Raw genomic sequence first — 72,089 nt, 5'->3', positions numbered from 1 at the left:
CAGTTTTTTAAACAGCGATTACAAAACATCAGATCTGCTTCACAAAAGCGGGGGCTGAAAAAAAAAAAAAAAAAAAAAAATTCAATTGGGACGCTTCCAGATGCGATGTAAACAAGAAACACACAGCAGACACAAACACCACACACACACTCGGCCCCTTCAGTCACTGTCAGAGCCGGCGTCTGGCCCCAGAAGACAGACGGTTGGATGCGAGCGGCTCTTCATCTCTCCGCCACATTAGAGGGACACATGGAAACGAGGCTCCCTGGGTGTTTTGTGGTGGCAGTAGCCCGGTGAACTCTGGCTGAACTTCAGCCTCTTGACGGCCTCCAACGGATCTGGCCTGAGCTGAGCGGATGGACTCACACACACACACACACACACATAAACACACACTGTCCACCCGTTATTTTATTATTATTTTATGACTGTCACAGAAAGAAAAGGGGGATATAATTAATTCTCATATTAAATATCCGGCACTACTTGAGGAAACATTGGCCACCATTTTTTTTTAAAACATTCCTGGCATGAAAGATAATCGCTAACTGTTTACTGACATGAAGAGAAGCTTCACTTCATTCGTTGGGCTTTTCAGTGGTTTTTACGTGGTTGCCTTTTTTCCTGTCAAAAGCTTTAAAATATTATCACCATTTTCATATCACTCAGAGATAGAATTTATTCAGTATGGAAAGTTTTATACAGTACGTAGAACGGCACCTCCTCCGTTTTCTTTCTTTCTTTATCTTTTGAGTTTATTGATAACATACATCACTTAGAACATGTGTGACCACAGTCAGACGTGTATAGAGGCTAAAATGTACAATAATTATATTAAACACAGAGTTACACTCACATATGTTGATACAGAAGAACAAGGTTACAATAACAATAAATAATAATAATAATAAAAGTAATCAGAATAAAATGAAGATAAATTAAAGACACAATACTTAACTTTTCCACAATAAAATATCTAAAAACCACTAGACTAATGTTATATTTTTTTTTTGCCGTGTACTTACATTATCCAAAACAACATTCAAACCAAGAGAAATCTGTAATTTTAATAAAGGTGACGACCAGTTTCATTAAGTCTCCTGTACTTCCTCTACTTGATATAACTTCCAGGGAAACACGGGAAAAACTTCTGTTAGTATACTCTCATGTAGTACACTGTGTACTTACTGGCGTAGTGCGTGAATTTTGACAGGGTAGTGTCGTCTCAAACACAGCCGTTGTGCACTTACCGGAAATGACGATCGCAAATTAGCATTAGCTAGCGTTAGCATTTGCGTCAGCGTTCGCGCTACCGAATCATTACAGACTGCTAAATTAACCCAAAAAACATACTGATGGCTTATATCCGATAACAGTATAGTGGTGCTTAGTGCTAAAAAACACTAACTTACACTTGTATAATGCAGCGATTTTCACCGTAGTTACAACATACTCTGCCGCCATTTCCAGTTTGAAAAATGGTCCCTCCCCTTCCGCTACGTAACCACCCTCAATGGCGACCATTGAGGGTGAGAAGTGTCCATAGTTCCACACTCAACTTTTTGACGGTTTTGAGTATGCGATTTGAGACACAGCATCGATGATACGTCAGAGACTCAATGAAGTAGCTAACGTTAGCTAGCCACTGTATTGTACTACTGTTTGTATTGTTCACTCGTGATGGAGCACGATTATTCACTGCAGCGTGCTGTGCATTCTGTCACTGGAGCTGTCTCCGTAAAACACAAACATACGGGTGAACCAAACAACGCTAGAAGATAATGAGGGTAAATATTCATGTGGCGTTTCCAAGCTGGAGAGAGCTTTGTGACGAGCTAGTGTGTCTTCAGATACTTCCATGTAGCACACTGTGTACACTATGTACTTGCGTAGTGCGTGAATTTCGACAGGGTAGTGATGTCTCAAATCTAACACGGCTATTGTGCAATTAACGGAAATGATGATCACAACATTTGGCCGCTTCTTCTTCTCTTCTTTTTAATGCATTATGTAAAGATTAACATACAGCGAGCGGCTCATTATTGTGAAATGAACCCCGACAGGTCATGGAAAGGCTTTTGTGACTGTTATGGAAATCTTGAGCTTGCTAATTCAGAAACACCAGAAGCTTTGGATGTATTTAAGCAAAAACATTTATTGACAACTTGATTTATTAAGGAGACACGGGTACAGTCCAAGTGTTTCCCTGACAGTGAGCCAGCTGCTCCTCTCTGTCTGCCTACTTTAAGAAGAATTTTCACATATATATGAAAACTCTGGAGACTGGAGTGGTGCACTCGTGGGATCGCTGCAGTACGCATTTCCCTGCATCTTGTGCACCTGCACCATTAAAGCACATACCGTAATGTTGCTTGTGCTCCCTGAACAGCAGGTTTGAGAACATCAGAGATGAGGCCAGCTTCTCTGTCCATGACTCTGAGTTAAGAGTCCGCCAGCGTCACCCAAATCCATGTTCCCAATCACCTCCTGAGGATCATAAATCAAAGACATTACCGAACCTTGATCCCTCGACCTTACCCTGTCCTGAAAACACCAGCGTCTGTAACCTGCTGTCCTCCTGCAGCCTCTCCAGCTTGTTCCTGCTCCAACACTTGCTCTTCCAAGACATCCAGTGAGGATCTATCTGTGTCTCCCTCGAACATATTCACGTCAACAGAAACACTTACAAAGATCTTCAGGTACGAGAGGACATAATCAGCTGACAGTAGATACGCAGCTACATTGGAAGAGCTGTTAGCTGTTAGTTTTACTTATTGTAGAGTGAATAACAAGTTTTGCAATATAGTATTTGTTCAGTTCAACAGTCTAAATTATACATAGTTACACATGTCCTTCGGTAGGTTTAACATAAAAATGTCACATAATTATACTCAGTAATACAGCATATTTTTTGTGTTAATTGCTGCCATTTTGCAACACGCTAATCAAGCACAGACCTAATTTATTGATATATAGCGATGTTAGCTTACTACCAGCCACCAGGTTAATGCGTACGGTAACATATATGTAATGTTACGTAATACTCCAGGTCGTGAATATAACTTATTTATTTTACTGTCCGTGAACATGATTTTGCTGCTCGTGCTTTCTGTCTAGACACACAGTGAGACATCAGATCAATTTTCATCGGCAACGGTGCAATGAAGACAACGACTCCCATGATCCCACGCTGCGTCACGACGTCATCGCACTCCGTCTTTTGTTATTGTTTTGAGAGACCCTTAGCGGCGGCAGATTACATTTTGTGCGTTTAAGAAAAAGTTGAAGTGCTTTAAATGATTCTTGGAGCAGACTGCACACGTTTCTTATTATTGATAAGTTTAACAGACTCAATATAATTTCCAAATTCAATAATAAATTAAAGCTGCAAGCAGTGATGATCAGGCCCTCGCACCCATGCACACGTCTCCGTGACTCAGTCACTCAGTCACTCACTGACTCTCTGAGTTTTTAAATAAAAAAAGACCTTAACTAACACTCTTAAGCTAGCTGAAGGATAAACTTGTTGTTCGTGCATATTTGAGTACTCACACAATACCAGTGGCCCATAACCCTAACTTTAACCCTACTACAACTACTACTACTACGTAACTTGTGTGTCTGTATGCCCCTATTTCAGCAGGCGCTGTCTCCTGGGCTTGAACGCCGCAAATGTTCTGGCTGGAATGTTCCCCTCACGACATTTGACGATGTATTTGTCATGTGCCTCTTTGTGAGAGATCGAAGTGTCCCTACCAATCAGTGAGTCCTCCAAGCCTGACCAGTTCTTCTGAGTGTTTCCAGGCATGAATTTGGCTCCTGGAGGCCTGATGGCGTCCTGATTCTCCACCTCTTGGACATTTTCTAGGGGCTGGACACATCCACCCTCAATGTCCTTTGGTGCCACCTGAGGCACCAGCCTGTATGAAATGTCTTGGTGGAGTTTCCAGACTGTGACATTCCTGACTTTGTCCAAGGTGAACTTGGACTGAACCTGCAGCTTTTGCAGCTGATGTTGGGAAGTTTCCTGTAGGACGTCCTTGAGCTGGACAAAGTCCACAAACCCACCATTCATCAACATGCCCACGCATGAGATGAATGTGAGCGTGTTGAGCAGGAGACTACCTTCCATCCCCTTTGGTAGCCTCTCAAGGACCATGGGCATCCATTGCATGCCATGATCCCTGTACACCTCCAGGTTCCTGGCAAAACTGAGAGAGCACCTCTCAATTCGCTCAAGACCTGAAGGGTCCTTGAGACTACCATGGAAATGGGAAGGGGCTCCTGATCACCCCTGTGGACCTGAATCCTTAAAATTCCACCACAGCTTTTTTCCCTGCTTCAAGTCCTGGAACTTGATGTCAGGGAAAAATACAAGGCCCTCTGCAAGGAGGTCTTGCACCAGACATTCTTCCACATCCTGACCAGCCTCTGTCACCAGCGCCCTTGCACGTCCAAAGGTGTTCGGGACAGGTACTGCTTGGTAAGCATATCAGGTCGTAGCTGGGGCATCAGAAGGTGGTGGATACCACCCTGGATCGCCTGCATGCGTTCCAGATCCATCACAACACCATCCACATCATAGGCGAAGCTGAGATGATGATAGATCTCCAGCCCAGTTGTTGCATGCACTGGCAGATGAAAGTCTGCATGCAGAAAATCTGCAACATTCGTCTACCTTTGGACCAATTCCAGGAGGGCATCGCGCTTCATGGTCCCCACAATCTTAATGTCATCTGGCCAATACTGCTGGACTGCTATTTTTGACATGGTGTTGTCTGTATGTGTCTGTGTTTAAATGTCCAAAATCCAAAAAACAGCTTGTCTCTCTGAGGTTCGGTGCCAGAATGAGAGAATATTGAATTCTTCCTATGTTAATAAAGTGACAATTTAACTTTGTAATATAATATGTTTACAAGATTCAATATCTAATAACTCCTGATAGGAAGGTGCTATGGACTGGGAAGTTGTATGCACCCCCTCATTTTCAGGGTCGGGCTTCCCAATGGTGCCACCCCCGACTTCCTGTGACTTTAGGGACATGGCATAACTTGGTGGGAATACTTTAAATTGCCTGTATCTCAGGAACGGTAAGTCGTAGAGACATGGAACCAAGTGTGACGTGTTCAGCGTACCCGAATTAGGGTTAGGGGGTTAGGGGGTTAGGGTAGGGGGGGTAGGGGTTAGGGTTAGGGTTAGACACCACACACTCCCGAGTCTCTACAACCTTGCGTTCCTGAGATATATGCCACAACAGTTCGCACCCGGGTGAAATTCCTTTTTAGTGAATAACTTTTGATAGGAAGTGTCAGTAACAGATGAGTTTCGTTAATAAGAATATTCTGTAATCAATCCAAACATTAATCTTTGAAATTCGTGGAAGAAATGTTTACTATTTAATACCATCTCTCCCCTTTCCCATGAGTGGATCAGGAGTAGAGTTATTATTGCATATATGTCATTAACACATGAATATTATTTATCCAACTAATGTTTATGAATGTCTGGTATCATCCTGTCAGCAGCACAGACACATAGACAGGTGAACTGCCATAAGTTCAAGAGTTGAATGAAAAATAGAACAAATATATGTTTTTTTTAAATGATTTAAAGATTGAGATTTGAGCATCACTGTGTCATGAAACTGTTGAGTTTGTCAAACTGAAATAAGGACAAAACCTTACAGCAGCGAGTTACAGAGCAGCACATTACCTGCAGGTTTCTACACATTTATTGAGACAGTCTATGATATGTTAATTTTAAATATTAATTTTGGTGTCGGATTTATTGTTAAGTAATCTATCGACAAAGTAAAATGTAAAATTATGAGACAACTCCAGTTTCAGGCAAGTCAGCGACACATAAACACATAAAGAGCCTGAGAGAGAAAAGAGTGATAGAGAGGAAGTACACATACACAATTTTGGCCGTCCGACCAAAAAAATGTTGCTACCAAAGTTAAAAGCAAAACGTTCGTCTTTGCTGTAACTTTCTACAAGGCGATACATCAGTGCCCGACGCCGTGTTTAACGTGGTTAAGATAGACTTTACTTTGACTCAGCATACAAGCTGAAGTGCCGCAGAGCAATCAGACTCGGTGGATAAACAGTAACATCAACCGAAACCGATCCAACAAAAACATGCTGTGTAAGAAGCTGGCTCATTTTTAATTTTTCCCACATCTGACATAAAAAGACAAAGAGAGATATGTTTTCAGATGTTATCTTTGTAAACAGTTCTTACTCATCTGTTACTGCCTGGTCGTCGCCTCGAGCGTCCACTCCTGTGTGATCAATTATCAGACACTGAGGTTTTGTGATGCGTTTTGTCAGAGAGAGAGAGGCTGGATTGAGACATACAAGGGAGCTGAAGTCCTGCCTCGCTCTGACTGATGGCGCAGGAATGTTCAATCCCCTTCAGGTGAATTGCCAGAGCTGAACTTCAGCAGCTGTAGATCAGCGGCTGCAGCGCTGTTAGCTAGCGTGTCGGTGCTTGCTGTGTGTAGATGTGTGTGTGGGGAAGTTCTTCAACTTTGCAGTATTTGTTTTTCTATGTATTGTTTGCATGTTGATGCATGTTGTGAATGTGCACGGGTAAGACGGTGTCGTATGTCTGGGAATCTGTGTGTATCCAGTTACGTTTTTTTTTCGGATTTTTGCCGGAAAATATCCAGATTTTTTAAAGGAGCAGAGTTGATTTAAAGCAATTTATATTTCCAATAAAATTCACAGTGATGGAAAGTATCTGCTCAAGTATCAGAATCTGTTAATTAGCCAAGTATGCACGCGTAGAAAGAATGTCTTGATGTTTGCTCCTAACTAGTATACTGTACTGTGCTTAGGTACAATTAGGAGGTACTTGTACTTTACTTGAGTATTTCTATGTGATGCTACTTTCTACATTTCAGAGGGAAATATTGTACTTTCTACTCCACTACATTTATTTGACAGCTTTAGTTACTTTTCAGATGAAGATTTGACACAATGGATAATATAACAAGCTTTTAAAATACAACACATTGTTAAAGATGAAACCAGTGGTTTCCAACCTTTTTGGCTTTTGACGTCTTACAAAAAGCAGTGTGTAGTCGGGGTCACATTTCACATGTCATGTCAACAAAAAAACTTTGTAAATGTAGAATGTATGGCAGATCTGTTGTGTTGGATTACATTAGATTGCACAAGTGTTCTTAATAAAATGTTGCAACTAACGATTATTTTCTTGATTAAACATTTTGTTTGTAAAATGTCAGAAATGAGAGAAAAACAGCCGTTACAATCTCTTAGAGTCCAAGGTGACGTCTTTAGATGTCTTATTTTTTCTGACAAACAGTCCAAAATCCAAAGATATTCAGTTTATTATCATGTATGACACAGAAAAGCTTAAATATCTCATTTGAGAAGTTGTAACCGACCAATTATTGTCATTTTTGCTTAAAAAAAAAAGACTGAAATGGTTATTTAATTATCAAAGTAGATTTATTAATTTTCTGTTGATCAACTGATCATTGCAGCTCTAGTATATATGTACATATATATACATATATATATATATATATATGTACAGTATACACACACATGTGAGAGCTTGGCACCTTATTTGGTGAATTCTTGAGAGTTCAGGAAGAAAAACTTGTATCAGTAAATGAGTGGTGGATGATTAATATGGATGTTATTTATTATTATTATTATTATGATGATTTTAGTTTGTGTGTGGATGAGTGAACAACGTCAACAAAAACTGAAGATATATAAGCTTGTAAAAGTAGAATTTATGGCAGAGCTGTTACATTAGATTACACAGGCGTTCCTAATAAAGTGCTCAGTGAGTGTATGTGCATGTATATTTGTGTTTATTACATATCTAAACCATAGATGTGTGCCAGCTGTAGTATGTGTGTGTGTGTGTGTGTGTTTTCATGTTATATGTATTGTATATATTCATGAACGTGTGTGTGTGTGCAGTGAGTGGCAGGTACATATATGGGAATAAACATATATTCTGTGTTTGCTTTTCTGCATACATATGCATGTTTGTGTATGTGTGTAGTACGTTTGTATGGATGTGTGTGTATTAGCAGATACTGTAGTGTGTGTGTGTGTGTGTTTGGAGGTGTAAGGGCGATAGGTGTGTGTGTGTGTTTGGAGGTGTAAGGGCGATAGGTGTGTGTGTGTGTGTGTGTGTGTGTGGTGTCTGCTGCTGCTGCTGTTCAAGGTGAGGAAGAGGAGGAAGGCGTCTCATCTTCTGTCTGCGAGCTGCAGCGCGGCCGGGCAGACAGGTAAAGGCCATTACCTCTGGCTTGAACCGTATTAGACACGGTCAGACGTGCCCTGATTCTAAAGCCTAAAACTCATCCCATGTCTGCGTGACCTTTGCCACTATCACAACGCCAGCAGAAGGTTAAGGTCGATTGTTAAGGTTGAGGTGTAAAGAACTGTGAAGCCTCGCTCGGCTCGGCGCGCTGTTAGCAGGGTAGAAAGTAAAGCGAACATCCCTTTCATTTGTGTGAAAAGGAACAATAATGATCACAAGACTCAGAAGAGACAAAGTATCAGAGGTTTACCTGTGGGAGCTGAGAGCAGGTAGCAGGTTGTAACAGCAGCTCTGTCGCTAACAGCACGGCAGCACATATGGCCCCTCTGCGTTTTTTGGCAGATACCATACGGTTAATAAACCATACAGCAACTGGCAGGGTGATAAACATTCGTCTTGAGAGAATTAAAAGAATGTCTGAAAAGCTAAACTTTTTTTTTGCTGGAGTTAAAATTTCATGTAACTGCACAAGATTCTCATTTCATACTATTTATTACTTTTAATTTAATTCCTATTAATAACCATCTCACCCCACACACTCCTCCATCCTTTATATGTATATGTGTGTATATATGTATGTATATAGTATGTGTATGTGTATGTGTGTATTACGGGTGCACCCGAATACAAATACATTATAGTGGGTTTTATAGGAATATTTGTTTCATACAAATATTTAAAAAATTATTTGTTGGGGGTGTTCCCCAGAGATAAAGCTCTTCTCCATGAACTCCCCTTCACCTTTCCACTAAGTTAGGTTGTAAAGAAATAAGCAATAAATGAAAAGTGCAAAGTAATAATCGCCTTTGAAATTCCTCCTTACATGTTACACAGTGTGCTGTCTCTGTGTTATGGGTGTATAAATAGATAGAGGTCTGTCTGCAATGAGGCCATGAGTAAAGTTTTAGCTCAGTAATCATAAAAATTTTCTAAAATTAAAAGCGTAATAAAAAATAAAAACAGGCTCTTTCCACTTTTATTCGAACACAAATACAGATACAAATACAAATACTGTGCACGTCCCTAGTGTGTATGTACGGTGTGTGTGTGTGTGTGTGTGTGTGTGTGTGTGGGGAGGCCTAGTACTGTATGTATATATATATATATATATATATATATATATATATATATATATATATATATATATATGTGTACACACACACACACACACACACACACACACACATATATATATATATATATATATATATATATATATATGTAGGTAACACCACTGCATATTTAATGCATTTTGTTTTCATTACTTCACCTATATAACATATATATATATATAACTATAGCTACATCTACCATCTTATATTTTTACAATCCATAAGTCAGGTCCAGTGTATAATCCAAGTATTGTAATATTTATAATGTATATTATTGTGTTTGTATGTATTACTCCTGGTTCTTGCACTGCTGTAACATCAAAGGTCCAGTAAAGCTTCATTACAAGATGATATTTCAGCGCAAAAACTCCAGATTTTTGTCCATGAACGGCAAGTGACGCCTTCATTGTGCGACCAACTTCTTAAACTTGAGTATAAAAAAGGGTGAAACAGCCATGCAGAGACACTGCTGGAAGTGTTTATTAGTGAGGTTTTTACTGTATTCATTATTGAAAATGTTTGATTTTACAATTATTCTGCTGGAGTTCTGATATCTTCAGCTGGTTCAGTTTTGAGGTTGTTGTTTGTGTTCTTCATTATCATTGCTTCCCTCTGGCAGGATAAACATGTATTTCTCAGTCCAGTCGTCCTTCAACGTGTTTTTCACCTCCAACGTTTCTTTATTGGCCAGTTTTGAACAAAATATTTTACTTTATCTACCGCAGCTCCTTCATTCCACAACTAGCTGAATGATAACAGGTGTTAGTGAACAGTGAGGTGTTTCAGGATCAAGACTAACTGGTCGGTTTGGTAAATGAAGGCCTGGTTAATAAACTGCACCTAAAGAACAGCTGCTTCCCGATTGGGTCTATAAAGAATTTCGCCTTCAAACGTGGAAAGTTGACACGTTGTATGAACCAGTTTGTTCCAAACATACCGCCTCCTTTACACTGATATGTATCTCTGGCTATTTTAGTGTGTATATAGTGTATCCTCTGACCTAAAGGTGTTACTAGTTAATCAAACTGATACAATATGTAAGTTATTATAGTGTCCTACAAACTAACATATTATACAATCAGGACTGAACTTCTACGTAACACAAACAGTGAACTCCTATTTATATAAGAAATCTGCTGATCATTACCTTAATATATTTCTTAAAAAGTCAGATCTTTTCTGTGAGGAGTGTATGTTCTCAGAGAGAAAATGTGTGGTATTTTTAGTTTGTGTTTCTGTGTGAGAAGTGTCTCATACGATCCAGATGTAAGGTGCTGGAAAGAGACCACACAGAGGCTCATCTTGACCTCTGTGGGGTCAACGCTGCCATTTACTAACACTAACGCACCTCCCTCGTCCGCAGACGCCCGCCGTGACGAAGCGCCTCCCGGAATAGGTGCTCTTCACAAAAAAAAAACTCTCAAAGCACTCATTTGCGAAAGCGGTTTTTCTCCTCTGTTTACACGCAAACACGTGATTGACCTCTCCCTCCATTCTCTCTCGCCTCCACGCCAAAAGGGGAGCTGAAAGCAAATCTGTTTCTTGCAACTGTGTAATGGTTTCCATATGCCAGTCCTCGGCTCCAAGTCTACCACTAAGAGAGTCCATAAACCTTTGAGGTGCACATGCAGCGGTTTTGCAAAGTTCAGCTCTGGGAACAAGTGGGGGGATCGTGGGACGATGATAGAGCTTTTATGGGCTGCTTCTAACCAGCTTCTTGGAAGATTACGATTTGGCAAGCGAGGGAAAGGACATGGGTGGCTGGAATTAGGAGGTGCTATCAAATATGAACTTCAGCACACACACACACACACACACATGGACACAGACAAGTGGTGGGTGCACACACACACACACACACACACATATAAAAAGATGCACACAGTATCAGAAACATAAAAATATGCTGCCAGGCTAATTATACAACTCTGCACCAAACAGCTTTGACATTCCCACTTATCAAATTCCATATCTGTTACAGACAATGTGCTCCTGCATATATCAACATAAACTCAATGGTTAACACTTTTAAGAGGCTCTCAGACACGCTGGTGATGAAGAGCAACTGCTGCTGAATCGGACCCCGGCTCGCGCAGGCTGGCAAATGCACCTGCAGTAAGTTAATCAGTCAGTGTCTCAGGCAGCTTATACAGACCAGCTGTGCAGTTCTGCACGCTGGAGGGTCCCCTGGAAAAGCAGCACATTTCCCCTCATGCTGGAATCGGGCAGATGATAAATTAGGATCCAACAAAGGCGGCCATTCAGCCTCGCTAAAAAGCATATAACCAATTGCTTGTGGATGAGCGATGAGCGAGAATTATGCTCCACAATCTTATGTATTCCTCATTCTCCGCCTCCCGCAGAATCGCCCACGTAGTCGCCACATTTGCTGCCTCTCAGCTCAGAAATCGAGCTGACCTGACCTGAATCCGGGCTCGTCGTCTGAACCTGGGGTTTTTTGTAGCATCTTCTCTAATAAATATGGTGTTTTAGCAGATTGCGACTCATACATCAAGGTCGTCCCGTCTAATCCTTCTCATTAATTGTGGCGTGTCCTGTAGCTAATTGGTGCCTCTGTGACGTGTTGTAACAGCAGCTATAGGTAATTAATTAGCCGTTTTTTTTTTTTTTTTTTTATTTCGTCGACACCGCCCTCAGCTGATTACACACACTGCCCAGTTAATTAAGGCAGCGCTGCCTCAATTATATCACGGCACAGTGAGAATCTTTCTCTTAAAGGACGATACCTGTGTTTTTCTCTCATGCAAAAACTTTTTTCTGACATTATCAAGTCAATTTATTTATTTAGAACAGATGTCGACCAAAGTGCTTTACAGAGAAATTAATAAAAGTCTGGAATAAAATAAATAAACAAATCAATTATAGAATTAAATAAATAACTAAATAAAAACAGTTTGACTTGCTTGTTAAAGGGTCACTCCACCAATTTTACATGATTGTTGTGTAAGTTTACCTGTTACGAGGAGCGTTACTCAACCTGTGTGAGCGGGGTTACCATGGAAAAAGTGACCCTGATGATGTCATAGTGATGTCATCGGGGTTATCTCGGCTTGAGCTCGGAGGATAAAAATGGATGCACAGAAAAGGCAGAGAGACCGTGTCACAAACTTTGTGTGTGGAGTTTTATGGATGTAGGCATTTACAGGCAAGGAGGCTTTAATGAAATGCATTATGGGAAATGTAGGATTCCAGTGTGTGTGTTTTTTTTTTTAATATTAGAGACATACAGGCGTCCTTTTTCAACCTTGAGGTCAAGAATCCACTTGGTGTCACCAGATATGCAGGAGGAGTCACAAGAAAATCACAAAAAATGTATTTTTTTATTATTATTATCAGCCTTATTTTTTATATAGACAGCGAGACAGGAAACATGGACAGAAAGTGATGATATGCGACAAAAACCTGCAGCCAGAGTCAAACTAGCTGCAGGTTATGTGGTGTGCATCTCAACCAGTAGGCTGCAAAAAAAGACATATTTAATAAGTCAACATTAAATTCATTTTGTTCACTTAAAGGACAAATCACAGATTGTCAAGTGTGTGTTAAAACAACAGTCAGGAGCCCAAATGAACATTAAAGCTGTTTTTTCTTGCTGTAATCATTCCTCCTGTTCATACTGACCATTAGAAGATCCCTTCATAATGACCTTACAATGGAAGTGATGGGGGACAAAATCCACAGTCCTCCTTCTGTGCAAAAAAAATGTATTTAAAAGTTAATCTGAAGCTAATATGAAGCTTCAGCGTCCAAATGAGTCAAATCAAGTAGATATCTTTCAACGTTACAGTCTTTTTGTTACTGCAAATGTGGATGTGAAATTTATTTCTGTAAATGAGTCCTCACTGTTTCACCACATAGATTAAAAAAACTCAATAAAAAATCAATTTCTGGTCATTTACTTACATGATGTAACAACAGTAAGTAAAGATTTACAAATATGCAGAACAAACGTGGCATCATCAATAAAATATAGATCATTTTAATGCTTTTAATGAAAAAGAAAAAAACCTTGACCTCTCAACCCTCTACACACACACACACACACTCGCTTCACGCCTGCCAGTGTACATTGGAGTCCAAAAATATTGCCGATGACATCATGACATCCATATGACCAGCAGTGAAACCTGTGATCTACACCGTGTCTGCCGACTCAGCAGCGTCGAACAACACCGACTGTAAAGAAACAAACAACTCTGGTTTTTACATGTGAACACAGAAACGCTCCAGTGAGGCTCCGCGTTGGTCTATAACAGAGATTATTATCTGTAGGCAGACGTGTTCTGGTTTGTGGTCTGAATCCTATCGACCAATCGCGTTTGAGCGTGCTTTTTGTTTGCAGGTAAACAAGTCCGTGTGTGGAGCAAAAGAGACGGAACAGATTAATCTCAGAACCCATCGGCTATCATTTTTAGCTTTTTATTAGCTTTCATATGCATGTATCTGTTGATAGAGATTAGCTGAAATGTCCGTCTCAAGTTGCTAATCGGAGTGTAAACAACAACCGGCGCAGAGAAGAAGAAGAAGAAGAAGAAGTCTTGGCCCAGATATCAACTGATATGACTGCATACCCCGAAATATTGGCTGTTGCACCCGCTAGCTAAATCATCGTCAGACAGATAGCTGAAGGCTTCTGAGGTCGCCGGTCTAAATAATCGACAAAACGTTATATAAATGTGGACGTTTTTAATTTTTAACTCAACAAACTTCCACACACACACACACACACACACATATATATATATATATATATATAAAGTGAATGAAATCCGCAGGTACAGATCCAGACACACACATGCGATGCCTTTCTCTCTCTCTCTCTCTCTCTCTCTTACTGAACACACATACAGAATTCCACAGGGACCACACATGACGCTCGCTGGTGTTAAAGCTGTTAGCCACGGTCTGTGCTAAGCTCCATTCCCAAAATGCCTCCCAGTTGTAACCTGAACTCTTTGAGGAACACATGGGATGAGCCTCTCCACCTCTCTCTCTCTCTCTCTCTCTCTCTATCTCTGTGTGTCTGTCTTTCTGCAAAAATACACTATCATTTAAAACATCAACACCTAACACACCATAAACTTCACCCAATCTATTGATCGCCACCCAACCTCGGTCTAGTGCTGTGAAAATCACCCCCCCCCCCTTTAAAAAACCCAGACTCCAGTATGTCAGCCGCCTCGGGCCCAGGACAGGTTGGAGCAGCGGCGTGGATCCTTTTTACCTTCATATCGGATGATTCTGCCGTGCGCAGCTTACTCACCGTCCCCTTCCAGAGCAGGAAGTAGTGGTTTTACAGCAAAGTGGAAGCAATGGGTGTGAATGGGCGTGTTGCAAGTCTGATTTTCACACCGGTCTTAAGCTCCACTCAGTCAGGATGAAGATCACGGGGAGGAGAGGAGGCAGGGAATGAAATACTCTGTGTGTGTGTGCATGTGTGTGTGCGTGTGTGTGTGTGCTCCTCTGTAATTTAACTAATGGTGGTTCTGGACGAGCAGGACAAAACCAAAAAAGCCTTCACTCCTTCTCCGAGTCATAACTCAGTCAAATCTGAACACACAGACATGAAACACATATTGATATCATTCAGTGTGACTTTCACTTCCCGAGGATCATTATCTCTGATGTCCATCGCCAGTAAACCTCCATAAATCCACTCAAGAGGCTTCAGAACTTGCTTGAGAATCATCACATTTTTTAAAGTTTTCTTCAGTATCACAGTAATCTAGGAGGAGCTGCTAACAGCTGATCTAACGAACTTGTACACTGTTTACCTATAAACACTATAAACATGCTGCTGATAAGAATATCAGTATTGGTAGCCAGTCAGCTGACATTACAGCCCATGTGTTCAGCTTTTATGGGGTCTTTCTCCCCTGATGGTTTTATTTTTTTTTCTATTGGTTTCACAAACAGGCCGATATATTGGTGTTAGCATGTTTCCATCTGTCAGATTATCAGAAACATTTTTGCAGCACAAGGAAAAAAAAACAAAACACTTTTATAACACAGAGGGAACGTCACCCTGGACGGGGATTGAAATGACAGGAGGAGCATCGAGTTCACTGAAGAAACATCCGATCGGTGCAGCTGTAATTATTACCGGGGGGGGGGGGGGGTAGGAGGTGAAAATGACTCACATACAGAGAAGAACCGGATTAAAATCACTGAGCAGCAGGTAACGTTTTGAACCACAGCACCTCCCCTACAGACGCTTTACAGTCTTTATGCCGTCGTTCCCGTGCAGAATAAACACATTGAAAGGCGTCACTGAGTGTAATTCAGGGTTTTTGCAGAATTGTTAAAGTCTGAGTTTACGAGTCAAACAGAAAAACAACAGCTTGGGTTGTTTGTGGAAATGCCTGAAATGACCATGAAACACAATCTTTTTCTAACTATGACTTTTTCTGCCTAAAGGAAACCAACATAGTGGTGTCAGATCATAACAAAGTCTTATAAATCATTTTTTCTTTTTCTTTTTTTTTTTTTTTAGATGTTTTTGGAAGGAAGTGTTGTTCTGTCAGTAGCGTAGTAGTAGTAGTAGAGAACCACTTTTAACAAGACAAATGACTGTTGTTTTTTATTCAGATGTCTGTTTTTTGTTGTTGTTTCTAGATATTTATAACACACATATGGTGAAAAATTAACATTAATGCAAATTAAGAGGCAACTTCAGAGGAAACGGAGGCAAAGATTGTGGTTTGGGAACAAGCTGTAAACACATTTTAACGCTGACGTTAGCGTGTCAGCATGTGGAGTCGTGTTTCGTGTCCACCTGGTGAATGTAAGTCATATATTTACTCTCTTTTAGCTGTTTTTTTTTTTACTCTCTATCAGCTCCTGAGAGAAATATCAGCTGTAACTATGTCTGTCTGCCGTTTAGAGCCGAGCAGGTCGTGAACTTTTTTTTTTTTTTCTTTTTAATGTCGTGGGCAGTAAAAACCAAAACGAGGAGCTAAAAGATGCTAAAGAAGAAGAGCAGCACAGCTGGAGGGAACAGCAGAGTCTGTGATGTGTCACACATCATTTAACAAACTGTCAATATAAAAATATGGATCAATGCAGTTTTATAAGACATCTGCAGCCAGATATCAACTTCACATATATTATCATAAAAATGTGATCATACCGTTCATCCATCCACATTCGTCACTTTGTTTATAATTAACTGCAATTAATGATTATTTTCATTATCGATAAATCTGTCGATTATTTTCTCAATTAATTGATTAGTTGTTTGGTCTATAAAGTGTCAATAAAAGATGAAAAATGTCCTCAAATGTCCTGTTTTGTCCACAACCTAAAGATCTTCAGTTTACTGACATAAAAGACTAAAAAAAACTGAAAATATTCACATTTAAGAAACTGAAAACAGAAAATTTTTACATTTTTTTTCCAAAAAAAAAAAAAAAAAAAAAAAAAAAGAGACAATTACAACCTAAAAGTAAAAGTGAGATTAATGTACAATAAATTCAGAGATGAGTTTTATTTTCCAGTAAAGGTTTTAAACTGGTGACACATTTTATTCCACTAACATTTCTAATGTGAGTTTATATTAAACAGATTAGAAAAACCACAGACAACCTGAAACACAAACACATCTTCAGACCTGCAATATAAACCAATTACTGTATATATATCTATATATCTATATATAGATATATATATATATATAGTAGAGTCCATTCTGTGTATTAATATCTCTCATTTCATTACTGTGTGTTTGTGTGTGTGTGCATACTCGCAGCTGATAGCATTCCTGCGTTGTGCTGCTCAGTAATAATAACGGCGGAGCTACTGTCCATCTCTCCTCCACTGTAAACACCATGTAGCCTTTTATCAGGCGAGAATACGATAAGATTCAATATCACAACGCGCTGCGAGTCTATTATTGCCCAGAGGAGGTTGCACACACACAAGGCTCCTGCACAAAGTATTTTCATTTCATGCGGAGAAGCCCTCGCCTCGATTATCTGTCTCTGACACCTCTATAAATGTCTGCTCCGCTGTGGAGATGGAAAACCTCCTCCCAGTCACTCATACATATTTATGATACGGCAAAGCACAAACAGAAATGATCTGTGTGTAGACAAATATAATCATTAAGGCTCATAAACATAACAGAGTAAAAGTAAAATCAGTTTGCTGCTGTATGAAGGTAAAGATACACAGTTTTAATAATATAAAATATTATAATTGTTGCCAAATACTGTAAATTAATTTAAAAAATGTCCTTTTAACTGCTTATAACTACAAAAACTCTTCGACACAACAGCAGACTGTGACACGTTTACACTGTTCAATATTCAATAACAGCCTTTCAATGTCTTCAATACTTTTCTCACTCAAACACAAACAAGCAACAAAAACTGTGTGAATCTGCAGATTTGACATCAAAGCTTCAGATTCATCAAGTGCAGAATGAAACGAGACTCTGCTGCATGTTTTATAAGTTAGTTCACTACGAGGCTGAAGTGTCTTATTTCTTCTTCTCTGGTTCAGATAAAGGATCCGTTCGACCGGACGATTATTCTTATTGAGCAAAAAGTTAGTGTTCAAATTTTAGGAATCAAATCTGACTCCGATAGTTAAAGACCGGAAGTCAAAAATAGTTTCTCTGTTTGTTTGTTTGTTTGTTTGTTTTCGTTTGTGCTTGTGCAGTGTTGCAGAGGATGTTTGTGTTGATTTGTTTTATTCTGGTAAACAATAAAAAAAAACATAATTCTTAAAAAACAACAAAATAACCTGCAGCACAAACTGTCACTGAAATACATTCAACAGAATAAGAAGACGTAAAACCTGTAGAGACACATCTGACTGTATTTACACAGATATTTATTAACTATAAACATCATAGAGTGAGTCGTGTGCTGCCTGTTGTTGTGTTATTAATAAAGTTCTCTGTGCTGGAAACCGATCGTATAAAACTTGAATCTGTCGATTATTGTCTCAATCAATCGATCGGTTGTTTGTTCCATAAAGTGTCTCAAAGATTTTCAATCAAAGAAAACTCAAAGAAAACCAGAAAATATTCACATTCAAAATGAATCAAAACGATTGAATATCAGAATAGTTGAGGATTAATTTTCTGTTGTTTATTAAATGTTTATATTCTCCTGCTGATGCTGCTATAAATACTAAACAAGCAGATTTAAATTGAATCCATTTTTATTGATACTGCTTGTTTGTGTATATTTAGATATGTGGATGTTTATTTGCCTTTTGATTCAATTAAAATGTAATAAAACTCACTTTTCATGCAGTAAAAGACGGTTTTCTGTCTCATTTCAAGAGAATAAAACAGTAAATCTATTTTAGTGATTGATGTTCGGCTCCAGAGGGAGAAACAACCTCGTCTGTCATCTTATTAAAAAGCATCACATCTTCTTCTCATAGCGTTCATTGTTATTTCCAACCTAACACAGCTCATTGTTCTGCTGCAGGAAACCATTTTCCCTTTTTTTTTTTTTTTTTTTTTCCCGCCGCCACACATAAGCAGCGCTGCCATTTTGTTTGACAATCTTTTAGTAAAAGGCGATTGCAAACAGATGATTTGGGGAAATGCCAGCGCTGTCACTTTTATTACTTCTTTAACCTTTCATACTGGACGCCCGGAAAAGAGCAGAGGAGACAGTTTTACGGCGCTGCTCGGAAAACAAATAAAAAAAGACGCTGGTGTGTGTTTTTGGTGTTCTGCGTTTGCCTGCTGGTGGTTTCTTGAAGTGGGAGTGTGTGTTTTCTTGGATGGTGGGATTGTACTGAAATCCGGAGCCTCGCGGTAATTAAAGATTGTAGTAACATCAGTGACACTACAAACAAACCGTTGTGTTTAAAGCTGACTGTCACTAACAATTACAGCTGCCGTATGTCTGTGTTGTCATGTTATAAACGATGCAAGAAACTTCAAGATGATTTTAGCTCAGGTTCAACTTTTATATGTGACGAGATCCACAAACACATCAGGCACACCGTCGGTTGGTGGGGGGGAGGGGGGCGCTCACCTACCGGCTGTCTTGAATCAAAATGGCGTCGCCTCAGCGGGTGTGTGTGTGTGTGTGTGTGTGGGGGGGGGGGGGGGGGGGGGGGGGGTAGGTGGAGGTGGGGGGGTGGAGGTGGGGCGAGGGGGCCCTTTGAATGGCGGTCCTGTTGAAGAGCGGCGGAATCAAACCCGCTTCTTCTTCTTCTTCTTCTTCTTGAAACGCTCTTGTGTGAGGATGAGCTAATCCTGTTTGCATGCTTCGTCTGGGAGGAAACGCGGCGGGCTGTGGTGAGGAGGTGGGCTGAGGAAGCTTTAATACGCCCCCCACCCCCAAAAAAAACCAAAACACCAGCGTGACTTTTTAGGAGACGGATACAAACAGCGATATCTGAAGCTGCTTTTACACGTTCACGAGCACCGAAACTTCTTTTAGTGTTTATGACGAACAATTAAAGGAATAAAAGCGAAGACTTCCTGCTTCATGACATCACAGGTGAAGGTGAACCTACTGGCCAAAAACATCAGATGTTTAGTAAATGATGTAGCGGCGTAATCCTTGAACGCACACTGCCCAGCAGACAGGCAGGCAGATGCACACACACACACACACACACACACACACACACACACACACACACACACACACACACATATATATAAAACCATCTACCAGCTAATCCATGTATGATTTACACAGCTTACTGACACACACACACACACACACAGTGTTTAGCAGCAGCAGTGTGGGAGGCCTGTACATCTCAATGCCACATTTGTTGCTCGCCTATGATAAAACAACGGCGGCCATTTGTGCCACAACTGCTCCGCTGTCCCTCACAGCTCACTTGTTGACAGGCTGGTAGACAGAGGGAGGCATGTGGAGTTTAGAGTCATAGCCTCCTCCTGCACCACCCACCCACCACACTGTCAGCCACTGTGTGTGTGTGTGTGTGTGTGTGTGCATATGAAACACATGTATACAAGTCTGCATGCATGTAAAGCCGGTGTGTGTGTTTGTGTACCCGATTCATCTGCCCATGCGTGTGTGTGTGCTGAGGACTTCAAAGAGTGAAGTTCGGAGGGGTGGGGTGGGGGTGGGGGGGGTGAGTTATTGGGTGCAGGGTGTGTGAACGGGGGGGGGGGGGGGGGTTTCTGTTTCTCCGTCCCTCGACGTGACACCGGACTCTCCAGAAATGGCCGAGGCCTGAATCCCCCCTGCCGCCGCCGCCGCGGCCGCCGCTGCAGCAGCAGCAGCAGCAGCCAGACACATAAATAAGAAGCGTCATCCAGCGTATGATGTATGATATTTGCGCTGAGGTTTGATTGATCATATTCATTCTAGCACATGATCAATGCTCTGCAGTTGGTCTGCAGGTGAACGTACAAGCTCCGTCTGACAAGAACTCTGCTGGGAAACTTTGTCAGATTCTTCATGTGTCGGTATAAAGACGTTGAATTTTAGCAGCAAATATTTCAATAAATCCAAACTAAAGTGTGTGTGTGCTGCTGCTGCCTTATCATTCTAAACAAGAAGGTTGTTTTAGAGTGATACTGATATTAAATCCACATCATAATACTCTGTTTATCTGTGTGTGTGTGTGTGTGTGTGATACATAAACTCACTGACTCAGTTAAATCCTGTTTATAGTTTTGCATGTTTTGCATGTGTGAACGAGGGAGTTTAGAGTCGACACTTAAACATTATGACATGATAAACACAAGTAGTGACAGCAAACTTAATGAGTCTGTTAGCAAATCCATAAGCAATAATCTGATCAGATAATCTGTTGATTTAAAATATCTTCAGTCACTGCTGTTCATTTATTAAAACTACTGATAATTTAGGCTTTTTATGTTTGTTATCTGCTGATAAAAAAAAATACTTTAATGATTCTTCAGGACAGAAACATCGGAGCTGATCCTCGCTCAGCTCTTCCTGCAGGCTTTGTGTTTTCTCTCCCTCCTGGTCGTATATATATACGGATACTGTACATCCCATCATCATACAGTTCTTCTTCTTCTTCTTCTTCTTCATCATCATCAGCGGGGAGGACAGCAGCAGTGTTGCCTCTGTTTTTATTGCCTTCATTTGCATGTAAATTAAAGCTGCTTCGTAGCCGCGGGGGGCGAGTGCGTGGCTACTGTCTGTACTCTGCAGTCCCTCTGCTTCACATGTAAACACACAGTCCACTGCTGCACACACACACACACACACACACACACACATATATATACAGTCCTGTGTAATTGGTAGAGAAATGTTAATTTGTCTAATTGTTTTGAAATTTGCATCACACCCTGTGATTTCACACACTATGCTTTTATTATGCAATTATGCACGCATGGAAGAAATGCAGCATGTGAATAAATGATATTATCATATTTCTCTGCTTTCTATTGGATCATTACTGAGGCCGTATGAAAGCAAACCTCCTCTTTTCCTTCCCTGCAGATCTGAAAGCAGCAGCAGCAGCAGCAGCAGAGTGGAAGAAAACAGGTAGAGGCAAAGATCCAGTCAGCCTGTCACAACATTTACCTTTGAATTTGACAAATTGTTCTCAGCCTACTGTTACCCTGTGGTTTTTTTTTTTTTTTTTTTTTAAAGAAGGGGAATACTTTCTTTGGACAGGCTCCAGAGCGATTATAGAAGAGACAAACTCTTCCTATAAGGGAAGTATGAAGCTCTGGATGACAGATGACCTCCAGGCGGGAGGAAATAGCTGGTTTCATCAGGAAGATGCTCACTCGATAAGTAATTTGGGCCAAAATAATTACACAGTGGACTTGTGTCAGCAGCATCAACACACACACACACACACACACACACTCTGAGCAGCTTTAAATAAAAATCCATCTATCTATCCTGGAGAATCATATAAAAAAATAAATTCCAGCTGTTTTTTTTGCTGCAGAATAAATAAAGTTTCATCTCCTCTTCATCACTTTAAGCTGGCAAATAAAGTTCCTGAGTCTTCTTCTTCTTCTTCTTCTTCTTCTTCTTCTTCTTCTCTCGCTGCATGACATAAACTTGAGAGAAAGGCAGATTAAGGCAAATATTTGGAGGAAGTTGAAGTGATGATTCATTTCACTCCTCAGAGTAACCGGAGGGCATTTCTCTATTCCACATATCTTTTCCTTTATTGGCAGCTTGAAATCACATCTGTTCATCTTTCTCTCCTGAAGACAAACCGTCGTCCTGTGATTCATCCGAGTGAGTCGACGGAGCTGCAGCAACATTCGTTTATACTTTTAAACTGATTGATTCAAGGAAAAAAGGTGAGAAATTATTTTTTGGCTTCCAGCTGCTTTTCTTTCATTTTTTTTTATTTTATAAACACATAAATCAGTTTTTTTTTCCATGAAAACACTCAAATAAAGAAATGTAAATGTTTTATGAATTTTATCAGGATGAATTAGTTTAATTTAAACTTGTTATTTTAATGTAAAACATTAAATCCTGTAAACTTTCTCTGTTTTGAAGAATAATAATATTTTTCTTTCTTGTTACATTTTCCCAAATAAACAACAAAGTTCTGAGTTAATTAACAACAGACTGTTTGGTTTCTGTATTTTCATATTTTAATGTTCTGTTGTTTTTCTCCTTTAAAAAAAAAAATATTTAAAACACTTTGAAATTGCTCTCATGTATGAAATGTGCTACATAAATAAACTTTGCTTTATTTTAATGGTAATATAAATGTGTATATATGTCTTCATATAAATCATAATTTACTGTAAAACAACAGCTGCACGTGTCAGAAAGATGCAGTTTGATCAGATGTGTTTTATGACATTAGATTATTGATTATTAATAGTGATTTTTTTTGGTTGATACTTGTGTTTTATTTAATATGTTGTATAAGAAACGTCACGTCAATGCGGAAATAAAAAAAACCGGTTTAACTGTCACGTTTGTCAAAGACGTTTCTGTTATTACGAGAAAAACAATAAAGTTTCTTGAATCTTGAATCGAAATAATCGCAGATTTGTTTGTGATGTCATCATGTAAACAGATAATAATAATAATAATAATAATAATAATAATAATAATAATAATAAATCATGTGGGCCTACTTCCAGTCTTCTGGGTTTCTTATTATAAACGTGTTTTGGTGGTTTTTGCGGATATTTAATAACTTTGACCCTGCTGAGCTTCCTGCGTCTTAAAAAACAAAAAAAACGTCTCATAGTCACGTTCAGACAAAAGGCGCGCGCTCCCCTTCTTCTTCTTCTTCTTCTTCTTCTTCTTCTTCTCGGAGCTCCAGCAGCTTTATACATATATATATATATATATATATATTGTTTTTGGGGGCCTGCAGAGGGCTGGCTGATGAAATGAGTGAACACAGAGAGACGGAGAGGCAATTTCATGCTCTGCAACGCTTTGAACAGCGCTGATAGCGACGCGCCTCGCAGTGTAGATTCACCTCCTCTCCTCCAAAAGACGTATGAATATGGATTCAGTTGTCCCCCCAACCACCCCCCCCCCCCCACTCACTTGAACCAATGAGCTGAGAACACACGCACACACACACACACACACACACACACACACACACACACACACACACACACACACACACACACACTCTCTCTCTCTCTCTCTATTTATTAATTGAATATTCTCGGTGTCATCCAGCAGAAATAAAAATGGGTCAAATCGTTTCCACGCTATTTTTTTTCCTCTTTTTCCAATATAAAAGTGTTTATTTGGAAACATGGTTTAAATGTACATAATATAATACCCCCCCCCCCCCCTGCCCTCCCCCCACACCCCTCCCCCTCCTCCCCCCCACCTCCCCTCCCTCCCTCCTCCGGTGAGTATTGATGACATGTATCTCTCAGACTGTCTGATGCTGTTTGTTGTGTTTTACCTGCTAAAATAAAAAAAAAGGCAACACCGGAGGAAATGACGCACAGAGGCGCCAAAATATTCTCACTTTGGTGTAAAAGATGAGATGTGAGATGTGTGTGAGAGCTGCAGTGATCCTGTAGTAAACACGGAGGAATATAGATACAAATCAATGATCACATCACGAGCTTAGAAACAGGAAGTTATTGGAATATAATAGAAAGAAACGTCTTATTTTATCGTTAAGAATTTAAACTTTCTGTTGTCTTTTTTTTGGATCAATTTGGATTATTTTACGTATTTTTTAACATCATTATTATAATATTTAATATTTAAACTTGGAGTGAGGAGTTTAATGAGCTTGCTGCTGCGCTGTGAGGTCGTTTTATTCTTTAACATCTATTAATTAAATATTTCTGTCATAATAATTTTTGGGGCTCTGAGATATGAAGGATCATATCAGCGCTTAATTATTTTTTGTGGGAAAAATAATTTGAAATTATTTGAGAAATCTCGTCTCCCCAAACATTCCTGCAGAAATATGTATTTTTTCACATTTTATTTATGTTCTCTACAAAATCCTGCTGAGAGATTTGATTTTATTATCTCATTGACCCTAAAATAAATGAACTCAAATGTCATTTCAAAATAAAATACTGGGATCATCATATATAATTATGATCGCATGAAGCTTTTTTTTTTTTAATTGTGTGCGAACTTGTTCAAATAAACCTCAGCGTCCACAAGTGTTTGTGTAATAATTCCCGCCAGGATTTACTGCGCGTTCCCGCTGCTGACAGACTGTTTATCTTCTGTTTGTGTGTAAAAACGCACCGCAGGATTACTGCAGCTCTCCGTTGGTCCAGAAAAAAAACCATTTAAGAGAAGAAGAAGAGTTTTGCGGCTGCAGCAGCAGCAGCAGCAACATGAGCTGGATGGAAGTGAATCTGCCCAGAAACACCAGCCGCTGCGCGCTTATTATGGCTGTGGGAGGAGGAGGAGGAGGAAGAAGAGGAGGAAGAGGGTCCATTTCACTCTCAGCTCAGATGGAAATAGAAATGAGCTAAATGTGGGATGTCTTTTTTTTTTCTCTTTATTGTTTTTTTTTTTGTTGTTTTGTTTTGTTTTGTTTGTTTGTTTTTAATCGTCCAGGCTCTGGTTTCCAATAAAATCTTTGGTTTTTGCGGTGGCAGGTCAAAGTCCAAGAGTTTCTGCTGCTGTAGAGTCACTTCTTTTGAAGAGGAGGAGACGGAGATGAAGAAGAAGAGAAGCTGCTGACAAAACCTGCGCAGCCCCCACCTCTCCTCCTCCTCCCTCCCCTCCACGCTCTCATCATTAAATTAGATATTATATATTTACAATGTACAGAGTGTGTGTGTGTGTGTGTGTGTGCGCGTGTATGTGTGTGTGTGTGTGTGTGTGGGGGGTCAGTCGCTGTCCTCCTTGTCCTCCTGGATGGTGGTGGTGGAATGGTTGTACAGTCCCTGCGCCATCAGCTGCAGCGCCAGCCCGTTCTTGAAGCCGCTGGCCTTTTTGATCTTGGCCCGCTTGTTCTGAAACCAGATCTTGATCTGGGACTCGTTGAGGTTGAGCTCCTGGGCCAGAGACTGCCGCCGCTGCTCCGTGATGTAACGGTTCACCTGGAACTCGGTCTTCAGTCTCTGCAGCTGCTCGGCCGTGAAGGCCGTGCGCGGCCGCTTGTCCTCTTTGCCGCTTTTCGACTTTTTCAGTTTCCGTGTCCTTGGGCCTGCAGTAAGAGCGAAGAGACAGGACAGCGGAAATATAAATATCCAGCGCATATCAGCATAATAATAATAATAATAATAATAATAATAATAATCATTATAATAATAATCATTATAATCAATCAGCAGGTCGAGAAAAGAACATCAGAGGCTGCGATCAGAATAATAACATACACACACACACACACACACACACACACACACACACACACACACACACACACACAATAATAATAATAATAATAATAATAGCCTGATAATAATTATTATTACTACAATAATACGAAGGCCTAGTTATTGTTGAGCGCCTACATAAACTCTAACATCTTTATGGATCAGTAGCAGTGTGATAATAATAATGATAATAATAATCATTATAAAAAATACAGCTGCAATGATTAGTTGATTGATCGATTAGTCTCATCCACACACAAAAAAAAGGCCAACTATTTTGATAATCGATTAATCATTTTGAGCAGAAAAAAATGTCCAAATTCTCTGATTTCAGCTTCTTCAATGTGAATATTTTCAGGTGTTTTTACTCCTTTATGATAATAAACTGAATATTTGAGTTGTGGACAAAATAAGACATTTGATGGCGTCATCAAGGGTTTCTTTTTTTTACTACTACTACTACTACTACTACTACTACTAATAATAATAATAATATGTGTGATTTTATTTTTAATTAAACATTACAGATATTAAAACCTTCCACACATCATATTACTGTACAGTGTGTGTGTGTGTGTGTGTGTGTGATGCTGCAGCTGAGCATCAGCCCGTTAACAAACTCGTTATTACCGCCTTGTTATGACTGCATGGATGACTGACACACACACACACACACACACACACACACACACACACACACACACACACACACACACCGCACACACACACACACACACACACACACACTGTACAGTAATATGATGTGTGGAAGGTTTTAATATCTGTAATGTTTAATTAAAAAAGAAAATCACACATATTATTATTAGTAGCGGTGACGTCATCAAATGTCTTGTTTTCAGTTTATTAATATTATATTAATAAAGACTCCAGTAAATATTCACATTGAAAAATCTGCAATCAGAGAATTTTCACTTCTTTTTTTTTTAATTAAATGACGCAAACGATCAATCGATTATCACAATAGTTGATAATTAATTTTCTGGATGGGACTAATCGATCAATCAACTAATAACAGCGTTATATTTTCCCTCACAGATGTATTTAAACATGTTTAGAATTATGAAATATTAATATTATATCAACTCCGTATTCAAAGAAAACACAACAGTCCGGATTATTTCTAAATACTAAAGACGTAATATACTGTTATAATATGTATTTATGATCATTTAATTGGACGATTATGGATTATTATTATTAAAATATGTGTTTAATTGTCTCATCTTTAACATAAAAATGAACAAACATGCACGATTATTATATAATATGTTTTACACCTTCAGGTAAATGTTTGTATTTGCTGTTAATGAATTCAAAATGTCTCCTGGATGTGAGACTGAGAGACATTATTTACCTTTAATTCCATTGTGTTTTATTCCGCCATGTTTTTTTTGTTTTTGTTTTGTTTTGTTACTGACAGCAGCAGCTCGTATATTCACCTCAAGACAGCAGGTTTAACCACAAGCAGCATCTCAGCGCGGGAAAAAACAACGACTTTATACGGATAGAAAAACGTCCTGCAGTCGATCCGTAAAACTGTTACAACGAGGCCAAAATAATCCTGCAGGATGACGGAAGTTATTCAATAAATCTGCAGCTTCACGTTACAGGAAGTCAATATTAGAATCAAATGAAATCATTTTTATAGTTGCAACATAAACAGTTTTTATTCTAAAGCAAAAAGACACGTTAGAGAATAATAATAGAGAAAAAATCACACAAGAGACGGAAAAAAAAAACATACAAATATTTGTTTTACTCTGCAAAACTCTAAACAACACACGAGCTATTTATTATATGTGTTAATTATGAATGAAGGATGATGTGTCATAATGTTGTTAATAGATCCAGTTTTTAGTCCAACAAGTTCACAGTCAAAATCCACATGAAAGTTAAAATAAAAAAATAAAAAAAAACGTGCAAAAAAATAAAAAAAATGTGTTTTTAGTGTGAGTTGAATGTTCAGACAGTGTGATGTGACAGCAGGAACACATGGAGAACACATTTCACTGCTTTTCTCTCTGAAACACCAAAGATTCATTTGAAGCTTGTAAAGATGAAATGATTTCAAATTTAAACTCAGTCTGACCTTTGTGTTTGTGCTCTTTAACATTTAAAAACATTATTTACGATTTCTTAAAATAACCCTCGCGCTTTGTTGAATGAAACTTGCTGCACGCGGGATGAATTTATTTTAAGTTTTTACGTCATTAAAAAAAAGAGGATTTGAGCGTCTGCCGCGAATATAAAGTGACTTTATGTTGTATTTTCCTTCCGTTATGAAGCGTTTTGCTTTTCTTCATGAAACTTTTGCCTTACCAGATGAGGGCCTGTCCGAGTACCGGGTGCAGTAGACCCAGGCAGGCCAGAGCAGCGGCTGGCTCTCCGGTGTCGGCGCCGCGGAGCCGTTCAGCACCACCAGCGAGGAGGAGTTGTTCTCTCCGGCCCCGCCGCCTGTCCTCTCCTCGGCTTTCACGCCGCTGCTGCCGGTGGAAGCGGCTGCGGCGGCGGCTGCGGCTCCTCCGCCGCTGCCGTTGCTATTTTTGGGACTCGCCGAAGAGGTGGAGGAAGCGGAGGACGAAGTGCTGTCACTGCTGCAGTTGGAGTCCTGGCACGGCGTCCCGGGAAGACTCGGCCTGCTGACCACCGAGTGGACGCGTTCCCGGCCGGAGGTCTGCGCCCTCTCCCGCGGGCCCAGGCCGTGGTCCTTCTTGCAACCGAAATCCGGCCGCAAAATGTTGTCTATGAAAAAGTTGGTGGTTCTGTGGGCCTGCTGGGCGACCTGCAGAGGCAGTATGGGCGGCGAGGGCAGGCTGGGCGACGGGGACACGCTCTCTCCCTCGCTGCTATCCGTGCTGTGCAGATCCCGCTGCTCCTCCATCGCTGCTTCTCTGAAGAACGTGGCTTCTATTCTCTCAATCCACTTCCACTTTGTGGGCCTGTGTTTGTATCCAAAATATGACTACAGGAAGCACTAAAACATAGTTATTTTATCTCCGGAATATTGCTAGCTGCTGTAATTATTCGCAAAGTGTGGACATCCTGCTTGCGTAAAGGCGCTCCGGCGCGTCATGGTCGGTGACTTACTAGAAGACTGGCTATGGTTGCTATTGCGCACCGCTCTCACACACCCAGAGCTTTTCACCGCTGTATGACAGTCGGATCTTCACAAAGTCCTCACATCGCATCACCATGCACACATACACACGCTCTTACACACTCTCTCTCTCACACACACACACACACACCAACCGGAGGCGCATGAATAACATCCAAAGCGCAGCGGGCCAATCACCGGCCGGGACACTTTTGGACATGGGGTGACGACGTCCAATAATGTCAGACGTCTCTGAGCCAAGAGGAGAGCTGTGGAGCAGCGAGCAGGCTTCACAGAGAAACCAAACAAGAGATTATCACTGCTCCGCGCCTTCAGCCTCGTTACGGTGTATCTGTTACAGCTGAGGGAGAGGAGGAGAGCAAATCACACACACACACACACACACACACACACACACACACACACACACACACACACACACACACACACACACACACACCATTCCCCCTCATGACTGTCTGCTGGGGATTCTGGATGAAATTCAACTGCTCACCTCCAGATAGTTTACTTTTAACCGGACAGGGAGCGCGAGGCGGCTGCAAAACAACAAACATTTTACACGTTTATCCCAAAAAATTGTTCACATTTTTTTTTTGGTGAAACGACTTTAAACTAAACTTGCAAATAAAACTAAATGTAAACTTGGTGTATAAAATGAATTTTAGGGTTTTTTCTCTCTCACACACACAGGCACGCGCACACAACACGCACACGCAGAAAGGCCTTCAGCTGCGCGTCAACCTACAACACAAACCTCCTTATTTCACCTTTTATCCCAATTAAACTAAAAAAACAATCACAGTTTCCACATCTTCATATGCGTCCATTGAACAGCTCCAGGTTGGATGCACCCCCCCCCCCCCCCCCCCCCCCCCCCCCTCCACACCTCCACCTCCACACCTCCACCTCCACGCGGGTTTCCCTCCTTTTCCTGAGGCAAAGCCACTATTGTCAGCCGGTATTGTTTTCCAGGCCGGAGCTCTTATCTCTCCGTGAGAGGAGAGAGGAGCTGCCGGCGGATAATTTATAGGTTTTAATTACTCCTTATTCCGCCTGATCAGCCGGACGTTCATCACCTGGCTGCGGGAGAAAAAGCGGCTCAAAGCCTCTTGTCACCGTCACCGCGCCAAACACTTCATCAAAGTGCGCGCAAAAAAAGTGGAGCCCCGATAGAATAATATAATGCAGCATAACAGACAGGCGCGCTGCAGAGGAGCGGCTTTTCTTTTTTCAAGGTGTTAATAGAAAAAAGAAGAAGCTGCAGCCTAGAATACAGACAGACTGCAGGAAGGAACAACTTCATCGGTCTCATTCATATTAAAGCTTTTTGTTTTATTTGGTTTTTTTGATGTGAATCCGGAGGCCTCAGCGCGCCAAAAACGCAGATGTCTCCAATCTGTGTAGAGAGAAATTAACCGCCATCATAATCAAATCCCATTTCCAGCAAATAGTAGATGCTTTAATGACCTTCAGTGCATCCTGTTATCATCCTATAATATCCCTTTATTGATCCAGCGTTCATGTGTTTTCATGTATTTCATTTTTCCTACATTATGAGCTCTTAGTATAAGATTCTGTTCTATGAATCCTTTGGGGGGAATTAATGCTCAATGTCCCTCATGTAGCTGCTGCTATATGACTAATATAAATATACATAATATCACACTTCACTCTGTGAGTAATATATTAATTTTACTAATAAAATAGTTCAAAATCTGCTATGAGGCAACATAATAATCATCACCAAACACTTAATATGAAGCCTGCAGGACTCTGGACGCTGTTTTATAAGCTGCCAGAAAGTCCACAAATCAAACAAACTGTCAGAGAATTACACACACACACACACACACACACACACACACACACACACACACACACACACACACACACACACAGAGAGAGAGAGAGAGAGTGAGGTGAGGCTGAGAAGAAGCTGTCAGTCAGTCAGCTCCTCTCATGGAAGGGCTGGGATGGATTTACACACTGATTCATAACATCCTCACAGTTTTAACATTTTACACCGGAGACTAAACTTCAACCTGAGATCATGTTTGGTGTCACTAGAGGAGGAAGAGGAGGAGGAAGAGGAAGAGGAGGAGGAAGAGGAGGAGGAGGAGGGGGGGGGATAAAAGAATAAACAGATAAATAGCAGCAGGAAAATACAAATGAATGGATGGTAATTTGGATGTAATTTATAGTTGCAGCTGCTTTCATGTGTGAGCTGTTAGATGATGATGGATGTGTTCAACTATTGTGGGACATTTTATTCCCAAAAAACAAAAAAAAGGGGGAAGAAAAAAAGATATAAAATTAAATGTTTTTTTTTCCCTTTTCTTTGTTTTTGTTTTTTGAAAAATGTCCAACAATAAATCTGTCTTCACAAATCTCTTTGTTTTTCTTATTTTTTAAAATAAATTATGAATGAATATTCTTTTCATATTTACGTCATCATAACGCTCACAGATGACTGCAGCTCCTCCAACACAGATGAAACTTTCAGTTCATCTTTTTCAAAAAGAGAATTTATTATTATTATTATTATTATTATTGTTATGAAACGCACAGTTGAGCTTTGAGGCTTTTCAGAGCAGCAGTGTGATCTGTAGGTGTTTAAAGATCAATAACCTGATATCACGTCTCTGTTATGTAAACAGACTCTAGAGATTTAAAGAGATTTCTGTTTTAAAAACGCAGCAATTGTTTGTTTTTAACTATTAATTCTCATATTTGTGGAGTAAAAATTCTCTTTTCTTTTGTTTTGCTGCCATTTTACCAGCAGTAGAAGAAGAACTCAGATCATTTACTGAAGTAAAAGTACTAATACAGTAATATAAAAATACTTCATTACAAGTAAAAGTCCTGCATCCTACTGCAGTAAAAGTACATAAGTATTATGAGCTTGATGTAGTTAAAGTATTGCAGTAAAAGTACATAAGTATTATGAGCTTGATGTAGTTAAAGTATTGCAGTAAAAGTACATAAGTATTATGAGCTTGATGTAGTTAAAGTATTGCAGTAAAAGTACATAAGTATTATGAGCTTGATGTAGTTAAAGTATTGCAGTAAAAGTACATAAGTATTATGAGCTTGATGTAGTTAAAGTATTGCAGTAAAAGTACATAAGTATTATGAGCTTGATGTAGTTAAAGTATTGCAGTAAAAGTACATAAGTATTATGAGCTTGATGTAGTTAAAGTATTGCAGTAAAAGTACATAAGTATTATGAGCTTGATGTAGTTAAAGTATTGCAGTAAAAGTAGTGGTTTGGTCCCTCTGACTGATATATTATTATATATGACATCATTAGATTATTAATAGTGAAGCATCAGTGTTAGAGCAGCATGTTACTGTTGTAGCTGCTGGAGGTGGAGCTAGTTTACACTACTTTATATACAGTTAGCTAGTTTAGTCCAGTGGTTCCCAACCTAGGGGTCGGGCCCCTCCAAAGGGTCAGCAGATAAATCTGAGGGGTGGTGAGATGATTAATGGGAGAGGAAAGAAGAAAAAACAAAGTTCTGATACACAAATCTGTTTTCAGTTTTTGGACTTTTTCTCTAATCTTTGATTTTTGCTGAAATATTGGATCATTTGAACATTTATTGAAATGAAAGCATGTGAGAAGTTTAGAGGGAAAAATCACTATTTGGTGGAGCTGTTAACAACTCATAGACATGTGAAATGTGACCCCGACTACACACTGCTTTTTGTAAGACGTCAAAAGACAAAAAGGTTGGAAACCACTGGTTTCATCTTTAACAATGTGTTGTATTTTAAAAGCTTGTTATATTATCCATTGTGTCAAATCTGCATCTGAAAAGTAACTAAAGCTGTCAAATAAATGTAGTGGAGTAGAAAGTACAATATTTCCCTCTGAAATGTAGAAAGTAGCATCACATGGAAATACTCAAGTAAAGTACAAGTACCTCAAAACTGTACTTGAGTGCAGTACTTAAGATTCATAAGAACATCTGAGTGTTAAAGTAGAAGAAAAGTGTTATTTCATCATCTGAAGGAGGTGATGATGCTTCAACTACTGAAACAGACTCAACTGTTCATCATTTTATCATCACTGGAGTCAAACACACACAGAGCAGGAAGAGAAGATTATATCAGAGCGACATCTAGTGGTCGACCAGAGAAACACGAGTGAAAACACACAAAACAGCAGTAAGGGCTGTGTGTGTGTGTGTGTGTGTGTGTGTGTGTGTGTGTGTGTGTGTGTGTGTGTGTGTGTGTATTTATCTTTAAGTTCTGACTGTGACAGACCTCTTGTTGTACTTACTGAATATTTAACTTGTATATTTTGATCCTGTTTTCAAAATACATGTCTATAATTAAGATGAAATTAGTTTCTTAATTAATGGTAATATAACAAATAATAGACGTGCTATTAAAACCTCTGTACTGTTAATGTTCTAACTACTTAAAAAAGACCTTATACCTTATGATAGCTGATATAACTAGTGATGTTATAACAGTAGTATGGTCATTATACGACTGATGCTTGATCCTAACATCTCTCTGGTATTAAAATCCCCAAAACACACAGAGACGGTAGAATACTTTTCCAGTAATCTTCCTTTAGAGCTGCATCACCCTGCAGGAGGAAGGTAGAGCAGCCTGACTGCAGCCTGACAGGCCAAACTCAGGGCGTAAAAAAAACTCCAGTAACCGTCTACATGACTTGACACTCAGCGAGCTCTTTATCAGGAACACGTGTGCAGTTTAATGCAACCTAACAACAGCTCCGCCGTAGATTCTGCTGTTATGACACTTAAATGTTTTCAGTTTTTGTTGACATCGTCAGAAAGGTGATAATTCTACTTTATGTTTATTGGTGTTGATCTTTTCAATGTCATGCTGATCAACTCATCACTTTTCTCACAATGTCAACAAAACCTGAACATGTAGAATCTTTGTGACAGTAGATTTATGGCAGAGATGTTGTAGATTAGACGGGTGTTCCTAATAAAGTGCTCGGTGAGGGTATAAATACAACACCGTGCAGCAGTTTGAGGCTCTTTAGATGTTTCGATTCTTCTCCATAAAGCAGCAGCAGCAGCATCAGACGGTCTCTGATCTCAACATCAGCTTTCCTTCTGCATCTTTGACATACGCATCTTGAAAATAAGATATTTTTTTTTATCTGCTAAGAATTTGGATGAATTTTACATCCAACTTCTAAACTTCAAACAAACTTCAGCTAGTCCAGGACGCTGCAGCAGGAAGAGGAAGAGTCCACTAACGTCAGTTTCACCTGTATGAACGTAATGTAAATGTAACATTTTAATGATTATTTTAATTTTTAAGGCACATAAAAACCAGAGGAGAGTCTTTGGACCTGCAGGAGGAAGATCAGACCAGCTGACTCTGTTTCCTCTTTTAAAAACACTTTTTTTTCTCTTCAATCAGTTTATTGTTCTTGTTTTCACTCTGTGTCTCACATCTTAACCTCATGTTATTATTACTGTATAAATCCTACTGTTATTTAATATTTATCTGGTAATTTCTCTTTTTGCTTTTATGTCTTTGTGAAGCACTTTGTGTCTAGAATATTCTATATAAATAAAGTTATTATTATTATTATTATTATCCAGTCAGTGTGGGATCACATAAAGAGACAGAAGAACTGGATTAAAACACGTCTGGAAGGAATCTTTAAACTCTGACTGTGAGAAGATGAAGACACATTAAAACTCCATCGTTCCATATTTCTGTATTTTCACTTAACCACCAATATAACAACATGCAGTTATCATTAAACAATATTTAACCTTTAAATACAGACTCACATGTTTGTCCAGTAAAGAGAATCGATCTGTTTAAAGCTGCAGTCATTTATTGATTTCTGCCACTAGATGGCAGCAGAAACTAAAAACACAACATCAAACTGTTAAAGTCAAACATGTTTGGACTCATGGTTGTTTCCACCTGATGGAGGACTAATGATCAATTAATCTGCATATTATATTTGAATTAATTGATTAAAAAATCCAAAGAGACGTCTTCAGAAGTCGTATTTTGTCTAAAAGAGAGAAGTTTCTTGTCATAATCTGAGAGAAATGAACTCTGTAGTAAATGTTTCTGTGTGATCACATCTGTAAAAATGTCTATTATTATATTGTATTTAATATTATTGTTTATATCTATATATTATTCTATAGTTATTAATCATCTGTCAATGTTTATAATTTTCTGTACTGCTTTGTCATGTCAATAAAGCTTATTTGAATTTGTATTTGAGAAGTTTGTACATGTTGTAATTAACTGTCAGATTATTACAGATTATACACACAGTTATTCTTTTATTTTGTAAGTTTGGTTGATTCTCTGATGTTTTTATCAACTAGTTTTCATCAGAAACAGGAAGTGACCTCGTTAGCACATCACTAGTGCAGACGCTTCATAATCAGCCATTAGGCTGCGATAATTAAACCTCCAGTGAATAGTCGTCCCTGACGACAGAGGAAGAAGCTCCTCTTTCACTTTTTTCTTTTCTTTCCCCTTTCAGACACACATCTCCTTCATCTTCTTCCTCATCCTCTTGTCATTTCTCCCCCTGAGCTTTCCAAATCCACTGACGTCTCTTAGACTGACGGCATGCTGTCGTTTTCAAATACAATATATTAATTAAAGTTTTACTTGATGGTGAACACAGAGAAAGAAAGAGAGAAACAAAACTCTTTACTAGTTAAGTTCACTTTATAAGTTCCTCTAAACTGTACTTAAGTGCAGTATTTGAGTAAATGTACTTAGTTACTTTCCAGCGCTGGCGTTTGAACCGAGTGGAGTTTTTTGTTGTTTTCTTCTGAGCTTTTTAAACAAGTTCACAAGTTCTCGTTGGCAGGAAGTGAGAGCGGCGTCCTTCCCTCTCCGGACTCTGCTGGGTCATCTCAACTCTCACATGGCTTCAACTTACTGTAGGCATCACAACAGCAACTCAACATAAACACACGCAGGAATGAGTTTCGATTCCTGCGCTGCAAATAGACTGTAAAGGTCAAAGGTCAAAGCACGGCAAGAAAAAGGAAATCAAAAGAGAAACGAATGCTGAGACAAACAGAAATTTAGACGCATTAAAGTCTCTGTATAAACAAATGATTCTCCACCTGCATGTGAAACATCACAGCACATTTTACTATAAAGATAAACTGTATGAATAAAGGTTCATTAAGGTTCATTAAGGTTCATTAAGGTTCATTAAGGTTCATTAAGGTTCATTAAGGTTCGGTTTCTTCTCCTTGTCAAATATGATTTCTGACTTTTTTAAATCAACACATTTTTCCATCAACATTTGTTTCAACATTTCTTTCACTTCTCGACTCTCGATGATCAGTTCTGACTTTCACTTTGAGACATAAATAATAATAATAAACAATAATTAATAATAGATATTGCACATTTTATACACTAAATACAGCTTAAAGTGCTTTACAAAACAAAAAGAAATAATTAAAGTATTTTCTGTTGTATCTTTATATTTGAAGCCAAATGTTTTTCTGTTCTGTACGTTTTGCTTTGTGATTTTCTATAATATACATAATTATATATTTACTGATGTATTTTAGGATATTTGAAGAAACAAGTCTTTCAAATTAAAGCTCCAGATATGTTGATATGTTGTTTGACTGCGTGACTCCAGAACGAATCAGAGTGTTTTCTAATCAGCAGGACGACGACATCTGTCAAACATCACTGTTAAACATGACGACGCTGTGGTTAAAGTCTGGTTACGTTTAGAGAAAGATCCTGGTTTGTGTTAAAATGATCACTTTGTTAAGGTTAGAGAAACAGGATGTGGGTTCAAATAAATGGAGGAAGAAGTGCTCAGATCCTTTATTTAAGTCGAAATACAACAATGTAAAAATACTACATTACAAGTTAAAGTCCTGCATGATAAAAAGTATCAGCAGGTACATTTACTTAAAGTATCAAAAGTAAAAGTATTTATTTTGCAGAAGCAGCAATGGATTGTCATTATATGAATGAGGAATGACAGATTATTGGATACGAGGAGCTGTGTGTGTTTTCATTCAGTTCTTCAAAAAGACTCGAAGGAGTTCAAGTTGAAGCTGAGGTCAGCGTGTGACCTCTGACCTCTGACCTCTGACCTCACTACAACCTGTAAGATCATCGTGGAGATTTTTCCAACTGCATCTAGAATAAAATCTCTGGATATGATGATGATGATGATGATGATGATGATGATGAGCTTGAAAGGAGTTTCCTGAAAGTGTTGTAGATCAACGAGAACCTCCGACCCACTGGAAGAAAGTTATTTTTGTCCACTTTTGTTCACACAACACTGACATCATATCATCACTTTTTAAATTGAAATGTTGAACTTACATCCAGCTTGAGACAGTGAAGCGTAAATATGAAGAGAACCAGTTTAAAGGATTTTCTATATTTTTTCTTCTTGTCAACAAATCTCATGTTTGGATCCAAACCACCAATGAACTGATCTTCTTCTGGATCGACTCATCAGAGGCTCGTTCACCTCTTAGAAATATGTTTGTGCCTCGAGTCTCCAGCAGATTGTTGTTTACTAAGCAGCATTGTGAGAACAGGAAACACGGTGTCAAACTGTTATTCTAAACAAAGCGGAGCTGAAGGTTTCTAAGGAAGCTGCATGGAGCTTTAAAACACTTTGCAACAACATGATCAGGAAACCAAAAGTGATCACACCATCAGAAGACAAAGAAGCAACTCACACCTCCACTTATACATCAGGATACTTTGTCTTTCAAACAGCAGCAGGTCTCAACAGTTTCCACATTCTTAGAGGATAAAGAAGATTTTTTTGAGACATTTTTGAGATGTCGAAGGTGAAAAACAAGATGATACTGAGATGACAGATTGAGTTTAAGACAGTTGATGGATTTTGACAGACGTGGTGACTGAATGAAGTGATCCACAGTTTAGTTCACATGGACTCCTGTCGTGCTGATTGTGACTGAACTCAGTAGTGAGAAATGTTTGTCAGCAATTATTAAAAAACAAAACAAAAAGTAAAGTCAGGTCAAAGGCTTGATTTAGACTTGGGTAGGGACATTTTTTTGTCAGATGGACAAAATAGTTGAGTACAGTACGTGTGTTCTCACACTCACATGTTCACACAGACACACACACACACACAGACACACACGCACACACACACACACACACATAAAGAGCCTGACTCTGCAAAACATTTACATCAGTGAAGATGCTGAATTTGCTGACATGCTTGAAACCAGACTTGCAACATGATTTTTACATTATATATATTTTATTGATACACATTGAAGAGTAATATTCGATTACTGTGCACATGTCTCACAACATCAACATCCCTGATTCGATTCCCGTCTGAGACCTTTGTTCCACGACACACCGTCTCTGTCTGCCTCTTCACTATCCTCTGTCCAATAAAGGCCAAATTAAAAATAATAATATTTTAAATCAACATGGCCGATTATACATTTTCACAATAACTGCTACAAGAAAATAAATGTATAGAAACCTGTCGGTAATGTGAGGACAGAAACTCTTCTGTCTTTAAATCTTCTTTAAAACTTCTATTATTTCATATTCAGCTGCTGAACGTGTGGCAGATCTTTCACTATGACATCAGAGCTCACCTGTCTGTCTGTGTGTCTGTGTGTGTGTGTGTCCGTGTGTGTATGTGTGTGTGTGTGTGTCTCTGTGTGTGTGTGTGTGTGTGTCTGTGTGTGTGTGTGTGTGTGTGTGTGTGTGTGTCTGTGTGTGTGTCTCTGTGTGTGTGTGTGTGTGTGTGTGTCTGTGTGTGTGTGTGTGTGTGTGTGTGTGTGTGTGTGTGTGTGTGTCTGTGTGTCTGTGTCTGTGTGTCTGTGTCTGTGTGTGTCTGTGTGTGTGTGTGTGTGTGTGTGTGTGTGTGTTGACAGGATGATGTCAAACAGTCACAAACAGATAAACTGGACCTGCTGCAGCTAACGTAGCTTATAAATAATGTTCATGTGTTAATGACACACATATATAATAATAACTCCTGATCCACTCATAAAAAAGGGGAGAGATGGTATTAAATAGTATATATTAATTAATTAAGACGATTAATGGATTGATGACACAACAGTCTTATTAGCTAAGCTACAGTATAAAGTTGTTTCCAACAATCACAATTTGCTGACAACACCTCACACCTGAAATTTAAATATGATGTTAGTGTTGTTCAGTGAAAATGGTTTCAATAAACAGGAAGTAACCGCTGCAGACTCACTACTCTTCATCACCAACAGGTCGACAACAGGTCTGTCGGGCTGCAGACTTTCAACAACATGTAACAGTTTGAAGTTGAATCTTTCCAGATCATCAGGTTGAGTTTCCCTCAGAAACCTGCAAACTCTGGAAAGATCTCACAGTTTAACATTATGTGGAGTTAAAATGGTAAAATCATTTAAGATCAGTAAAGATATTGATCGGCACGATTCAGCAGCATCTTGACACTGGTAGGTGTTGTGGATATTTTGAGCGATGGTCAAGGTGCACACGAGACTTTTGATGTCTTAATGGTGAAAATGTTTATTGAAGCAGTTGGCCAAGTGAACCAAAAGCAGTAAACACCAGAGTGTTCTGCTCCAATGCCGTCTCTTTCCACTCTGTCCTCTGAAGGTCCGAGTCTTCGTCTCTATCAGCCTATAATATGAAAAATTAGTCTGATTGGTTCACTAGTTTCTAAACAAGGGACTGCACTTTACCCGTATCAGTTTAAGTCACGCTGTAAGTAATTTCAACAGTGTCTGACTGTGTCGTCCACCCATCTGTGTTGTTTAGGGAAACCTCCTCTGACCTTGGTAACCATGGAAATCAGAGAGGTTTCTGCCTTCCCCAAAACATCACAGACAGCTGAAGTCTCGAGGAGAAGATATCTTCATCTCTGATTAAGAATTACAGTGTGACCTCAAAGCCAAGTTTGACCCGATGTAACCCAGTTTATAACCTCTAAAGATGGAAAATTCCATAACAGTAGGGACGTGTCCCTGCCGTCGAGACCCAAAATCTACACCTGCGCCTGCAGGACAGAGAGGAGGGTGTGTTTGTTTGGAAGCGTGTGAAGTGAGATACGTGTGTGTGAAGGTGTGTAAGTTTTTAACAGAGTGACACTTGCTTATTTTCTCTCGGGCTGCTGTCTGCATGTGTGTTCTTACTGTGATGTTTGGGTTTTTTAAAGCAGTTCCTTTAATCTGAGACACATTTCTCCTGTGGGGGACAGTAAAGTTGACCTAGACCTTGGTACAAAGTACTGAATTTTATTTCTGTTAATATTTTGCAAGGCCTTCTTGTTTCTGTGGTTATAGTGGCAAAAACTTCCTCATTTTAGGAACCAGCTGCCCTGCAATGAGCTGCTGATTTTTGGCCACCTCAGCTACAAATCAGATGCGTTTCCTTCCTCTACTTCAATCCGTGTCCATGAAAGTCATTTTGTGAGGAGGTTCTGTTGCAATCTGGGGGAGATTCACGTTTTCCTAACGTCATGTACTGTGTGTTATAAGAGTATCTGATATAGGAGGTGAAGGTGACTCTGGACTTTGGGAGCATGGAAACATCAGTGGACGCGGCCAACGATCGAGTCTCGTACACTCAGAGTAACCCACTGTTTGACATGTCGCTCAGCAGGAGTGATCTCTACAGCTTCCAGCATGACAGTGAGTATGAAAACAGAACTCTTCAGAGCTAATAGATGCAGTTTGAGATGATTCCCCAGAAAAAGCAACAGGTAAGAGACCTGATTCATGGCTAAGAAAACAGTCGGACACCTTTTTATTTGTCAAAACTAAAACATTCAAGGTTGTTTTTACTGACAGAGTTTATTACATTAAGCAGCTTGTTAACTGTAATATTACTTTTGTCATTTATAGACTTAAAGATCCATGTGGGTGATTTTTTTTTTATTTAAAAAAAAGGACATTTAAAGTCGATCTCTTAGTCATTGAAGTCACCCTCAACTCAACAGTCAGAGTGAGGCTGGTGACGCTACTGAGCATGTGCAGGAACACGGTTCTGTTTGCAGAGCTTCACTAGCTTGTTGTGCTACATATCACAACCATGTTCTTGCACATGCTCAGTAGCGTCTACCTTACACAGAACTAGAAGACTGAAAACATGATGCTGTTATTAGTCTTTGGAGCCGTTTCTAAACAAACTAACGTGACCAAACTCTTCATGATGAAGGAACATGTGACCCAGTGCAGCGCTGTGACTCACTGGACAACAACAGAGGAATAAGATACACACACAATACTTGTTAGTAGATCAGTTTGTTGTTGGTTTGGATCCAAACATGAGATTTGTTGACAAGAAGAAAAATACAGAAAATCAGCAGACTGATCCTTTAAATGTCACAGACTGCTACGTTAAAGCATCTGTGTTGCATCAACGCCTCAATAAAGTCTTCGAGCTTGTAAACAAGGATGTAAACAATGCAAGATTTAAAATACTTTAAGAATCAGCTTTTGTTTGTTTACAGTAAAACTCCACAGGGCAACTTTAATTACAATCCATAAATTAACCAATTAAAAATAATGCATCACAAAACTCAAAATATACAAAAAGATGATCATATTGAAGTGTTGACTGGCCAATCAGAGCAGCTGACTGCTCTCTGGCATGTCGACGGTGATGAACTGAGTATATTTATATTCATAAAACTTCAGTTTGGCAACAATTTAAATGCTTAAAAGAGTAAAACTTCCAAAACTGAAGAATGCACATGTGATAACATGAAGTACTGCAAGTCTACATGAGATGAGCTGTGTTGGTGGAAACTGTCTCTTAAAGGACAAAATCTATAAGAATATATAGATTTATTATATATTTTTATAGACAAGATCATTCACTCTCAAAGTATGAAACTGACTGAACATTTCCATATATATTGAGTAAATAATGAATTACTGTAATAAGTGAGTTAAATGCTATTTAACTTAATAATAATAATAAAGTAGAGCTTCCGACTGTCATGACTCAAATAAAAGTTGCTCTTTTCTCCACCAGACATAAATGATCTTCTCAGCAGAATAACAGATGAATCTTTGTTCTTTCTTTCCTTCCTCTTTCATCTGTTGAGTCACAGCTCCTGATGGCACGTTCTTCAGCTTTTAGTGGCGTTTTCTTAGAAACAAACCTCACAGCACACATTTGGACTTACTAAAAGAAGAAGGCTGATGATTATTTTTAAATATTTTTCTTATTGTCAACAAACCAAAACCAACAATGAACTCATCTACTAACAAGTACTGTGTGTGTTTGGTGCTGAGCAGGTAGTGTTCAGCAGCTTTATCAGAGGTTTTACATCATTTACACCTGTGATTTTCTTGCTTTGATGTCAAAATGTCCGTCGGTTCGGTTCACGAGTTATTTTCAGGTTGAACAAAACAAAACAAAGAAGTCATCAGTTCAGCTAACGTATAAAAGAGCACAGAAACAAACTGAAACTGGAACTAAAACTGAGAAAATATTCACAACAAAACATTTACTACATGGGAATTCTGCACTGTCAACAAACCATTCATGTTATTTTAAAGTAAATAATACAGTAGAATAGTTGAGTGGTTATACGCTTTAATTTTACACAAATTTCCTGGAAATTTTGAGTAATTTGCAGATATTTAACAATTCACTTTTTGGACATTTTACAAAGAGGGTGGTGCAATTTAGTACTAATTATTATATCAGCATATTAGGTTCTTTCAATAGTTTCCTAACAGTAGCTGTTGTGTAACTTTTCATTCTTAAGTCATCTCTTTGAGAGGGTTACGCAGTGTTAGTACACAGGAAATGTGCTCATTATGGAGTTTTTAGGAAACAGTCTAATGTTCTAATATGTCGTTTGACGCATAAAATGAAAAGGAAAGAATTTCTCAGTGAGAGTGGTGATTAGGCACAATTAACCTGCTTCACACTTTCTGCAGTTTTTTCTTATAATTTGAACCAAACTGCATCTTCCTCTCTGTAAAATGTCCTAAACATTAAACACTAAATACCTGCAAATTATTATTATATAAAACTAAAAGAGCTGTAAAATAAATCGTTACCAAAGCCATTAATGTTATATTAGAGAAGATAATGAAATAGACAGTAGGAGGATGTTGGTTATATGATGAAGCGTTCCAGCTGTTCAACCTGAGAGTGAATGAAGTGGCAGCTGTGACCAGCAGGTGGAAGCAATGATTCATCTTTAATGTTAGACAGGAAACAGCAGACAAACAGGTTCATCACCATGTTAAAACACGGCGACTCATACAAGGACATTAAATAGTAAATGTCATCATTTATTGAAGGGAAATGTAGGATAGTAAATGCATCAAATTATACTTGAAGATCAGTTTCATATGATTTCAAACAGATTCCTGGATATATTCCCTAAATATTTAGAGGCAGCAACAACTGTCAGCCAGTGCAGTGATGAGGCTCATTGACGTGTTTTTAATAGTTTCTGGACAACAACAGAGGAATAAGATATATCAGACTTTGATACAAACACAATACTTGTTAGTAAATCAGTTCATTGTTGGTTTGGATCCAAACATGAGATTTGTTGACAAGAAGAACAATATAGAAAATCACCAGACTGATCCTTTAATGTCCCACTGCAGTCATGACAAAACAAACCTGAAACATTAAAAATACATTTTCTTTTATTAGTAGTGTGTAGTGTTTATGTGTTGAACAACTCTGACAAAGTTTGGCCAATAATTACATTTAATAAGGACAATTACAGAAAATATGCCAACGGTGCTCATATGAGCATAAGTATTATGAGCTTGATGTAGTTAAAGTATTGCAGTAAAAGTACATAAGTATTATGAGCTTGATGTAGTTAAAGTATTGCAGTAAAAGTACATAAGTATTATGAGCTTGATGTAGTTAAAGTATTGCAGTAAAAGTACATAAGTATTATGAGCTTGATGTAGTTAAAGTATTGCAGTAAAAGTACATAAGTATTATGAGCTTGATGTAGTTAAAGTATTACAGTAAAAGTACATAAGTATTATGAGCTTGATGTAGTTAAAGTATTGCAGTAAAAGTACATAAGTATTATGAGCCTGATGTAGTTAAAGTATTGCAGTAAAAGTACATAAGTATTATGAGCTTGATGTAGTTAAAGTATTGCAGTAAAAGTACATAAGTATTATGAGCTTGATGTAGTTAAAGTATTGCAGTAAAAGTACATAAGTATTATGAGCTTGATGTAGTTAAAGTATTGCAGTAAAAGTACATAAGTATTATGAGCTTGATGTAGTTAAAGTATTGCAGTAAAAGTACATAAGTATTATGAGCCTGATGTAGTTAAAGTATTGCAGTAAAAGTACATAAGTATTATGAGCTTGATGTAGTTAAAGTATTGCAGTAAAAGTACATAAGTATTATGAGCTTGATGTAGTTAAAGTATTGCAGTAAAAGTACATAAGTATTATGAGCTTGATGTAGTTAAAGTATTGCAGTAAAAGTACATAAGTATTATGAGCTTGATGTAGTTAAAGTATTGCAGTAAAAGTACATAAGTATTATGAGCTTGATGTAGTTAAAGTATTGCAGTAAAAGTACATAAGTATTATGAGCTTGATGTAGTTAAAGTATTGCAGTAAAAGTACATAAGTATTATGAGCCTGATGTAGTTAAAGTATTGCAGTAAAAGTACATAAGTATTATGAGCTTGATGTAGTTAAAGTATTGCAGTAAAAGTACATAAGTATTATGAGCTTGATGTAGTTAAAGTATTGCAGTAAAAGTACATAAGTATTATGAGCTTGATGTAGTTAAAGTATTGCAGTAAAAGTAGTGGTTTGGTCCCTCTGACTGATATATTATTATATATGACATCATTAGATTATTAATAGTGAAGCATCAGTGTTAGAGCAGCATGTTACTGTTGTAGCTGCTGGAGGTGGAGCTAGTTTACACTACTTTATATACAGTTAGCTAGTTTAGTCCAGTGGTTCCCAACCTAGGGGTCGGGCCCCTCCAAAGGGTCAGCAGATAAATGTGAGGGGTGGTGAGATGATTAATGGGAGAGGAAAGAAGAAAAAACAAAGTTCTGATACACAAATCTGTTTTCAGTGTTTGGACTTTTTCTCTAATCTTTGATTTTTGCTGAAATATTGGATCATTTGAACATTTATTGAAATGAAAGCATGTGAGAAGTTTAGAGGGAAAAATCACTATTTGGTGGAGCTGTTAACAACTCATAGACATGTGAAATGTGACCCCGACTACACACTGCTTTTTGTAAGACATACTTGAATAAACGTACTTAGTTACTTTCCACCACTGCTGAAGACGGCAGTTACTTTAGTTTATTTAGAAACGACTCCAAAGAGTAAAAGTTTTTCCATGTCAGAGAGACGCCACTGTGCATGTGAATATGCAGAAAAGCTGACAATATTCAACCAAGGCTACAGTTTTTAAGCAGAGAGTAGATACTGAAGAAAAACTAATTAAATATGTTGTCAGTGAACATTTTGCTGATATGTTCAAACGTATTATTTAAACATCATTTTTGAGACATTATTGTTGAAACTGCTTAAAAGATGGAAGCACCTTATCTTCTCCATTCACTAGTCTGAGGAAGAAATACCATCACTGATCAGATGCATGTTACATATTCTTCATACACAAACACCTTCAGAGGGGACAGTAGTTTACCTCCCAGTCATAACCAGTTTGGTCAAGTGTCAGTTTTTTCACTTTACTGCCAATAATAAAAAAGAATCCGTCTCCGTTGCTCCCCTCCAGGTTTTCATCGCGATTGACAGCTGACATTTTCCACCGCTTGTCGAAATGTTTCATGCTCGCAGCTTTCCAAATTTATAAAAGCGTTTTTGTATCAGCTGGATGAACCCGGGCGACTTTCTGTCTCCTGAAATGACTTCCCTGTGATGATGAGAAGCCTGCTCCACCCCTGTACTGGTCATATTCCAGTGTTTTAAATATAGTTTTTGCTGTTTGTGTTTCAGATCTGAAGCCAGCGAAGCCCAGAAGACAGTGGTGTTTGAACATTGTGGTTGTTTACCTCATCTTACAGACCCCCCTTAATGCCTTCCTCCTCTATAAAGGTACAACTGCATACAAATAGTATTATTTACTATCACATATTTATTAGGGACCGAGCCCAAAAGACGCCACTTAAACCCTAAATTTGACCCCTAAACATGCTCAAAAACTCACCAAATTTGGCACACACATCAGGTCTGGTGAAAAATTTGATAAAATGTAAAAATTAGTGCCAAAATGTGCTCTCTAGCGCCACCTATGTAACAAAATGGCCGCCACGGCCCGTAGGAATGTTGTAGAGAGATCAAACCAAAACTCAATTATTCATCTCATCAAGACCTACAAATCATACGCTGACACACCTGACATAAATCCAACAGGAAGTCCACAATCAGCCTTTCTAAATAAGACTTTGCCCCAATTTTGGACCCTGAACAAACGCCGTCCCCTCCGAGGGTGTTAATGGTATCAGCTTCAAACTTTGATACAGGTCATGTGGGTTAAAAGTCTTTCCTTTTCTAAAAATAGACTTGATGAAAATTAGGAAAATAGTTTGTTTTACACACAAACTCATCAAGAGTTTTCAATTTACTAATTGAAATTCAAGTGAATGGGCCCAAAACTTGCTTAATTTTGATGACACAGGTGTGAGCAAGACAGACATGTCTCACCCTGCAGAAAATTCTCATCCTGTCAATCAATCTTTCAAAATAAAAGCACACCACATTTGTAATAAATATCCCTCATTTTTAAAAAGCAAAATGAGTGCGAGGTCCCGACCAACGCTGCTTGCAGCTTTAATTTTTCAATGTGATTATTATTTATATACCAGTATGTGCGACTGTCTTTTTGTCACAAACTACACATCAAACTGATGCTGTTATTTAATGTCAATGACATGAAACGTGTTTATTTCTTCCTCTCGCTCCCAGTTTTCATGTTTGAGTCGCATTCTGACGCCAGGTCAGAACAGCTGTCGTCCAATCACATTCCTACGGGTGAAGAGCAGGGCGATGGCGACCTCCAAACTCTCATCCACAACAACACCCAAGAAACCAAGACCCTGAAGGGCCACGTGTGGACCCTTCAGAACCAGGTCCTCCTGCTGTTTATGTGCAACGTTTGTTTTTGTTCAGTTCAGACTTTTTAATTTACTTTAGCTCTGCATGTCCAATACATCAGTCACAAAAAGTAAATATAATAAATAAATCAGATCAGTACAAATAGTTGTGGTTAGCCTAGCTTAGCACAAAGACTGATAGCGGGGGGATCTTTAATCTTTGAAAATCACAGTCATGTTTTTCCATCGGTTGCCGTGACGACAGGTCAACAGCCTGTGTGGAGAGGAGGGTCAGCTGGACAGGATGAAGGCCGACCTAAACCTGCTGAACACGAGCACAAACAACCTGGGAGACAAACTGACGGCCATTAGCCTCAAACCAGGTAAGATGTCACATGTGTGTCTGTGAATAAGAACATTTTACTATTTTTATCCTCTCTGACATTTTTCTGTGAGGTTTGTTTCTATGACTGTTCAAAGTCAGATTCAACAAAGTCTCTTCACGTCACAAACTTGTCATAAATCGCTTGTTTCAGCCTTGTTAGTTGAGCTCAGAGCTGATAACTGTGACACCAGATCACAGAGCAGTTTGGCTTTAAAGTTCCTCTGAACTGGGACAGACTGGTTTGATTGTTTTAAGTAGTGTGATGACTGTTTTGTGAATGAACCGTTTATTACTGTGATCCTGTGTGTGTGTGTGTAACCTGTTCTCAGGTCTCGATTAGATTCCTGAATAAATAAAGCTATAACAATAAAAAACTGTACATACATAAAAGGCTCCTTGTTCAGCTCCGTTCGTGGGCGAGTTTTATTCACAAAAAAAGTTCCCAGAGAATAAAAACACTTCACAGCTTCAAGTCCTGCTGTCAGAAATCAGCAGACAGAAACAGATTTAGGAGCATCAGTAGGAGACCTGAAACTATTAGAAAACATGAATCCATCAGAGCAGCAGCTGCACTGTGACAGAAATAAAGAGGAAACGCTTTGACATGAAGTTAGATGCCAAAAAAAACAAAAAACGCTCCATGATTAATATGAGAGGTGGACAGAGAGCTGCAGAGAGATAGAGACAGCTGTCAGAGTGAGAGAAGTTTCCAACAACTACTGAGATGTAGAAGCACCGAAATATGACAAAAAAAATATCAGGACATTATAACGTTTGTATGAATCAAACAAGTGTTTCTCTGCTGTGAAGAAAGGCAGAGATGATGTATTCATGACACGCACACGACAGCTCTGAGCTCCTAAATTTCGCTCTTAAATCATTTGTGCATCTTAAGAATGAATCCGTTTGTACGAGCGCTTCATGCATGAGGCCCGTTGTCATGGAAACAAAGAAAGCATTTTTCTGGTTGTCACCTTGTCGAGGGTTCGGTCTCAGTAATTGTTCACAATCATGCAAAGTGTAAAACTGTGACAACCTGGACAGAATTTATTGACCCTAGAAATGTGTGTGTGTGTGTGTGTGTGTCCTCAGGACCTGCTGGACCTGCTGGACCTGCTGGACCTCATGGACCTGCTGGATCTCCTGGATCTCCTGGACTTCGTGGACCTCCAGGTACAAATGGGCTGGCAGGTCAACCAGGAGAGAGGGGCCTCAAAGGTGAGTCGACCATATGCAGATGAAAAATGACGTCAGAAGCTGAATGTAAAAATAAGAAGTGTGTGTATGTGGTAACTGAGTGTGTGTGTGTGTGTGTGTGTGTGTGTGTGTGTGTGTGTGTGTGTGTGGAGGAACAGACCTGAACATTACCGATCAAATGACGTGATATCAAACTAGTTCAGAGAAGGAGTTTAATCTCTAACCTCGGAGCCAGAGAACGACAACCGGGATCAAACTTTCTCTGCGTTTGATTCAGCTGACGGTGTGTCTGTGCAGCATTAACTTTCAGCTGCAGGTCCAGGCGATGATCCCGGCCTTGATGACCTGTCATCTGTTGTCAGACGGCTGATGAGACGCGGCTGATGGATGAGCTGCAGCCGTTATTTCGCATGCCCTCGCAACTTAGTCAATGCACTGACATTTCCTGTATGAAGTCTCTATCGGGGGGGTGGACTTTAACTAAAGCTGTCAAATTACCCGAGTCTGAGGCAGATGTTTCACAACAGATCAACCCTGAATAAAAAAAAAAACCCCACAGCTGTACAGTGTGGTGTTTTTACCCTAAATAATAAGAATTTATCAGACGCTAACATGGATCAAGATGCAATCTGAGCTTCACTCCTGTGTTTGTGTGCATGTGTGTATGAACAGGTTTCGTTTCAGTTTCATATAGATTTACTACCTTAAAATAAACATAAACTAAGACTAAATAAACTGAAGATGAAAAATATAAACAATGCAACAAGTCCTCCGAACTAAATGATCATGTGACTCCAGAACGACACATAGAAGCTTTTTCTAATCTGGCGCCGCTATCAGCAGTAATCTGCAGGGTGACATCATGTCTGTGTCACTGTTAAAACAGTGATGATGTTTTATGATGTGACAACGCTGTGGTTCAGGTCTGGTTATGTTTAGGGAAAGATGATGGTTTGGGTTCAGATGATCACTGTGTTAAAAGGGACCATATTCTGCTTTTTGTGGTTTCCTGTTATTTATTTCCTGTTCTGATGTCGGATGTGAGATGTGGTCAAAGTTACAAAACTTGAGGTTAACGTATGTAGAAATGCTGCCTGCAAGTCAAAAGTCAGGGCTTCAATCTGAACTTAACGCTTCATCTGCAACATTTTTTTTCTACCTTGCTGATGAGCTGATGTCAGATTGTCGCACATGCCCATAAATGGCCGTCCGTTCTGTAGCCTTGGTTGCTAAGGTGGTTGCTAAGGTTGTTGTTGTGGATTTCAGCTCCAACACGTACGGATGGATTTGAGAAGTTGACATTTGGAGTAAAGAAGGAGAAAAAGAAGTGAAATCCTGCTACTATAGTTTGTTTACGTAGCCTCCGGAGCCCGAGGAAGCTTCCTGAAGCTGACCAATCAGAACAGAGTGGGCTCATCAGGAGGCGGGGTCTTAAAGAGACAGGAGCTAAAACGGCCTGTTTCAGACAGAGGCTGAACTGAGGGGCTGCATAAAGGACCAGTAGAAGATAAATAAGGAGTTTTTAACTGGAAATCATACAAAGATATTCCAGTAGAGCCCCAGAATATAAATATAGAGCTGGAACTGTGCAGAATATGTTCCCCTTTAAGATTACGGAAACTTGTGGTGTGAGTTAAAGTCATTACATCTTCATCGTCATGGCTACAATAATAACTGCAGGGTTAAAGTTATGGTTTTTTAAAAAAAACTGTCCAGACTCATTGCAAACAGGAAATGAACAGAGGTTTCCTGTGGCGAAGTCGCCTGCATCCACCCCTCCATATACTGTATATACATCATCTGAACTGCACCGCTGCTCCGGGTCATAATTATTACGGCCACTAGATGCCACCTGACACTCAAACCTAATTATATGTCATTTTTGGATGACTGACTTTCTGACATACTGTGTCGTTTTCCTTGGGAGGACAGTCTCATAATAACATTTTATCTTTTGGTACCAGGCCAGGTGGAGTCAACATACAGTCCCTTAACAGCCACTGGCCAGATCACCATGAAACTTGTTGTTGATATTTGTATCCTCTCAGGTTGAGTCTAAATCAGCAGATTGCTATGATATTTATTAAGCACCTTTAACATTCATTTTGCTGAGCATACTTCCTAAAGGGTAATTAAAGCCTTTCATCGAGTGGCATCTTTAGGATAAACCTTTCATTTCAGGCGTGAGGTGTAGTGAGACTCTAACGTTAGAATTTTACACTTGTTAATTTATAAAGACGTTTGATTGAAATGTAGTAATTTCCTTTTGTGTGTGTGTGTGTGTGTGTGTGTGGTCTAATCGACTTATTAACCGACACAGCCTGCATTGTTACTGTTTGTGTGATGACATATAGGCACATTAATACTCTAACACAATCATCAGCAGCAGATTCAGTCCATCAGTAGCTGACACACCTGCATGCTTCTCTCCAGGTGACAGCGGCGGCGTTGGACCTCCAGGAAATAAGGGTGACACGGGACTCAACGGAAAACCCGGACAGCCAGGAGTTACAGGTCAAACTGATGCATTTCACCATGATTATTTGTGGAATAAAGTGATTGTTTTTCCATTCTGTCTTAAAACAACAGTCAGGTGTCCATAGTAACAGTGAAAGAGGTTTTCCTCGCTGTCATCATTCCTCCTCTTCATACTGGATATTAAAAGATCCTTCAAATGTACTTTCAGTGTTATTTAGTGCAAAAATGCATTTAAAAGTCAATGTGAAGCTTATATTCAGCTTCATCAGTCTGAGTTAGTCATATCAAGTGGATATCTGACACATTTACAGTCTGTTTAGCATCAAATTCCCTCTTTGTGTTTCCTCGGACAGTGTTTCCCTGTTGAGCTGCAGGTGGAAGTATAGTAACAAAAAGAGGAACTTTGGCACTAAAAAGACTGTAACGTTGAAAGATATCTACTTGATTTGACTCATTTGGACGCTGAAGCTTCATATTAGCTTCATATAAACTTTGAAATACATTTTTTGCACAGAAGAAGGACTGTGGATTTTGTCCTCCATCACTTCCATTGTAAGGTCATTATGAAGGGATCTTCTAATGGTCAGTATGAACAGGAGGAATGATTACAGCAAGAAAAAACAGCTTTAATGTTCATTTGGGCTCCTGACTGTTGGTTTAAGACACACTTAAAAAACTGCAAATGTGTCCTTTAACAATAAAACATCTCTGGAGCAATAAAAGACAATCAAATAAAATCAGGCAAAAACCAACAGACACAAACAGAAAAACAGAAAAACAAAACAAAAAAGAGGCTTCCAGGAATCAGCTGAAACCAGAATACGCTGACTGGTAAAAGAGGAAAAAATCAATTCTATGACAGGAAGTCAATAAAAGGAAGCTAAAATTGGAGAAATATGATAGAACTTCCTGGTTTTAGTGAAGAGTCTCGCTGCATCATTCTGGACTGCCTGAAGATGGTTCAGAGTGTTTTGATTCAGACCAGTAAACAGGTCTGTAGACCAGTGAGACTACTGGCAGGACAACTCCATAACAAGGTCATACTAGAGGTCAGAGAGTCCACAGTGGACCTTTAATCTCCAGTCTGTCAGCATCAAACTCACATTTTTTTTCCAATGTTTCAGGCCCACCTGGACCTCGTGGATCACCAGGTAAGCTTCCACTGATGGTCTATGTGTGTGTGTGTGTGTGTGTGTGTCACAGTGTGTTAACTAGCGAGCCGCTGCTGGTAAACCGAAGTCACATGACTGATAAAGTGCTTGTGGTGGCATTTGAGTGCAGCTTTGACAGTTTCATATCAGTATTTGGACACTTTCTTTCTTCAGCCTCGTCTAACACACACAACATACTGGTCTCTAGTTCCAGTAACGGCTGATAACACCACAGTGGAGTAATCATTCCTCCTGTTCATACTGACCATTAGAAGATCCCTTCATAATGCACTTACAATGGAAGTGATGTATATCTGAAGCTAATATGAAGCTTCAGCGTCCAAATGAGTCAAATCAAGTAGATATCTTTCAACGTTACAGTCTTTTTATGCCAAAGTCCCTCTTTTTGTTACTATACTTCCACTTGATCCACTTGAAAACTATCCATACTTGGAAAATTGTGAATCTTATAACCTGCTTGCACTGGTCCACAGTGACAGAGTGGGTGTGTCCGACCTGATCTGAGTGTGTTATGAATATTCATCTACTCTGTAGAAGCACCTGAGACAGACCGACAGTCTCTATAATGTTACACTAGGTGTGTTTCCATCCACCTGTTTTTATTGTGGAGTGGAAACGCAAAAAAAAAATGGTGGAAAAGTTGGTGTATAGATAAAAGCCAAATGTGACTTAGTGATAAATAATGACTGACATGAATCATGTGACTTAAACGTCACTGAAGAGCTGAAACATCAGATGTGTGTGGAGCGATGATGATGAGGAGACTGTAACCTTCCTCACATCAATACATGAAACTAACAGTCATATTTCCATCACGTTCTCCATCGTTTCAGCTTTGACTGTCGCTTTTTTAATGTCGTCATCTCGTTGTGTTCTTCTTCTTCTTCTTCTGCGACGGTTTAATGGCAGCGACTGGTGAATTAGCGCCACCTGCTGGTGATGAACCAACTCTTAATATTCACATAACAGCAGCGGATGGAAACGTTAAACGCCTTAAATTGAAATTTTCTTTTGCCAAATTTTCAAGAAGTTTGGTAAAAATGGAAGCCCGGCTACTGATAACATATGAGAAAAAATGTCAAATATTGAGTAGCTACAGAATGTAAACTTTACATTAATATGATTAATTAAAACTAAGGCAAAGTTTGCTAAAAAAAAAAGTACATAGATAGAAAATAGTTAATAGAGTTAAAACATATTATATACAGAAATTATAATTAGGAAGTCACTAAACCCTGCCAGATATGTTCTACACCAATAGAACCAAATACTGGAATATTAAAGGATATAATATCACACATTTGAGCATAAATACATTAGAAAACATTTGCTATTTAAAAGTAACCTTGAAAAATCCTGTAAATATGTAACTGGTGTGTGTGTGTGTGTGTGACTCACTGACTCATGGTAAACTCATCGCTGGTTTCACATCATGTTGCTCGTCCAGTAAAACTGGAACATCAAGTGATTTTTTTTTGATTTAATTCCTGGGTGGAAACATGTATCAGCAGATTGAAGTTATGAAATTGTTCAGTTTCTCTTCCTCCTTTAACTTCAGGTCATCATGAACAATATCACTAATGTAAGCAATTTGCAAATATCACATTTATTCATAATTTCCACTCATTATGTGTGTGTGGATGCAGGTCCTTCGGGTCCTCCTGGGAATCAAGGACCAGGTTCAAAGGGAGAGAAAGGAGATCGTGGGGTCGCAGGTGAGTGTCGGTTGAAGAGTTTGTCAGCATAACATTGCTGTGTTTAATGACTTTTTCTATTTAAATGCTGTTTTAAAGACATTTCTGCACAGTAAAGAAGTCAGTTCTGATGAACTGAAAGCAGAAAAGGACTCAAGCTTTGTTTTATTTCTGCTTTTTAGGGCAGAAATAATAATCGATTACTGGTTCAGTCCATAAAATGTCAGAAAAGAAACCACTTTTTTTTTCTTAAAAAATGACTCAAAACAATTAATCGATTATTAAAATAGTTGTTGATTTTCTCTGCATTGACTCATGTTGCATCTCTATTTATTTATTCATGTTCTATTTAAAGCTATAATATGTAATTATTCCACATTAAAATGTCTAAAAACAACTAGACCTATGTTATATATGTTGTTGAGTTGTGTTCTTACATTATCCCAAATGTTTCCAACAATGTTCAAACCCAGAGAAATCTGTAATTTAATCAAAGTAACGGACCGTTTCATTTGGTCGCCTGTCGATGGCGTCATACCTCCTCTACCAAAGAGTAAACACGCACCAGATGCATACGGCGGCGCTGTGTTTGTCCGCTACAATGGCGTCTACCAAAGAGTAACTTACACACATACAAGATAATACATCAGTGTTGTGGTTGTTCCACACAAACTGTTATAAATTGACTTTTATTCAGTTTTAAGACACATTTTCATGATAAATTTAGGTGGTTTTTAACTATATCTTTTAGCCGGAAGAAGGATTTTAGTCATTGGACGTCTGGATCTTAAGTTATCAGAGAAATAAACTGGACAAACGTTAGCAGCAGCTCGGCTAACAGCCCCTCCAGGAAGTCCGGTGGTCACCAAACATCGTCGGAGAAATATTGATTTTTTTAGGTGAAACAGCTTTATTCAGTGTTTTTACCTGTAATCTCCGGGTCCGTTTGTTCTGGAGAGGAGGAGACCTCTGCGGGTAAAAACATCCTGAATGATGAACACTGGAGTAATCCTATCCCGGTGAAGCTGGTTATTTAACAATGAAGACAACAACTCCCATGATCCCTTGCTACTTCACACCGTCATCACACTCCGTCTTTTGTTATTGTTTTGATTGAGACGCCTAGCAGCTGAAATTACATATTGTGAGTTTAAAATCTTTTTGAGTTTTCAGAAGATAAAACAGTTTTTGATATTTTGATTTGCAGGAACTCAGGGAGCCAAAGGTGACGTGGGGCCCCGGGGACAACCAGGTACCTCAACATGTGTGTTTACATGTGGCTGCAGATGTGTGTTCATGTGTGAGATACTGAATGTATTTTTGCTGTTTACCTGCAGGAAATCCTGGAACATCTGGACTGAAAGGAGACAGCGGCAACATCGGACCAGCAGGTCCACCAGGACCTCCAGGTCAGCTGCTTACTGTACAACATCTACATGGTTGGACTGATACATGCATCCACAAAAAATAGAGATCAGGACGGGTCTAAAACTGAGACCTGAACCCGCCTGTACTGTGCCTTTAAGACTCGACCCACAGAGAGCTTTATTTATGTTATTATTAATATTATTTATCCTTCAAAGACAAAGTTATATGACTACTTTGGCAAGACAGAATATGGCCCACCAGCACAGATCATACAGCGTTAGAACTTCTACCAGCTGATTAGCCAACTGGTTTTACTGGCATTACACACACTGCAGCATTTCAAAATAATTCATTTGCCTCACTGGTTTGTAGATTAACTTTCCCTTTTCTGAATATCACTCACATGAATGTGGCTGGTAAACATCTTTCCCAGCTGAACTTAACAACATTAAAACTTTGCTGCAGGCGATTATGATGCTTTTTAAGAGTTGTGGAGGAAAGTTGGAAGATTTCATCAGCAGTGGAAGAAGTATTCAGATCCTTTATTGCAGTAAAAATACCAATACAGCAATGTAGAAATACTCCATTACAAGTAAAAGTCCTGCATGAAAAATCCTACTGCAGTAAAAGTACATAAGTATTATGAGCTTGATGTAGTTTAAGTATTGCAGTAAAAGTACATAAGTATTATGAGCTTGATGTAGTTAAAGTATTGCAGTAAAAGTACATAAGTATTATGAGCTTGATGTAGTTTAAGTATTGCAGTAAAAGTACATAAGTATTATGAGCTTGATGTAGTTAAAGTATTGCAGTAAAAGTACATAAGTATTATGAGCTTGATGTAGTTAAAGTATTGCAGTAAAAGTACATAAGTATTATGAGCTTGATGTAGTTTAAGTATTGCAGTAAAAGTACATAAGTATTATGAGCTTGATGTAGTTAAAATATTGCAGTAAAAGTACATAAGTATTCTGAGCTTGATGTAGTTAAAGTATTGCAGTAAAAGTACATAAGTATTATGAGCTTGATGTAGTTAAAGTACTGCAGTAAAAGTAGTGGTTTGGTTCCTCTGACTGATATATTATTATATATGACATCATTAGATTATTAATAGTGAAGCATCAGTGTTAGAGCAGCATGTTACTGTTGTAGCTGCTGGAGGTGGAGCTAGTTTACACTACTTTATATACAGTTAGCTAGTTTAGTCCAGTGGTTCCCAACCTAGGGGTCGGGCCCCTCCAAAGGGTCAGCAGATAAATCTGAGGGGTGGTGAGATGATTAATGGGAGAGAAAAGAAGAAAAAACAAAGTTCTGATACACAAATCTGTTTTCAGTTTCTGGACTTTTTCTCTAATCTTTGATTTTTGCTGAAATATTGGATCATTTGAACATTTATTGAAATGAAAGCATGTGAGAAGTTTAGAGGGAAAAATCACTATTTGGTGGAGCTGTTAACAACTCATAGACATGTGAAATGTGACCCCGACTACACACTGCTTTTTGTAAGACGTCAAAAGCCAAAAAGGTTGGAAACCACTGGTTTCATCTTTAACAATGTGTTGTATTTTAAAAGCTTGTTATATTATCCATTGTGTCAAATCTTCATCTGAAAAGTAACTAAAGCTGTCAAATAAATGTAGTGGAGTAGAAAGTACAATATTTCCCTCTGAAATGTAGAAAGTAGCATCACATGGAAATACTCAAGTAAAGTACAAGTACCTCAATATTGTACTTAAGTACTTGAGTAAATGTACTTTGCTACTTTCCATCACTGGTTTTCATCTGTTTTCACAACAAGGTCAGAATGTTTCAAGAAGAGAAGAAGCTCCTTTATAAGTTTTTCCTTCATTTCATCCATTACTGACCGTTAGCTCGCCAGGCTAATGCTAATTCATTGGCTCCTCTTGCAGCACATATTGTCAGAGAGTCAGTGAGAGAAATAGAGATAATCTTCTAATTAAATTACATCATGGGTCTGGATGCTGAACTCTACCATATCTATATATATAATATATATTTATCAGTACATCAACTAGTTATGTCATAACACATGACGACACAAATACATTCTCATATAAAAGCCGTATTCAAATAATGGCTTTTTCTTAAATAATATCCAGATACAAAACAATTAATATCTGCATAAAAAACACATTGAGGTGGGTGGAATTACTCAAATATTGAAAAATGTTTCCTGGATGTTTACAGCAGGAATGAACCTGCTTCATCTTTAATCACTTAATCTGAATTAAAAGCTTTCAGTCACTGTGCTGCAACTTCTCAAACACACAAAGAGTTTTTATCTTCTAAATCAGCCTCTAAAAATGACGGACTTCACATTTAATCCACTCATGTTTTGGGCAGACAAGCTGTAGAAAGTCACATCAGTCAGGTCCAGCAAGTATCTTTCATAATGCTGATAAAAAGCATCTTTAAAAACATGTTTAACTTCTATGAGAGCTTTTCTAAAATCTAACGTTGTTGTCTTGTCATCAGGTCCAAGAGGAAGTACTGGTCTAAGAGGTGAGTGTGTTTTAAAAGAGCTCACGTTTCAAAGATTAAAACATTAACAGGAAACTAGATTTAGAATCATGTTTTTCCCATATGTATGCATACCAGTATATAAATATATAAGTTTATTCTACCTTTCCTCATGGACGGAGGAGATGAGTTAATGATAAAAACTAAAACAGTAACAATAAAACATGTAGATATTAATTACAGATGCGCTAACAGCTGACTAGCTCTGATCAAAATCAAAATGACTGTGATACAATCAGTGTGATATGACTAGTAGATGGTTTAAGTTCATTTCAGCTCATGTAAACTGTCAGTTTGAAGATGTACTGAGCTGTTTTTTCCCTCCACAGGCTCCCCCGGACTACAAGGTGCCAAAGGAGCCAAGGGAGAAAAAGGAAGCTCAGAGGGTGAGTCTGCTCGGGACGACAGAGAACAACAGTTTGCTTTAAAACTCTGAGATACCACATCGAGTAACTTGGTATCATCACCTGAAGGGATGTTACAGAGGACACGAAGACCAATTAAAAACAAAACAAAACAAAAAAAAAAGGATAAAATAGGTTTGGATAGGTGGGTGTCAGTGCAAACATATGGCTGTTTCCTGGAGACCAGAGGAGACTCAGGGCCTCATTTATAGACTGTTCATACACTCATTTCTACTCATTGAATCTGATTGATTGTTTTCTTCTTGTGCTTGAGAATGTGTGTAGTAGAAATGTGATGGTATACTTATATAACACCAACCATTTCCATCACCGTCATTACTGCGATTATCGTTGTTTTCAGAGGACACTGTGAACACAGAGCAGCTCTCCTGCCTTCTTTAACAGGCTGATTGAGTTTATTTTTATTTGTTTTTTGTTTATCTAGGACTGTCCCTGACACCGATACATCCCTCTCTGTTTAGGTCATTTAAAGACAAGACTCTGTAAAAGTTCACATGTCCTGCTGCGTTACTCTGTGTAGAACGACGTGGCTGGATTACTGTCTACTGGTCAAACAGCTCAGAGAACCAAACTCCTGTCTGTCCAGCTTGAACGACTCTATATTAATATTAGTTGTAAATGCTCTGAAGGCTCGTCGCGCACGCCCATAAACAGCCGTCTGCTCTGTCGCCTTGGTTGCTAAGGTGGTTGCTAAGGTGTTTCCATGTGTTGTTCATTCTGGATGGATTTGAAGTGAAATCCTGCTACTATAGTTTGTTTACGTAGCTTCCTGAAAGCTGACCAATCAGAACAGAGTGGGCTCATCGGGAGGCGGGGCCTTAAAGAGACAGGAGCTAAAACAGCCTGTTTCAGACAGAGGCTGAACTGAGGGGCTGCATAAAGGACCAGTAGAAGATAAATGAGGAGTTTTTAAGGAAACCATGCAAAGATATTCCAGTAGAGCCCCAGAATATAAATACAGAGCTGGAAATGTGCAGAATATGTGTCCTCTTTAATATCAGCAATAATCCAGAACACACGCCTTATAGACACTTGATATTTAGTATGAACACCAAACAATCCTTTAACCTTTAACAGGTGCAGTGCGTCTGATACCGGGGCCGAGCCGAGGCCGCGTGGAGGTGCGGCACAACGGCGCGTGGGGCACCGTGTGTGACGACGGCTTCGACACTGTGGATGGCAAAGTGATCTGTAAGATGCTGGGCTACCAGAGAGCCACTTCCACCTTCACCGCCAATGCAGGTAAGAAGACCGCGGCCGCCATCACATCAAAGTCCTCAACATTTAATGTTATTTTTCATCCACATTCAACAATGTCGACTAGTTAATTATGATATATGATTTCATTTTGTGATCATTTATAACCCCTCAGATCTTATTTTCACATATTTGACCATTGTTTCTATCAGTTGATAACACTTTCCTCCACAAAGTAATACATGATGATGTCACTACAATGAAGTCTGACACTGTTCTGTTTTATCTGTATAAACTCAAAACTACAGTTACAATTATGCAAAATGTATAATCATCAAATGAAAGTGTTTTATATGATGTTCAAACAGAAGTGTTTTATCACAGAACTGCTTCAGAACAACATCGTCTCCTAGAAATGATGTTTCTATACGACTACTACTTGTTCACTGGCAAACGTCATCGCTGCCTGGATTATGTTCACAGGCAACGTTTTTTTAACTGAAACGAAACATTTACATGTCACAGTGGAGGAAGAGGAAGTCAGTTTGGGTCTTTTCAGTTAAAATTTCCCTTTTTTGTTACTATTTCTCTCAACAAGAAAACACTTTCTAGGGAATTTTGCACCTAAAAGACTTTTGCACAAAATGTAGAATGTGCATTTTGTCCCCTATCACTTACATTTAAGGTGCATTAAGAAGTGATCTTCTGATGCACTGGTTCCCAACACGACCCCCACTGGGATCGCCAAAGCGTCGCTGGGCGGGGGACTTTTTTAAAATATATGTTTTAGCCTTTCATTCATTTCTGTGAAGAAAACAATCAAATGTAATCGTTATTTTTAAAACTTATATTGTGGAGCGCCCTGGTAGCTTACTGGCTAAGACGCATGCGACATAACTGCAACGTCAACAGTTCGGTTCCAGCAGTAAACCTTTGTTTCAGGTCATTCTTCTCGTTTCCTGTCACTGTCCAATAAAGACGTAAAATGAGTAGACATGAGCACAGACACAGCTAGAGTAGCAAGCAGCTAAATAGCCTCGTCCTGCATTAGCACAGTTAACTGTTAAAACAACCGAAGGGCTAACGGGACAACAGCCAAGTGTCAGGAAGAACAGAACACTGAATGTCTATTAAGTACAGTATGGATGATAGTTTAAACAAATTTAAAGTTTTTATTTAAATTATAAGGAAAGTTTAGTCTCTGATGTCTCTGCAATATTCACAGGACATAATTCATTCAAAATTCATCCAAACTGGAAGTTCCTGCAGGTACTGACTTCATTATTTGGGTTCATTATACTCTGAATATAATATGAAATATCCATAAAATATGTCAGTTCATCAGGGGTCGTCAGTTTACTCAGCAGTAAAATAAGTCCCTTAAAGATCTCCTCCAGACATGTATTAAGACATAGAACTATACTCTGCTTTGAACAATAATGTGTGTCTGATATGGTTTTTCGAGAAAAAAGTATAATTGAAGCCAAGCAGCAAACTCCGGGGCTGTAAAATGAAGCCAATGTGGAAGCTGCAGTTCCTTGAACGACCACTTGAGGCTCCAAAAGTGAGTCAATCCCCATAGACCCCCATGTTAAAATGCCCAACTTTACAGCAGAAATAAACATGTTTACAGCCTGGTACAAACAACGGTTTTGGTCTCTGTAGCTAATTTCATCTTTCATGACAACTGTACGGGAGGTGAATTTTTTTATAACTCACCTGTTTAAATGTTATTAAGCCGTAAAGTTATGCATAATGAAGGACATGGCTGCTTTGAGTGACAGGTCTGTCAGCCGCTAGGTGGCTTGTTTCAGCCATTTTGCCCATTTTTGATTAGCTGGGAGTTAGGCAGCGTCAAGTACTGCCAAGATGGCGACGGCCGGAGCGGCTCGCTTTGAGCTTCAAAACCGCTCTTCAGAAACCAACGGGTGACGTCACGGTAACTGCGTCCATATTTTTATACAGTCTATGGTTGAAACCCCTAAAATATCATCTCCCCCATTAAAAAGTAAGAACATATAAATATGCTTATGTTTTTCATTACAGAGGTTTACGTAACTGCTGGACACAAAACATCTCGCTGTAAAGTTTATTCTCAGTGTTTGTGCAAAACGTGTGTTAAAAAAATGTCTTCTTAATGACCATGAAACAATAGAGACCGGAGCCGAAATATCAAAATTTAACAGAATTTATTTTCTTGTACAAGAAGGAGCGTTTGACAGTGCAACACACAGGATGAGGTTACAAAGAAAAAGGCTTCTAACTGTTCTTAATCTATCAAATACAGACTTATAGATAACATCATGTCTGTTTTCAGTTCTCCTGTCCATCTGACCCCCAGATGACATGTCTCACCCTTTCTACTACAAATTTTAATTACTACATCTTCCTCTTTACAAATATAATACTGAACTTCCTTTGACCTCAGCTGATGAGGCTGCTGATGTTGCAGTACGAGACAAGAACAATTCATCATGATCTAGATAAAATAGTAGCACTCATACACAGTGTAATCATCATTTTTATAAACACACTGGAGGCTTCAAGTTTCCACATCACATTTGTATATACGTTGAATATCGGACCACGACTGGCTCCGAACTAGTTGTGATGTCACAAATCCTGCTTGTAAACCCTTAAAAATCAGATTCTCAATGAGCTCAGCAAACAACTAACATTATTCTGCACAGTGAAGCTAAAACATCCGACTGAAGGAACGAGAAGAGAAAAAAAACATATTTTTTGATGTCTGATTCGAACACTGCTGTTGTTGTTGTTCTGCAGGGACTGGTTCGATCTGGCTGGATGACCTGCGATGCACAGGAGTAGAGGCTTCTATCTTTAACTGCCCTCACAATGGAATCGGAGTGAACAACTGCCAACACACCGAGGACGCCGGATTGCAGTGTGCTTAGACTCAGTTAGGATTTAACGATAAAGATGATGCAGCCACACACACACACACACTCACACACCCATATATTACTGCAGATATAAGCACAGAACAGTGATGCTAATGATGATGCTCACAGCTGGATCTCATTATATATTCATAAAACACAGCATATAAAATTGCATTTTATTATCAAACACATTAGCTTAAATGACAGTGTAAATGTACTGTAAAAGAAACGAATAAAAAACTTTCCTGGAATAAAAATTCTCAGGCGTCGTTTCTCTGTTCTCGACTGTCAGCCTCTCTTCTGTCGCTCTGTCCTCCTCCGCGCTCTCTCTCTCTCTCTCTCTCTCTCTCTCGCCTTCGGCAACATCTCGTCACGTCACCACGGATGACTTTGCGGAGGTCAGCGAAGATGAAGAGGTCACGCTGAAGGACAGGAGTCGTGCTGAGGACGCCTCAGGGAACATACTGTAGATACACACGTTGAGTTCACATGAAGTGGCATCACAGTCGCTTAAATGGGTATTAAGTCGGATTTATATTGTTTTAAGTGATGTCTTATATCATTTCACCATCACTGTGCCTTTCTTCTGTCTCTTAGTACAAATAATTCTAATTTATCTGCTTTCTTTATTCCTTTATTTAATCCCTATTTATTTAGGTTAAAGTCTGATTGAGATTGTGATCACTGGCTGGATCGTCCACAGATCGGCCCAATAACTCAAGTGTGAGTGATGAAGTTACATCACTGGTCAGCTGGCTGGAGTGTTGGGAGTTTCCTCATTGGTCGTTGCTCTTTCAAAATGAATCAGTGTGAGATGATGGAGGCCGAAGTCGGTTAAACTCCTGTTTATCAGCGCCTGACCGACTCTCTGGTGAGGTCTCTCAGTGTCCGACTCAAATTCACCTACAGAGACTGATAAAGATCTATCTGTGAGGTATGAGGAGAACCACTCCAATGCAGTCCCAGAGATTTAGCCTGTTGATCAGAATGTAATACGGTATCGAACGCCGCGCTGAGGTCCAACAGTACTAGAACAGAACAGTCTCCGGCATCTGCAGCCATTAAAATGTCATTTGAGACCTTCAGGAGAGCTGTTTCAGTGGAGCACAGTGTACGGAAACCAGATTGAAATGTATCAAACACTCTGTGCAATTCTAGTCTTTGAACCAGTTGTTTCTCCACAGTCTTTTCTAAAAATTTTGGAAAAGAAAGGGAGTTTTGAAATGGGCCTGTAGTTCTCCAGCAGGGAGGGATCCAGGTTTGATTTCTTCAAAAGAGGCTGAACAATAGCCTGTTTAAAGTATCTGGGGACAAACCCTGATAGGACAGAGCTGTTTATAATATCGGCTATGCAGGGTCCGATACAGTTAAAGACCTTTAAAAACATAGTGGTTGGTAGGACATCTACTGGACACGAGGAGGGTTTCATTTGTCCCACCAGGGCTGCTATGTCCTCCATGGACACTGGACAAAACGAGTCCAAGATGGCTGGATTTGAGGGGCCACTAGTAAACAGGACTGGGTATGGGTGAGATGTTTGCCCTGATATTGGCAAAGTTATTGCAGTAACACCAGGACGCAAAACGTTTCCACATCACCAACGATGAAAAACAGCATTAAAACACGAGTCTTGCAGGTAAAACATGCGACTCATGTTAGCTGTTTAGTGCGGGGCGGCTGCTCTGAAGGTGCGCTTGATTTGACTGTAGCCGCAGTAACCGGGCGGAGATAAGCCTCCTGAATTAATTTCTGCTGCAGCCTCCATGATCATCAACCAGGAAAGAGGCAGAAAAAAGGTGCATAGAGGCCTGAAGGAGAACAAACAGTTAAAGCACCTAAATAACCATCACAGAGTGAAACAGAGGAGGAAGAGGAGTTCACAGGTAAATAGAATTAAAATAAGTCTTCATCCCTCGGAGCCCCTAAAGTCCTAAAAGGTACAAGATGATTATGTAGTGGGAACAGGTTAATATCTGTACCGTAAAGGCATGACAGGCCTCTGCTTTGAAGATCACGGGGGGAAAAGTTGCATTTATAGCTTTTAATAGTAGAATTGTAATTTCATTCCCTCGTCTACCGGAGACACCCCACCTTCCCTTCTGTGTTTTTAATTATGATGTCCAGACCTCTTCAAATTTACACACTAGACCTGCAGGATGCCTCCGGTGCGAACCACAACCCTAAGGGGGTCGGCTCCGATACCCACAGCAGACACAGAAGGTGTGAAAACACATCTTTGGGTATTCCTCAGGTATAAATGTTTAGATTCTCCCCCGTGCTGCTCGGGGTCTTTCTTTATTAAGCGCTCGCATGTTGAATGACCTTTTCTCTGCAAAGAAAATAAAACCTTGTCGGCCGGCAGAAGTCTATATTTCCTTCTTCACCAGCAGCAGAGAAATTCCACTACAATAGTTTGTTGATTTCTCAGGTATGTTAGAAACACGGCGGCGTTCATTGCTTTGTTTGAATAGTCAATTTGCTGTTTTTTTTATTCATTCTGTCAGCAATAATTGACCCATCCATCCATCTATATATGGATCTGTATATATGTATGTATGCTTAATGTTTCATCCCTCGGTAGCTAAATAAATATCTTGATTTATAGCCAAGTCATATCTGTGTGTTCCTTCATATCAGAAGACGGAGGAATAAGACTAACTAATTGATTAATTAATTGATCAGTCAATGGAGGTGTGCAGACATATTCACTACACTGAATATCATTGCAACTACATTTTCCATACTGATAATTTAATCTTTTTTACACCTTTCATAGTCTTTGATTAAGCGTCTCAATCAGCTTCAGTGTGAAATCTGAACTTTCTATCCTGCAGTTCCATCTGACCGTCAGATTAATAAGAAATCCTCAAATAAAAAATGAAACGCTCGTTTTAATCGTCAGCAGTCGACGCTGACTGATGAGCGAGCGACAAATCGGGAATGCAGAGTGAGACGTTTCATTTCAGGTCGGAGCTCCTGTAAATGGATCGGCCACCATGAGAAAGCGAGAGGCGTCATTACAGCGGCGGCACGACCGCAGCGCTCGCAATCCGGGAAGCGAGGGAACGACTTGATTCACGGCCTATCCGTCTGCCTGCTTCTTCTCCCTTCGGGGGACGGCAGCCTGAGTCACACCGCACATCATCTCTCTCCCTGTAAGTGGCACGCCTCCCTTTCTCCCCCCCCCCCCCCACCACCACCCTTCCATCCGTATGCAGAGGGACGGGCGGGAAACGGGGAGCAGGCGAGGCGTATTAAAACTACAAAGTGCTGATTATAATTCAGCAGTCTTGTCCCTCCAGTCCTCCTGGGGCTCCTAGTCTGGGTGAAAGCTGGAAATAAACATGAGGGGGGTCTCTCTTCGTTGGTTCATTAGCCAGACCAACCCCAGGTCACCCAGGCCCGCTCACTGGCCCCCAGACCACCGCCTGTAATTGAGGGCTGACGTGGATAAATAAATGATAGGAGCGAGGGAGGAGGAGTGGGTGACAGAATGGGTAATGGGTAATGAGGGCGCCCTCGCTGTCCTCCTCACCTGTGTGAACCACCTCGGTACTGACGCAGACTCTCTGAGCAGCTGAGACATTTAGGAAGATACTCATGAGCCATTATTACACATTACAGGGTCCTCTGAGTCACCACGGAGACGACGGGATTCTCTCTGTGCAACAGTCCTGACAAACTGTGCAGAGGAATGATGGACAGGAGGCTCCATTATATTCAGGGCTTCAACTAACAATCATTTTTACTATCGATTAATCTGCTGATTACTTTCTTCATTAATCGTTTTGTCTACAAAATGTCAGTAAACACTAAAAAAAATACCCTTCAAAGTCTTCAAATATCTTGTTTTTTGTCCCAATAACAGACCAAAAATATTCTATTTCCTGTCATGTAGACAAAGAAAAGCATAACGACCGAGTCTCACATCAGAATGTGTAACAGCTACGTTTGTCCACAGTGCAAAATGTATTAGTTTCACAATAACGGCTCTAAAACTGAGAGATGTCTTCAGTTTATTGGTCTGTTCTTTTCTATTGGCTCAAATGGCTTTTTATTCTCAGTGGAAAATGCCATAATTTAAGATAGTTTCGGCATTAAAATGTGTTTTCATAACATTTCTAATGAGAAATGTGCATTTTGTGTATGATGTTTAGTTTGTCTTTCTATTGTTGCTATGGTGGTTGCTATGGAAGCTGCTGAATCATTGTCTTTGTGTTGTGTAGTAATCTGAGCTGATATGTTATTTGTGTTATTTTATATAAATGTGTTTTTCATGGACATCCCAGGCCTCGTCGCAGAGAGCAATTTATAAAATGAAGCTTTTTGTTTGTTTTTTCTTTGTCAGTAGAAATAGTTTCTCCTTCAGAGATTACAATATTGCTGATAATCTACTGTTTACACAACCCTCAAGATTATTTCTGTATCTTTATGATTCTTGGTTTTATGATTTATGTGAGACATACATCAGCCCAGTCATTCTCAACCAGTGGTCCGTGGCCCACAGGTGGGTCTCAGAATGCCGTCTAGTGGCCCGGGGGGGCAGTGGTATACTGCCAAATGATTACATTATTTTTTCTGATAATTTACAAAGTTGGCAAACTAGTTTTTTTTATATCTAAATAAACAAAAACATCAAATTAAAATGCATAATTTCAATGAGCAGTTACATTTTAAGCTAGCTTTAGCTGTTAGCTAGCTTGCGTTCTCTGTGGATCCTGCTTCAGAAGACACGTTTCTATCCGCTGTGTTGGAAAATGAACTGATGGAACTATCAGCTAACAGCAGCCTGAAGCTTCAGCTCACACAAGTTGACCTTGCTTCACTCTGGATACTGGCTGCCAGTCAGTAAACCCTCCCAGTCAAAACATGCAATCATATTTCTGTTGCCTTTCACCACCATCTATTTATGTGAGTCAGAGTTTTACATTGTGACAAATTCAAAAGGTGAGGAACAAACCGAAAGCAGCTTGGATGCAACTCTGCATGTCGGCCTCTCACCCGTCCCACATCTCACTGTAAACAGAGTATTTATTTTGGTCATTACAGCTGACAGGTGGTGTAACACATATTTATGGTCCTTTTTCACCAGAAACCAGAGACTTTCTGGCATTTTTGCTAAACAAACTAACGTGACCAAACTCTTCGTGATGAAGGAACATGTGACCCAGTGGGGTCAACAACAACGGAGGAATAAGATATATCAGGCGTTGATACACACACAATACTTGTTATACTAATAGAATTATATTTGTATAAGTCTGATATTACAATATCAACACATACTTTTCTGACTTTCATCAAAATCAGACTAAGTATGAAGCGGTGCATCATTTCAAAAGCTCAAAATTCTAATGCCTGTCGAGGTTTTGCCAAAATTAGAGCAGCTGTATCTGACATGCTGTCACTTTTGATTAAAACATTTTGGCCTCATGTTGACGCCCCAACGAGAAGTCGTCTCGGGGTGCAGCCAGAGAGAAGACAGTAAGTTGGAACTACCGCTTCACTCTCAAACCAGTTTGTTTTGTGTTCCAGCAGCATGTCCCATGTTTTATGGTTTAAAATCTGCATGTTTTTTATTTGTTAGTTTTCCTGGTGAATATGTGGAAAAGTGTGTTATATGCAGGTTGTTTTATGACAGAATAAAACCAATCTAAACAACTACCCAGCCATGAAAGTTGCTTGCTATGTGTCAACAATAGAGATTACAGTTGGCATGTAATTTATATGTTTTTTCCTTTCTCCATGTCTTTATCTTTCTCTGCCAGCCTTCATAGTATTGTAGGGTTTCCTATATTACCTTACCAGCAGTACACAGCAGCTTTATCTTTTTCACATTACATGTAATCATTTGAACCGTTGATTAATGCAGCTTTTTTTTCATCATACTTCACTTTTTATTTATTTATTTTGTTTATTTCGTGTTGTTTTTCACACACACTGGGTTTTCCTGGTCTGCATGAATCAGTGTCTCAAACAGCTGAAGGAAAGCTATCACTGCTGTAGCTCTAAGTAACGTTTGATGACAGCTCTTGGCTGTGTTTATTCTGCGTGTCTGTATTTTTTGCCAGCTCTGTACTTTGTCCCTTTCTGTTGCCTGAAGCAGCCTCATCATCATTCAGTTTGGCGTGATACTTTTTTTTTTTACCCCACTGCATGATTTCCCTTCTTTTCTTGTTTCTGGAATATCTGTTTGCAGTTTGTGTCATGCCCACTGAACTATGTGTTGTACATAATTTCACTAAGCAGTGTTCAGAAATGTCTTTTTTTTCCCTTCAAATGTCTGCAGTTCTCTCTAGAAAGGCTTATCACTCATAAGGTTTGACAGGATTCATAACTACATTCATAGCGGTTTAAAAAAAAAAAAAAAAAAGCAGAGCATTTCTCTCACCTTGAGTTGAGGTAACAGCTTAGCAGAGCGTCCGTGACAAAGCGGCGTCCGTGGGAGTGAGGCCAGCTGGATGGTCCTGCCGCGCCGCAGCGTCGTCCCAATGACAAATCATCGATCATCCTCCACCTCCAGCTGAGGGCCCCGTAGTGGAAGACAGGGTCAGGCCCGCGCACAAAGACGGGCTTAGCCAAGACTCATCAAAAGCTGACAGTACCCACCATGACATGAATGCCAAAGGACTGTAGCATCACGCTCCTTTGTTAGTTACCCTTTTTTTTTCTTTTTTTTTTTAAGAAGAGGTCAGTGACTTATTGATTTCTTTGGGTATTAAAAAGTTGTTAGTAAAACATACTAATGACTTTCTTTTCCTACAGAAATCAAAATACTATTGATTGAATATCAAATCTCACCAAGCTAATTTGACTTTTGGATTTCCCGCTCCTGCTGTTTTGCAGGGACATTATAGCACAAACAAGGTCAGTGTCAACAACAGCACTTATCCACAGCATGCAGTATCCAGTTAATGCACAATATTCTCACAAGCGTTGGGTTGGAAAATGCATTCTGCCCTCGCACTCATATTCAGGTCAAATCACTATTTACTCAAGGGATAAGTTAGTAGAAAGGAGGCCAACTGTGGTTGAGATCAAGGGCGTTTGAAGTAGGGGGAAGGGGCCACTGACCCCCCCCCCACACACACTTTACCCTCCTCCCACATTCTTTTTAAGTGGTGAATCACTGTATCCCTGCAAATGCCCCTATATTGCAACACTTACGGTAAAAAAAGATGTTTCAATCATTCCTGTCCACCCTAAGACATTAGATAAAATAAAGTGGGAAGAATATTTACATTTTAATCCAATCAAAGAAGACATTGTCACAAAATGCATACAGTATACACGTCAACCAATAAAATTAATTCAGTTGCCTTTACTGTTGTGGTAAAGGAAATCGAGGTACTCCCAAAGTTTATTTAGGCTATTATAGGCTATGAATGACATTTTCACAACAGAATGGCATGTTGATCATTTGCAATGGTGAAGGTGATGAAGGTACCTACAAGACTGATGATTTTTTTCTCCTGTGTTTTCATCCTTCTCTCATTTCATCAAAGAGAAGACATCAAAGGAAAGGAGAGACAGAGGATCGAACAGAAGGAGATGGTGAAACAGAGAAAGAGGAATCAAACTTTATTTTTATAGCACCCTTTGTACAGGTGAGAGCAATTCAAAGTGCTTTACAGACCACTGACAAGCTGATAAGACAGAACAAATGTAAGCAGTAAAACAATGAGACTAATGCACACGAGTAAATACAAATGATGAAGATGTAATAAAACCAATAAAATAGATTAAATCAATAAGAGGGAAATTAATATAATAAAATAAATGATTAAATAAAATAAAAGCCAGGCTGAAGAGGTTTTAAGTTTAAAGATGTCAACACTTTTAGCTGCCCTCAGTTGGTATCTGTGTTTGATTGACAGCAGCTGGGGGGGTGTAGGTGTCTGTGTTTGATTGACAGCAGCTAGGGGGCGTGTAGGTGTCTGTGTTTGATTGACAGCAGCTGGGGGGCGTGTAGGTGTCTGTGTTTGATTGACAGCAGCTGGGGGGCGTGTAGGTGTCTGTGTTTGATTAACAACAGCTCGGGGGCGTGTAGATGTCTGTTTGATTGACAGCAGCTCGGGGGTGTGTAGGTGTCTGTGTTTGATTGACAGCAGCTGGGGGGCGTGTAGGTGTCTGTGTTTGATTGACAGCAGCTGGGGGGCATGTAGGTGTCTGTGGTTGATTGACAGCAGCTGGGGGGCGTGTAGGTGTCTGTGGTTGATTGACAGCAGCTCGGGGGACGTGTAGGTGTCTGTGGTTGATTGACAGCAGCTGGGGGGCGTGTAGGTGTCTGTGGTTGATTGACAGCAGCTCGGGGGTGTGTAGGTGTCTGTGGTTGATTGACAGCAGCTCGGGGGCGTGTAGGTGTCTGTAGTTGATTGACAGCAGCTCAGGGGTGTGTAGGTGTCTGTAGTTGATTGACAGCAGCTAGGGGGTGTGTAGGTGTCTGTGGTTGATTGACAGCAGCTCAGGGGCGTGTAGGTGTCTGTGTTTGATTAACAGCAGCTCGGGGGCGTGTAGATGTCTGTTTGATTGACAGCAGCTAGGGGGCGTGTAGGTGTCTGTGGTTGATTGACAGCAGCTGGGGGGCGTGTAGGTGTCTGTGTTTGATTAACAGCAGCTGGGGGGCGTGTAGGTGTCTGTGTTTGATTGACAGCAGCTGGGGGGCATGTAGGTGTCTATGTTTGATTGACAGCAGCTGGGGGGCGTGTAGGTGTCTGTGTTTGATTGACAGCAGCATCATTTAAATGAAATAATGTAAAATGAGGAGGCGCCATCATGAAATCAAAGAATTTAAAATATAAATTTCTCCCTTTTGGTTTCAGACACAAGACAAGTGATTTACAGAGCAGATATGTTGCTGTAGTAGACAAAAAAAGTGCAATTTAATTTCATTCAGACTTAAAAGAAAAGGTAAAGAATTTTAAAATAAATGCAGAAAGCAATGTAAGCGGGAGGGAAAGAGGAAGGGAACGTTAATTAATTAATTTGTTAAATTAGTGTGTGTGTGTCTTATGTGTTGTTGAATCCGGGGTGATCGAGATCATGACACACAGCGGCTGTCATGAGAATCAAAACGTCCACCTGAGTGAACTTCTCCTAAAAGACAAACCAGTCTTTTATCAGTAAAAGGTCATTTCCATATGTGTGTTCAAGTGTGTGTGTGATCTTCTACCCTCAAATAGACACAAATCATATGTGTGAGTGTGATGAGTGTGTGTGACCTCGTTAGCACATCACTAGTGCAGATGTTTCATAATCAGCCATTAGGCTGCGATAATTAAACCTCCAGTGAATAGTCGTCCCTGACGACAGAGGAGG

The 72,089-nt window shown here is 39.4% G+C and overlaps 2 protein-coding genes across 4 annotated transcripts; one reads left to right on the top strand and one right to left on the bottom strand.

The window, feature by feature from the left end:
* Positions 1 to 24,243: 24,243 nt before the first annotated feature.
* Positions 24,244 to 29,694, bottom strand: en1a (engrailed homeobox 1a). 2 transcript variants are annotated; one of them, XM_042426757.1, is made up of 2 exons: positions 28,537 to 29,694; positions 24,244 to 26,027 (listed from the first exon to the last, which is right to left on the bottom strand). In XM_042426757.1, exons 1-2 carry the CDS (start codon positions 29,096 to 29,098, stop codon positions 25,705 to 25,707), a joined length of 885 nt encoding a protein of 294 aa, XP_042282691.1. In that variant the 5' UTR covers positions 29,099 to 29,694; the 3' UTR covers positions 24,244 to 25,704. The 2 variants fall into 2 exon arrangements, with proteins under 2 accessions (XP_042282691.1, XP_042282692.1); XM_042426758.1 differs by having other exon boundaries at positions 24,244 to 26,024.
* Positions 29,695 to 40,793: 11,099 nt separating this feature from the next.
* Positions 40,794 to 63,022, top strand: marco (macrophage receptor with collagenous structure). Of its 2 annotated transcripts, none has more exons than XM_042425502.1 (14): positions 40,794 to 41,004; positions 46,315 to 46,413; positions 47,284 to 47,447; positions 47,677 to 47,794; positions 48,898 to 49,014; positions 51,427 to 51,507; positions 52,596 to 52,622; positions 54,290 to 54,358; positions 55,545 to 55,589; positions 55,675 to 55,746; positions 58,202 to 58,228; positions 58,576 to 58,632; positions 59,749 to 59,913; positions 62,653 to 63,022. In XM_042425502.1, exons 1-14 carry the CDS (start codon positions 40,896 to 40,898, stop codon positions 62,781 to 62,783), a joined length of 1,281 nt encoding a protein of 426 aa, XP_042281436.1. In that variant the 5' UTR covers positions 40,794 to 40,895; the 3' UTR covers positions 62,784 to 63,022. The 2 variants fall into 2 exon arrangements, with proteins under 2 accessions (XP_042281436.1, XP_042281435.1); XM_042425501.1 differs by having other exon boundaries at positions 48,889 to 49,014.
* Positions 63,023 to 72,089: the final 9,067 nt, after the last annotated feature.

This window comes from Thunnus maccoyii, chromosome 11 (assembly GCF_910596095.1).
Source record: "Thunnus maccoyii chromosome 11, fThuMac1.1, whole genome shotgun sequence".
Taxonomy (NCBI): Eukaryota; Metazoa; Chordata; class Actinopteri; order Scombriformes; family Scombridae; genus Thunnus; species Thunnus maccoyii.
This window is presented reverse-complemented; position numbering and strand designations above follow the sequence as displayed.

Excerpts from the sequence above, each read along its gene's own strand:
- en1a (XM_042426757.1), bottom strand. The coding sequence starts at position 29,098 with ATGGAGGAGCAGCGGGATCTGCACAGCACGGATAGCAGCGAGGGAGAG. Across the intron at positions 26,028-28,536 it reads CTCGGACAGGCCCTCATCTG|CAGGCCCAAGGACACGGAAA; the intron begins GTAAGGCAAAAG and ends TCGCTCTTACTG.
- marco (XM_042425501.1), top strand. The coding sequence starts at position 40,896 with ATGGAAACATCAGTGGACGCGGCCAACGATCGAGTCTCGTACACTCAG. Across the intron at positions 47,795-48,888 it reads GGCCATTAGCCTCAAACCAG|GACCTGCTGGACCTGCTGGA; the intron begins GTAAGATGTCAC and ends GTGTGTCCTCAG. Across the intron at positions 59,914-62,652 it reads CACCTTCACCGCCAATGCAG|GGACTGGTTCGATCTGGCTG; the intron begins GTAAGAAGACCG and ends GTTGTTCTGCAG.